The sequence below is a fragment of the Gorilla gorilla genome, chromosome 7, assembly GCF_029281585.2.
Source record: "Gorilla gorilla gorilla isolate KB3781 chromosome 7, NHGRI_mGorGor1-v2.1_pri, whole genome shotgun sequence".
In the NCBI taxonomy this organism is placed as follows: domain Eukaryota; kingdom Metazoa; phylum Chordata; class Mammalia; order Primates; family Hominidae; genus Gorilla; species Gorilla gorilla.
This window is the reverse complement of record NC_073231.2, coordinates 37,399,601-37,471,689: the sequence shown is the minus strand read 5'-3', so window position 1 is coordinate 37,471,689 and position 72,089 is coordinate 37,399,601. Positions and strand designations below refer to the sequence as shown.

General features: G+C 34.2%; 1 long non-coding RNA gene across 1 annotated transcript; it reads left to right on the top strand.

Annotated features, from left to right (window-relative positions):
* The first annotated feature begins 16,495 nt into the window (after window positions 1-16,495).
* On the top strand, window positions 16,496-66,446 carry LOC109028011 (uncharacterized). Its single transcript, XR_002007063.3, has 4 exons — window positions 16,496-16,768; window positions 17,329-17,413; window positions 65,720-65,833; window positions 66,307-66,446. It is a non-coding gene; the product is annotated as an uncharacterized lncRNA (long non-coding RNA).
* The last annotated feature ends 5,643 nt before the right edge of the window (window positions 66,447-72,089 follow it).

Sequence of the window (72,089 nt, the reverse complement as noted above, 5' to 3'; positions counted from 1 at the left end):
AATTGCCTGTTGAATGACATCAGGCTTTGGTGTCCATGTTGTCCTTGGGAAAATGTTTGCACCTTTGCTTTGCATAACTAGGAACTGAAAATGCAAGATGCACCCACCACAATCCTCTTCATTTCTTTTTTAATTCTTTTTATTTTAATTTTTTTTCTATAAGTTATGGGAGTACAGGTGGTATTTGGTTACATGAGTAAGGTCTTTAGTGGTGATCTGTGAGATTTTGGTGCACCCATCACCTGAGCAGTATACACTGCTCCATATTTGTAGTCTTATTCCTCGCTCCCTCTCACTCTTCCCCCCAAGCCCCTAAAGACCATTGTATCATTCTTATGCCTTTGCATCCTCATAGCTTACTTAGCTGCCATGTATTAGTGAGAACATACCATGTTTGCTTTTCCATTCCTGAGTAACTTCACTTAGAATAATAGTCTCCAATCTCATCTAGGTCACTGCAAATGCATTAATTCATTCCTTTTCATGGCTCAGTAGTATTCCATTGTATATGTATACTGCAGTTTCTTTACCCATTCTTTCACTGATGGGCATTTGGGTTGGTTCCACCGTTTTGCAATTGTGAATTGTGCTTCTGTAAACATGTGTATGCAAGTATCTTTTTAGAATAATGACTTCTTTTCTTCTGGGTAGATACCCAGTAGTGGGATTGCTGGATCAAATGGTAGTTCTACTTTTACTTCTATAAGGAAACTCCACACTGTTTTCCATAGTGGCTGTACTAGTTTACATTCCTACCAGCAGTGTAGAAGTATTCCCTGATCACCACATTCATGCCAATACCTGTTGTTTTATTTTTTTTTTTTATTATGGCCATTCTTGCAGAAGTAAGGTGGTATTGTATTATGGTTTTGACTTGCATTTCCCTGATCATTAGTGATGTTGAGGATTTTTTCATATGTTTGTTGGCCATTTGTATATCTTCTTTTGAGAATTGTCTATTAATGTCCTTAGCCTACTTTTTGATGGGATATTTTTTTCTTACTGATTTGAGTTTGTTGTAGATTCAGGATATCAGTCCTTTGTCAGATATATAGATTGGGAAGATTTTCTCCTACTCTGTGGGTTGTCTGTTTACTCTGCTGACTATTCCTTTCGCCATGCAAAAGCTCTTTAGTTTAATTAGGTCCCAACTATTTATCTTTGTTTTTATTCCATTTGCTTTTGGGTTATTGGTCATGAAATACTTGCCTAAGACAATTTTTGGAAGGGTTTTCCCAATATTATCTTCTAGAATTTATATAGCTTCATGTCCTAGATTTAAGTCCTTGATCCATCTTGAGTTGATTTTTGTATAAGGTGAGAGATGAGGATCCAGTTTCATTCTCCTACATGTGACTAGCCAATTACCCAGCACCATTTGTTGAATAGGGTGTCTTTTCCCCACTTTATGTTTTTGTTTGCTTTGTTAATGATCAGTTGGCTGTAAGTATTTGGGTTTATTTCTGGGTTCTCTATTCTGTCCCATTGGTCTATATGCCTATTTTTATACCAGTGCCACACTGTTTTGATGACTATGGCCTTATAGTACAGCGTGAAATCAGGTAGCGTGATGCCTTCAGATTTGTTCTTTTTGCTTAGTCTTGCTTTGGCTATGTAGGCTTTTTCCTTTTTCTCTCTCTCGTTTTTTTTTTTTTTTTTTGGTTCCATATGAATTTTAGAATTGTTTTTTTCTAATTCTGTGAGGAATGATGTGGTATTTTGATGGGGATTGCATTGAATTTGTAGATTGCTTCTGGCAGTATGGTCATTTTCACAATATTGATTCTACCCATCCATGAGCATGGGATGTGTTTCCATTTGTTTGTGTTGCCTATGATTTCTTTCAGCAGTGTTTTGTAGTTTTGCTTGTAGAGGCGTTTTGACTCCTTGGTTAGGTATATTCCTAAGTCTTTTTTTTTTTTTTTTTGCAACTATTTTAAAAGGGGTTGAGTTCTTGATTTGATTCTCTGCTTAGTCGCTCTTGGTGTATAGAAGAACTACTGATTTGTGTACAATAATCTTGTATCCAGAAACTTTGCTGAATTCTTTTATCAGTTCTAGGATCTTTCTGGAGGAATCTTTAGGGTTTTCCAGGTAAACTATCATATTGTCAGCAGTGACAGTTTGACTTCCTCTTTACCGAATTGGATGCCCTTTATTTCCTTCTCTTGTCTGATTGCTCTAGCTACAACTTCCAGTAATATGTTGAAGAGAAGTGGTGAGAGTGGGCATCCTAGTCTTGTTCCAGTTCTCAGAGGGAATGCTTTAAACTTTTCCCCATTCAGTATTATGTTTGCTGTGGGTTTGTCATAGATAGCTTTTATTACATTAAAGTATGTGCCTTGTATGCCGATTTTGCTGAGAGTTTTAATCATAAATGGATGCTGGATTTTGTTGAATGCTTTTTTTTCATCTATTGAGATGATCATGTGATTTTGGTTTTTAATTCTGTTTATGTGGTGTATCACATTTATTGACTTGCATATATTAAAGCATCCCTGCATCCTTAGTATGGAACTCACTTGATCATGGTGGATTATCTTTTTGATACGTTGTTGGATTTGGTTAGCTAGTATTTTGTTAAGAATTTTAGCATCTATGTTCATCAAGGATATCGGTCTGTAGTTTTCTTTTTTGGTTATGTTCTTTCCTGGTTTTGGTATTAGGGTGATTCTGACTTCATGAAATGAATTAGAGAGGTTTCCTTCTTTGTCTAATTTGTGGAATAGTGTCAAAAGGATTGTTAAAAGTCCTTGTCCAACAGTAAAATATCACAATCCTAGACGTGAATGCACCTAACACTGGAGGTCCCAAATGTATAGAACAATTCTTAATAGACCTAAGTAATGAGATAGACAGCAGCACAGTAATAGTAAGGGACTTCAATACTCCACTGACAGCATTAGGCAGGTCATCAAGACAGAAAGCCAACAAATAAACAATGGATTTAAATTATGCCTTGGAACAAATAGACTTCACAGATATATACAGAACATTTCATCCAACAGTTGCAGAATACACATTCTATTCAAGAGTACATGGAACTTTCTCTAAGATAGACCATATGATAGGCCATAAAACAAGCCTCAATAAATTTAAGAAAATTTAAATTATATCAAGCACTCCTTCAGACCACAGTGGAATAAAACTGGAAATAAACTCCAAAAAGAACCTTCCAAACTATGCAAATACATGGAAATTAAATAACTTGCTCCTGAATGAGCATTGGGTCAGAAACAAAATCAAGATAGAAATTTAAAAATTCTTTGAACTGAATGACAATGATGACACAACATACCAAAACCTCTGGAATACAGCAAAGGCAGTGCTAAGAGGAAAGTTCATAGCCCTAAAAACCTACATCAAAAAGACCGAAAGTGCACAAATTGACATTCTAAGGTCACACCTCAAGGAAACAGAGAAACAAGAACAAACCAAATCCAAATCCAGCAGAAGAAAGGAAGTAACCAAGATCAGAGCAGAACTAAATGAAATTGAAACAAAAGAAAACAGCACAAAAGATAAATGAGACACAAAGCTGGTTCTTTGAAAAGATAAATAAAATTGATAAACTATTAGCAAGATTAACCAAGAAAAGAAGAGAGAAAATCCAAACAACCTCATTAAGAAACAAAACAGGAGATATTACAACTGACACCACTGATTTACAAAAGATCATTCAAAGCTACTATGAACACCTTTACACATATAAACTAGAAAACCTAGAAGAGATGGATAAATTCCTGGAAAAATACAACCCTCCTAGCTTAAATCAGGAAGAATTAAATAACTTGAGCACACCAATAACAAGCAGTGAGATTGAAACAATAATTTAAAAATTATCAACAAAAATGTCCAGGACCAGACAGATTCACCACAGAATTCTATCAGACATTCAAAGAAGAATTGTTACCAATCTTCTTCATTTGTTTTCTTCAGCCATGACAGGCATTCCTACCTGACTTCTGTTTTTCACCTTTTTGCATTCTGATGTCAGGCACGAAACCCAGTGTTTCCTGTTGCACAGGCCATGGCTTAGGAAGTCTGTTCAGACTTGCTTAGATGGCTAAGGCAGTAATGGGTATTTGGGAAGTCTTCAGAGCACTATCTTCAAAGAAATTCTCACTCACTGGCAATTTCTATTTAATCTTTTTTCATACTCTTATATTTAAGATAAAATTTGGTGATGAACTGTAAGGGCTGCCAAACCTGTTCTCAGCTACTGTTTTGAATCTCTAGCAAAGATGTTACAGTAGCATTCTTTAGGACTATTCTCTTCATTCTGGGGCTTCAGCTGTTATATCTAGGTAGGAAAAGGCAAATTTGAGCATTTTTAAAATAATGGGGTGTTGGTTAATTTACAAATGGACACTTTATTTTTGTTTTCTTTAATTATAAATTGGTTCAACTTTATTAAAGACTAGTTTGGTATAATTATAAATTGTTTCAATATTATTAAAGTCTAGTTTGGAAATATGTATGAAAATATATTGTGACAAAAATAGACAACACATTGATATTCTAAAGAAAATCAAAGTATTGTACCTAAAAATTATTTGACTAATTTATACATGTATAATTGTAACACTGTAACATTAATAATTATCATCATATTAAGTATACTATTAAAAATAACCTGACGATAATGGATCACTTTCTATATCATCCTTAAAAATTAATTAATGTGAGTATTACAACTAAAAGTACCTATTCCTTAAATAGTTTATCAAATGGCTGCTTTAGACTGTCCCATTTGTTCTGCCTCTTTTTTGGCAATCTAACTAGAATCCATAGCAGCCAGGGTATCCATAATACAAAACGGGCTGGCAAGTGGGGACTGTCTATGGCCATGAAGTTTTTGCACTGCATAACTCCAGATGACATCATTCATGTAGATATTAATTGAAGGAGTCTCCCTACATGTGTGCACCACAGCAGCTCTGCTGTCCAGTAATATTTCTGAGAATTGTCAGATTATAATAACTGGAAATAACTGGAAATCTCAAAGAAAATCTAACCATTCAAAGATGTAGGAGCCCTGTTTGATTTAAGTGTGACACTGGCGTGCAACTCCAAAAGAGAATGCAGTTAAATACTCATTAAAGAATTTCCAATCCTTGTATTTGAAGCAAGTTTCAAGTTCAAGAGTTAAGATGGCCCCTGTTCAAGGGAAAAAGGCAGTGACTCCTCTGTAACTGCTATGAGGTTAATTTTTCATTCTGATCTCTGATTTGTAAATGAAGAATAAATAAATAAATAAAATAATCCCAGAAGAGCAGTAGCACTACCATACTTGGTTCATAATGGCCAAACCTGTTTATAGGATTCCAACCTTGTTCTTCAAGCTATTCTTCCTTTCTTTTTGGAATATGCAGGTGATTTTTATTCTATAAGAATTCCAAAAATGAAACAAAAGATCCCAAACCCCTTTATCATAGGAATCGATTTTAAGTTGCCAGGACATAACACAAAATTCATATGGTGTCCCTGCATATGAATGGTTAATGTGGCATGCTGAGACTGCTGCTGCTGTGTTTCCCTGCAAGGAGCTGCACGCTCTGAAGCCTCCTGGCTCTGAGGACTCAGAGCCTGCTGGCTCTGCTCTGCTGTGTTGCCCAGCAGGCCTCACCATGTTATTTTTCCAGGATGCAGATTGTAAGGACACAGGTGGTGGCGAGATTTCCTTTTAATTAAGGTATAAACAAGACAGAGTTATTGATCCTATAGTGCCAATTTAGCAGCATCTAAGTTGAAGTGTCATGCTCAGTTTCGAGTGTGTGATTCAAAAAAGCCCCATTTTCTGCACGTGAGGAGAATAATAATTAAGAGTATGGCAGACTGCCTGTGTTCAGATTTTGTCCTCACTATTATTGCTGTACATAAATGAGTGAGTCATCCAACCATTCTAAGCCTGAGATATCTCATATTTAAGATGGAAATAAGATGATTAACAACAATATCCAGCATTAATTGAGTATTTATGCTGTACAGCTCCATTGAAATAACTTTGTATTTACCTCATAAATAGCTATGCTGAGTAGGTGCTGTATTCTCCCTAATTTTGAGAGACATATACTCACATCATTATTTATTATTCTCCCAAAACCCAAATCCTGAAATATGAAACCAGAATTTATTTTCAATCATAAACAAACACAGAGTCACTCTTATTTCTTAATCTGTAACACAAACTCTGGTGGACAACACAGCGGAGTAAAGACATTGTTAAAATATCTTTACTCCATGAACTTGGAGTTCATGAAGCTCCAAGAATGTGGATGAGAAAAAAAAACACGTATTTTATTTCACACATCTTTACTTGAAGAATAGCATTTGCTATTGTAGATGACAAGAGACAGTAGTATTAATGTATCTATGAACTTGTCACTAATATAAACCAGACATCTCTCAAAATAGAATCTAACTTAGCACTACCTCAAAATTACAATATCTACTAAACCCACTACTTGATCTTGTTACTGAATGTATTAATAAAGATGTTCGTATGCTACTATATCAAGGGTTTTATTTGGTATTTGAATGACTTTACTTCAGTGTAATTGTTTTTCATTTTGTAATCCTATGCATCACTGTGTCTTCTGCTTTGTTTATAATTATTCTAGCAAGTTCAATAACATATTCAATAGGAACTATACTGACACGTAGTAACACATGCTTATATATGTTAGACAAGCCCATTACATCCTCACACCCACCCATACACTTACACATTTAATTCTTAATGTCAGTGTGTATGCGATATGCTACCTGAAGAAATTTCTAGGAGTGATAAATACAACGCTTAAAATCTTAATTATGTTCACAATATTACGGTGAGAAGTTTGTTTTCATTTTTAAAAACTATTATATTCTCTCTTATGTTCATTTATAAGCTGAATTGTGTCCCCTATATACTATATTTATGTTATTATATATATTTATATATATATTTACATATATATATATATGTAAAATTCCTAACTCCCAGTACCACAGAATGTGAGTGTATTTCTTGATAAGGCCATTAATCAGGTGTTTAAGATAAAATGAGGCCTTACAGTGGGCTCTAATCCGATCTGACTGATATTCTCATGTGATAGCTAATTTTATTTTTCAATGTGACAGGGCCATTGGGTGCCCAGATATTTGGTCAAACATTATTTTGGGTGTGTCTGTGATGGTGTTTATGGATGAGATTAACATTTAAATTGGTAGACCAAGTAAAACAAATTGCCCTCTTATGTGGATAAGCCTTATTCAACCTGTTGAAGGTCTCAATAGAACAAAAAAGCTGAGTAACAGAGAATTCACTTTCTCTGCCTAAGAGTTTTGAGTGGAGACATTGAATTCTTCCCGCCTTTGGACTCAGACTAGAATTTGCACTATCAGCTCTCCTAATTCTCCTGCCTTTGGACTTGAACTGGAATCGTACCACTGAAATTTCTGGGATTCCAGCTTACTGACTGCAGCAATTGGGTTTTGTCACTTTCATAATCATGTGAAACAATTTCTTATGATAAATCTCTCTATTTCTATCTCTATCTGTGTGTGTGTGTGTGTGTGTGTGTGTGTGTGTTTGTATGTGTGTGTATCTCCTTTTAGTTCTGTTTCTCTGAAGAAACCTAATACGTCTTATAAGAAGTGAAAATTTGGACACACGAAAAAGCACCAGGATTGCATACTTACAGAGTAAAGACCATGTGAGGACACAGAGAGGTGGTGGCTGTCTGCAAGCAGAGGAGAGAGGCTTCAGAGGAAATCAACCCTGCCGGCACCTTGACCTTGGATTTCTAGCATCCATGACTATGAGAAATGAATTTCTGTTTTTTTAAGCCACCTAGTCTGTGGCACTTTTTGATACAGTTCTAGCAAACTCGTACAAGTTTTGATTATTAATAAATTATATACTCAGAAGAATAACTACAAAGAATACAAAAACCTGAAGAAGGCCAATGGCACAGTACTCCAAAAGCAAAAGCTAAAGTTCCATATTCTCCAATTCAGGGATATATAGGAGGACCAGCAGCTGGTATCCAGGAAGCTGTCTGATGACACAGAGGACTTTTCTTTTTCTTTTTTTTTTTTATTATTATACTTTAAGTTTTAGGGTACATGTGCACACAGACACTTCTCAAAAGAAGACATTTATGCAGCCAAAAAACACATGAAAAAATGCTCATCATCACTGGCCATCAGAGAAATGCAAATCAAAACCACTATGAGATACCATCTCACACCAGTTAGAATGGCAATCATTAAAAAGTCAGGAAACAACAGGTGCTGGAGAGGATGTGGAGAAATAGGAACACTTTTACACTGTTGGTGGGACTGTAAACTAGTTCAACCATTGTGGAAGTCAGTGTGGCGATTCCTCAGGGATCTAGAACTAAAAATAACATTTGACCCAGCCATCCCGTTACTGGGTATATACCCAAATGACTCTAAATCATGCTGCTATAAAGACACATGCACACGTATGTTTATTGCGACACAGAGGACTTTTCTAATCTGCTGTTGATTTCCTCCTTTACTGGTGGCAAACAGAGAAAGAGGGGGCAACATTTTTATGTTAAAATTCTAACCCAGAATGTGATGGTATTAGGAGATGAGGCCTTTGGGAGACAAACAGGTCAAGAGGATGAAGCCCTTATTAATAAGATTAGTGCCTTTATGATAACGGGCCCCAGAGAGAGCTTGCTTCCCCTCTCTGCTCTTACCACTATGTGAAAATATAATAAGAAGACAGCCTTCCGTAAACCAGAAAGAGTACCTTCATTGGACACCAAATCTTCCAGCACCTCGATCCTGGACTTCTCAGACTCTAGAATAAAGTGTGAAATAAATGTTTGTTGTTTGACCCAATCTATTGTATATTTCTTACAGCAGCCCAAGCTGACTAAGACAACAACTGCATTAGTCTGCTAGGGCTGTCATATATAATACCATGGACTCTGTGGTTTAAACAACAGAAATATAACTTCTTACAGCTCTGGAGGATAGGAAATCCAAGATCAAGGTGCCAGCATGGTAGGTTTTATTCTGAAGCATCTTCTTTGGCTTGTAGGTCACTGCCATTTCTTCATGTGCTCCCATGGCTTTTTTGTATGTATGTGTATACTTCTCTCTCTGATTCTTCTTATTAGGCCACCAATTCTATTGGATTAGGGTCCCATGTTTATGACCTCATTTAACCTTAATTACCTTCTTAGAAGTGCTATATTCAAACAAGTTGCATTGGGTTTAAGGCTTCAGCATCTGAATTTTGGAGAAACAAAAGTCAGTGCATAGCACCAACTGAAAAACATCTGAGACATTTGTCAGTTAATGCCTGCCCACTATTTATCAATTGTTATTGGAAGATGGGCATTTACTCCACACACTTCCAAGTTTAGTTTCCCTGTGAGCAAGTTCCCGCAGCTAAAGAGAAGGCACTGAGAAAAAAAAATGGTACCCCTTATCAAGATAATATGGGGCAAAATATCAGAGTAGGTTTGAGCTTTCAGGAGGCTGTAAACCACATCACAGTTGAAATCAGAGATGAGCTGATGGGGTATGCCAGGTGGCACAAAAAATATTATGATCATTATATTATGGACCTCATATGTTTGGAAAGGTGGCAGCTGTTTTCAGTTCATGTGGGCCCAATAGAAGTAGGCTTTTCATAAATGGAACATGGATTTATCTGGAATCTTTGAGTGCAGGCCATGACAGATTTGTTGGAGACTTCAAAACTAGTGAGGATTTTCTCTTGTAAAGAGATAAAAAATTAATTCTTTCAATCAGTATAACTCTCTTGCTAATTTGAATTAGAAGTATCCTTCCACATCTCCAGGGATTTCAAATTCCTTCATGGAAAGCCAGGAAAAGGGAACATACAGTAACTTATATGTAATGTAAGATTAATTCAATATTGGTGATTTTAAACTGTGTAGAGGTTTTGTTTACATTACCCCTTTATTATTTATTTTATTCAGAAGCATATAATTAGTTATGTATGACATTGCATCATACTATTAAGTGTATAAAACTTTGGCTTTGAGATTGTTAAAAATAAACATTTTAGATGGCACCAGATCCCAAATTCTACCCATTAGCTTTATTATTATTATTATTATTTTTGGAAATGTACAATGAAGTACAAATTTTAAAGAAATTTGAACTCAGATCATCAGAACACAGCATCTCTCTCTGTGACCCATTCCTATTAGCCACCATCATTTTGATTTTAGAAACTCAGATGGCTGATGTGTGATAAAGTTTATAAAAACACAAAGCTCATTGCAGAAGCCTTATTTTGTAAGCATGAATTGTATTTTGGACCTATTAAAGTTTAACATATTTTATAAATATTTAAAGAAGTATTGCATCTGTATACTCTGAAACTAGCAATTAGATATCTAAGAAATCTCAAGAGGAAACAGAATTTCAAAAATCAAATAAGCCCAAGCAAACAAGAAGCTAAAATAATACACACACAAATGGGATTTGACTTTTTAACTCCGAATAGAAGCTGGAGGAAACAAGGAAGATATAAGAAATCTTGGTGGTCAGGCTAAAGAGAAAAAATTGAAGTATTAACATATCTCAGTACTCTAAGGGTTATATCAAGAAAGAGAAGATAATATTATTTTTACTATTACAGGAACATAAATGCTGACTAGCATGCAAGTAAGTTTAAAGTGAGAAGAAGGAGATGGTTCATGGATCTCAGGGAGCTTGGATTCAAGAAATGAATGAAATATCCTCATTAAAGTCATGGTATAAAAATATTCTTTGACGAAAATAATCTATATTGGGTGGTTACACTGAATTAGATGTAATTGGGAAGAGATTATGTGTTATATCACAAACACATACTTTAAGCAGTGTTAGATGACTTTCAAGATGATGTAATTATTGGAGGAGGAAGGGAGACCACGGCATGTTTCTTCACAGAACATGTCTGAGAAATTTCTTGGGTTATGAGCCCAATGGAAGTTATAGCTGAGACTACCTAAACGGGAAATAGGCAGGGAAACAATAATATAATCCAGCATGTGTTTGATTTTTGTCTGATGGAATGGAACCAACTGCTCATAAGTATTATATTTAGTTAGGTGAAGATGGAGAGATTTTGTTTGAATAATAGATTACTTTTTCGGACCCCCAAATTATTAACTTCTTATCTTACTCTGTGAGGAATCCTACCTAAGGGAGGAATGTATTCAGAAAGCAAAACGTCTGAGTTTGAAATAAAATGAAAAGAAATGGTAGGAATGCATGTAATGAAGGAATCAATGTTGGTTGCACAAGTATCAGAAAAATTAATGGATACACTTAGAATAAATATCCTAAAACTCAGCAACCTCTATTTGAAGGAAGTGAAGAAACAATGCAAGTACATGAAAGAAGTATTTTGATCCTCACTGGATAATTGAGGTTATAGGATTTGAAGAAGGCTTTTTAAATTGTTTTTTGTATTTCACTTTCAATTGCATTAGTGATCATTTTCTAAAAAATGGTAACTAATAATATTTAAAGCAGACTTCCTTGCTTCTTTTTAATATTAGTATGATGTAACTGCACACCGTCATTTTGGCTATTAGTATGAGCTACACATTCCTCACTCTGCTACATAAGAATACATATACTATAATATTTTGAGAGAACTTCCTTATTAAGTATGGCATTGGATTTTATTGAGTTTTTTTATGTCTGTTGGGATCATTAGTCCTATCCATATTTTATAATGTATTGATATTAATATCAATATTAAATCATCATTACGTTCTTGAGCTAAATAAATATTTGACTATGGTAAATTCTTTTAAGAGATTGCTTTATTTTACATGTTAATATTATATTAAGGAATTTAGCATCATATATGGGATTTGTTTATACCAGTATTTCTAAAATTCTATACCATAAAACTGTTGTTCTTAAAGGTATTTGCCAAAAACAGGGTCCTGTAGTTCAATAGATGTTTCAAATTCTGCTTTATCTAATCTCTCAAAATATATGGTATACTCACATATTAAATCCTTCCATAATCTTCTATTTAATCTTCCATCATTTTTAATTTTCCATTATTTTTCTCTTTTTCTATTCTTCTGAGAGTTGCCTAGATTATTGTTTTAACACATCTATCTTTTCTCTAATAGAATATGCGTAGTAGGTAGAATTTTGATTCCCATGACCTTTGCCATCTGGTGTCATGCCCATAAATATGTTACAATACATAGTGAAAGAACTTTGCAGATGTAATTGAGTTTATGAATGAGTTGGCCTTAAACTAGGGAAGTTATTCTGGATTACCTAAATAGTTATGAAATAATCACATGAGCTCTTAGAAGCAAAGCTTTCTCCTGTATATGAGCAGAGTTGAAGTCAATGGAAAAAGCAGAAGTCAGAGATATTCATCACATCACTGCTGGTTTTGAAAATGGAGGGGGCCACAAGCCAAGGGATATGGGAGGTCTCAAGAAGCTGAAAATAACCCCTGACAGACTGTTAGCTCCCTGGTGAAGGAAAGGTGCACCTCAATCCTACAACAAACAGAATGAAATTGAATTCTTCCAAAAACCTGAATAAACCTGGTAGTGATTCTCCCACAAAGCCTTCAATGAAGACTACAAATTGACTGACATTTTGAATACAGCTTTGTGAGACCCTTAGCAGAATATTCAGCTCAGCCCATCTGAACTTCTGAAATAAAGAGCAGTGAAATAACAAATGGGTGTTATTCTAAGCTGCTATGTATGTGGTAATTTGTTATGGCAGCAATAGAAAATGAATGCAGAATGTATAATAACACAGGTATACTTTGGAGATATTGTGGGTGACCAGGTACATTGCTAATAAGCAGTAATATTTTAAAAAGAATATTTTTTCTAAACAGTAAGTTTTAACCATGAGCTTCACAAATTCAGTAAATCATGCTATAAACAGATGTGTTGTCATCTAGGCTTTCTTGTTCCCTTTAGAGAGCACATGCAGTGCAGATTTAGCATAAATCTTAAGGGCCCTAGAGTTTCTGGGTTGGTAAATGAGCATTGGCTTCTACTTAAAGTCACCAGTTTCCCCTAAGGAGAGAGTTAGCCTGTCCTCTGAAGCTGTAAAGCCAAGCATTCACTTCAGCTTTCTAGCTATAAAAACCCTTAATGACATCTTCTTCCAATGTATGGCTGCTTTATCTACATTGAAAATGTGTTTGTTTGTTTGTTTGTTTAAGCGTAGCCAATCTTCATCAATGATCTTCTGGATACCTTGAAGCAGCTTCTACATCAGCACTTATTCTTCACATTGCACTTTTATGTTATGAAAATGGCTTCTTTCCATAAACCTCATGAACCAATCTTAGTTAGGTTCAAATGTTTTTCTGCAGCTTCCACACCTCTCTCAGCGTTCACAGAACTGAAGAAATTTACAGCCTTACAGCGGATTAGACTTTGACTTAAGAGAATGTTGTGGCTAGTTGGATCTTCTATCCAGGCCACTGAAACATTCTCCATTTTGGCAATACATTTTACTTTCTTAAAATTTGTGTATTCACTGGAGAAACACTTTTATTTTCCTTCAAGAACATTTCCTATGCCTTCACAAGTTGGCTAACTTTTTGCACAAACGGCCCAGCTGTCAACCTGTTTTAGCTTTCAACATGTCTTTCTCAGTAAACTTAATCGTCTCGAGCTTTTGATTTAAAAACACAGACATGCGACTCTTCCTTTCGCCGAACACTTAGAGGCCATTGGAGAGTTATTAATTGCCATAATTTCAATATCAATGTGTCTCAGGGAATAGGGAGACCCTGGGAGAGGTCTTGAGAGGGAGAGAGACAGGGAACAGCTGGTCAGTGGAGCAGCCAGAACCCACACAACATTTACTGGTTGAGTTTGCCTTCCCAGAAGAGTATGGTTTGTGGCTCACTAAAATAATTACAATAGTATCAAATACAGATCACTATAATAGATATGATAATAACAATAATAAAGATTGAAATATTTCAACAATTTCCTGTTATGTTACATAAAGACACAAAGCGAGCACATCCTATTGGAAAAATGGTGCCAATAGACTTAGGGTTGCCACAAACCTTCAATTTATGAAAAATGAAATAGTTGCAAAGTGCAGTAAAATGTGGTATGCCTGTACAATTTTATTGAAACAATAAGTAATACAGAAACAAACTTTAAAATTTAATTGTGTTAAAATAGAGAACTTAAACTTGAGAATGCCTATAAAGAACAGTTTTAGATGTAGTACGATGATGCTAGACTTTACTTAAGAGATAAGGAAAAACCTATAAATGAATTCATACATTAAATTATAGTTTAAGTTTTAGGTTAACACATTTAAGTAGTTACGTTTAACTGTATTTGCAACAATTGAGAGATTGCATATGAGAAAAATAGCTCATCTTCAAGAGATTCTCCTACTTTTTACATTACAATGACATATTCAATGTATAATGATGACGGTGATACTACTCTATAGAGTATACAAATCATGCCTGTTGAAAAGTATTTTACAATTTTGGTATTTACTGGTCATGGAAGCATATTTATTCCAATGAAAATAATGTCTGTGAAATGCCCATCAAAGCATTTCTGCCATTTCAATATTCCTTTTCTGAAATCAAATCTTTGGGTGTAATAAAATAAGTGAAAACATTTTTAAAAAACTATTATATAACATTTTTTGAAAATTATTATATTTAACTATTGTTATACATACCACATGAGCCAATTTTTGGTGAACGTTGTTCCTACAATTGCTATTGAAAGATTTAAAAGTTTTAAAAATTATTCCAAAGCAGTTGCAAGAGATGCTATTCAAGGGAAAGAGGGAGAGAAAGAGAGAAAGAGAGAGAGGCAGAGAATGAGAGACTCACTCATTTTTGCCTTCCTCCTGCCCTATAATTTGGAAGGCACAGCTGAGTTCAGCTGCAAGTCAGTTGACAGGACAAACTGGGAACTACAGCCAGCAGAAATCAGCCCTTATGCCACAGAGCAGAGGCAGGCATGAGCAAGAAATGGAATCAACAAGAACAGGGCAAGTTTGGGAACAAATGACAAATCAGTTTTTGGTGAATTGCTTTCAGGAAATAAGTTAATTCACATCATAACCAAAATATTGGGTACAAAATAATGACAAAGGGATATCTTTCCTGAGCAATAACATATACACATTTTGATTGATACATACAACTTTATATTTTTTGCAACTTGCTTTAATGTGATAATCATTTACATCTTAAAATTATGCATTGTTTAAGAATTTTAGATAGTTTTTTAGAGATCATTTAATACCCAATTAATAGGTGAGACATTTGAAAATGGGAGAACTTAAGTGATTTTTCAGACCCTCATTTTCTTACTTTCAGTTATAGGTCATATCTACCATACTGCATACTCTCTTTTATTTTTTATTTTTATTTTTTGAGACAGAGTCTCACTCTGTCACCCAGGCTGGAGTGCAGTGGCACAATCTCAGCTCACTGCAACCTCTGCATCCTGATTCTCCTGCCTCAGCCTCCCAAGTAGCTGGGATTATAGGCACCCGCCATCATGTCTGGCTAATTATTTTTATTTTTATTTTTTAGTAGAGACGGGATTTTGCCATGTTGGCCAGGCTGGTCTCGAACTCCTGACCTCAGGTGATCTGCCCGCCTCGGCCTCCCAAAATGCTGGGATTACATGTGTGAACCACCATGCTCGACCCATATTCTCTTTTAAAAATTCTGAGGAAATATGTGGTTAACTTATAATAAGTGATACACAGATCATATAGGTGAGATTATAGCAATATTTATACAAAATGTGCATATGAATTCAATTTAAGAGAATTGTGAATACAATCTAAAATCTACATGTTATATATAATACAAGTCTATAAAATACATACAAAATGATAATTACACATTTTAAAAGGCGTGTCATTGATGGTCCTGCTAACCCATTCTTCTGACAATAATCTGTCAGCAGAAAACTACAAATCATTTGTATTGATAATGTTTTCTGTAGCAATTAGAAAGCTTAAACATCATTCCATTTGTAACATGTAGGACACTTAATTGAAACCAATAGAAATCTTAGCTTATTTAAACAAAAAAAAAAAAAAGAAAAAGAGTATTGTGTAGCTCAAAAATTCTGGAAAACTATGCAGAATCTATTTTGGAAACTGAATATCACAAAAAGGAGGTTATGGAGCCAGTCACAGCCAAATCATGCTGCACAATTAGGATGGCGAGAGCAATGCTGACTCTGAAGCTGCAGCTGAGCCCTGAAGTCCACAGCTTGCACTGGGACACTTGGCTCCAAACTGACACTCTGCCAGCAATGCTGGGCCTTAAAAATGTTTGCTGCTACTGCTTCATCGAGAAAGGAATCTCTGTTGCCTCTCATTATTTGCATCACTTAATCGTAACTCAAAGTAGGCAGCTGATTGGCTAAGATTAGTTTAGTAACCACTGGGTGTGAAATGCTTAGTAACTACTCCCCAAAATACCTCTGGAAGAACCTTTTGAATTGAAGAGGCAAGAAAACTACATACTACATTTCTGATATCCTTTTTTGCAGAAAGGATACTTGATACTTCATTTAAAGCTGAGAGTTGTGTCTGTATCTTCAAGACTTAGATTCAGAGCTGAGTTAATTGGCTATATGAGGCAGCCTCTTTGCTGATACAGATCATGTAGTGATGGTGTGTGAAGTCCTAGACAGCAGCAATTTGATTCAACAACATTCTGACTGGTGAGAGGCAGAAGCTCTCTTCTCTACACAACTCTGTGGTGAGATTTTGGGAATCAGTCCTAGAAGCGTAGCCTTTAATCTTCTTAATGCTGCTTTGGGCCACCTATGCCTCAATAAACTTCTTCATGTTTAAATATGGTACAAATAATTCTATTGCCTGTAAATTGAGAATGCTCATTAACATAATAAATGGGATCTGTCGTAGTTCCCTGTTACAGACTCCAAGAAAATAAGAATTTACAGATTGTTTCTCCGGGTTTGTTTGAAGAGTGTGAGAATCCATTAACCTTAGAAAAAGGGACTGGACTCTGGAATTGCAGGACACTCAAAACAGTTACATTAAATCCTGCGGTTTCCTGCATGAAGTGTATTGAAAACAACCTTTGGGGCATCAAGTGGCTGGTGCAGTAAACAATTATGGGGACTCAGGGAATACGTATAAGAAGAGAGGAGTAGGTCAATTGCTTATAATTACAATCAAGAATTTAAGGTGAAAATATTAGGCTCAAAGTACAAATTCTCAGCTCAATTCAGAGTACAAGAAGACATGGACAATCTTACAGTGTCATAAAATATTCTCTCATCTTTGTTGCTGCAGGGCTTACATATCTGAAATTCAGTTGAATTCAGACAAAATTCAAGTGACATAGTGAAATGGAGTTTGTGATGTCGACTTGCCTAAGGTAAGTAGAACTAAGGATCCCAGAATTCCCTTGCAATGGTTTCCATGTTTTTGTCCCCTCCAAAATTTATGTTGAGACTTAATTCCCAAAGCAACAATGTTGGGAAGTGGAGCCTTCTGAAAGATATTTAGGTCATGAAGGCTCTCATTTTCATGAATGGATGAATGTCACAATGAAAAGAGCTTGTCAAAGTAAGTTCACTCTCCTCTGCTATTCTACCATGTGAGGAAAAGTGTTCCTTCCCTCAGGAAGCAATAGTATTCAGCTTGCTATCTTGGACACACAGAGCAGGCTCTTACCAGATACCAAGCCTGTTATAGTGCCTTGATCATAGATTTTTCAGCATTCAGAACTAGGAGAAATAAAGTATTGTTCTTAAAAATTACCCAGTCTGTGGTATTCTACTACAGCAGCACAAAACACATTAAGACATCCTTTATGGCATGGTTCCACGTTACAGTTGGTCAAAAGAAAAATTTGCAAACAATTTGGAAAGCAGAAAAGAGTAACAGTAACCATTACTCTCAGGAGGCCATTATGGATAGAGGTGATAAGAGACACATGTAGAAATACTAGCAGATTTCAGCTTGTCTTTCTTATCTACTTGGAGACAGACAAATGCAGGAATACCAATAGATTGCCATTTGTCCTCACTACCCAGCACTCCGTGTCCAAATTTCCTTTTATTACGGTCCCAGCTGACCCATAATAACTCCACAGTCATTCTCATCAGGTGCCTTTAGCAGCCCTCTCTGATACACCTGGCAATAGGAGGCTGGCAAGTGAACTGCCTTTCATCCTTTATCTTCCCTTTTAGATCCTTGCTTCCCCAGCTTCCTCCACAGTAGTGCAAGAGAGTATTCCTATTTAAAAATCCTTATTCTATATTACTTATAGTGTTTTGCCTTTCTGACTGCAACTTCATTGACACATCTTGCAAAAGGATATCGTCTTTAGCCTCATCTCAACAAACCCTCATTACCAATCTAGAGCCCAGTGTCACTCCATGGACCATATAAAGTCAATATCAGAAGCAAATTTTTCAATATCAAAAGAGCTGCAAATTTCCCACTTATATTGGCACAAATTTGAGGAATGTGTGTAGGGATTGATTTTATTGGGGGCTGCACAAAACAAAAAGGAATAGAACTTAAAATTGGGTTGAATTTATCAATATGGGTACTCCTAAATGAATTGCAATGTATCATCCCATTTTGATTAATAGGGGATGATTCAAATCATTTGCTTGGCTGGTTAATTAAATCATAATCTCAGCATTTGCCTATATTGAACTTAGAAAGAGATAAACACAATTAATTAATCCACTCGTTAATTATGTCCACTAAGGGGGCCAAAATAATCCCCCTTAATAATGACATTGACATATATTTTGAGTAGGGTCAATATCCTTGAAAAGTACTTTAGTAACTCTCATGGCCATCAACTTTCCATTACTTAAATAAGTTAATATATCCAGAAGTCATTGAGTTAATATATCCAGAAGTTTGATATCTCTATGGAAACACGCTACAATATCACCAAAATCTTATTTCCGGTTTTGTATTCAGTCAAGTTACAGTCTCATGTCAACAAAAATTGTCAACATGTCTACTGATTACTGAATGCTGACTTTAGAGAATGTTAATCCCCGAGTCACAGAATAAAGATATCTAGGGTTCAGGTGGTAAATGGAGTTTGGCCTGAGTCCATCTATAGTGGTGTGGTGATACCAGGAACCCATTATGTATTGGTAGCAGACATGTGGACTGCCCTTGCCACGGTTGATCCCATTATATCACCACTACCTGCCCAATCTGCCAATGGCAGAAACCAATACAAATCTTAAAAAGACATCACAATTAGAGTAAGGGGAAAATGTAGGATCGGCCAGCCACTTGACTATATATATATATTTGTGTGTTTTTGTTTTTGTTTTTTTTTTTTGAGATGCAGTCTCACTCTGTCACCCAGGCTGGAGTGCAATGGCATTATCTCGACTCACTGCAACCTCTAACTTCTGGGTTCAAGCAATTCTCCTGCCTCAGCCTCCCAAGTAGCTGGGATTACAGGCATGTGCCACCACACCTGGCTAATTTTTGTATTTTTAGTAGAGATGGGGTTTCACCATGTTGGTCAGGCTGGTCTCAAACTCCTGACCTCGTGATCCGCCCACCTCCGCCTCCCAAGTGCTAGGATTACAGGCGTGAGCCACCACGCCTGGCACACTTGACTATATTTTTATTTATTTTTTTACTGTCTTCTACCATGGAGGAAAGAATAATCTGTTCTCCTTAAAATAGATATTTGCTCTAGATATGGGTTTGCCTTCCCTGCATACTGTGCTTCAGTTGTAATGCTAATCACAGAATTACTATAAATGTCATTCTAAGTTATGCTACTTTATACAGCTTTGCTTCTAAGCCAATAATAACTCATTTTATAGCAAAAAGCATGCTCTAGCATTGAGAAACAGCTGGTCATGTAGAAAGATGTAATGACTTACTGAAGATTCAGTTAGTGTCAGGTAGGAAACAACTTGTGAGCTTGAGTTGCTTTCTGCTAACATGAGATATATATTATGCATTAGTGAATAGAAGATTGTTTCTTCAGGAGTCTGAGGAATCAATAGGTGAAATAGAGGGGATGCCTCTGACTGTTCTGCGTAATTATCAGTGTCTCAACTTTTTGATTCCTGAGAACATGAAAAGAGTTACATTGTACTGGGACTTGAGACTGACATTTGACAATATTGGGTCAATTGAACTCAAGACCAATACACTGAAGAGTTGTGTTGATCAAGGTGATTAAAGTGGTTTATCAAGAGAAAATGAGGTTTCTGCTACAAGATGGGGATAGGGAAGAAAATACATGTAACCCAGAGAACTCTCTTAAGCTATCTCCCAGTATTTGTATGTCTAATAATAAATGATAATAAAGGATCTGGAAAATCTAATCCAGGTAGGAACATCAAGATATGAAACATTTCAGAGAAGATTTAGGTTACTCACTAAAGGAGGTGCAAACTTAGAGAACATTGTCAGCATGAAGAAACTTTTCAGTGTGATACAATTTTTACTATTGTGTTGACTGTTTCATAGCTGTATACATATGCGTAAATTACCAAATTGTTCAATTATAACATTTACATTCTATTAAATGTCAATTATTAGTAAAGCTATGATTTTAAAATAGACAATTTTATAATCTTATATCTATTAAGGAAATTAGATTATTTAAAGATATTCCTACAAATAAAACTCCATGTCCAGTTGTCTTTACTGATAAACTCTATGACAATTTTAAAAGAAGAAATAATGCCATTCAATTCAATTCTACACAAACTTTTCCAGAAAAATTAAATGGAAGAGAATACTTTTCCTTTAAATCACAAGGTAAGCATTACCCTTATTAAAAAACAGTTTCAGAAATTATAAGAAAATAAAACTACATAAACATAGAAGTAAAAGCATTACCACAAAATTTCAAAATCAAAGCCAACTATATATACAGGAAATACACCATGATTAAGAGAGATTTATCCCAAGAATGCAGTTGTTTTGACATTTAAAAATTAATTAGTGCAATTTATCACATTAGCAAACTGAGAAGAAAAATCATATAATTATCTACATGAATATGGAAAAAGCATTTTACACTAATAATTATTCCTATGAAAATGTCCAACAAATAGAAATAATATTCTTCAATCTTAAAAGGAACATTTACCAAACCTTGCAGCTATCTGCAGATCCAATGGTAAGATTTCATACCTCTTTATAAACTCAGGAACAAGGCAAGGATGTTAGCTCTCTCACCACTTCTTTTCAATGTTGTACTGGAGACCTAGCCAGCACAAAACAAAACAAAACAAAAAAAAAAAAAAGAAGAAGAAGAAGAAGAAAAGAAAGAGATGAAAAAAGTTATCTAGATTCATAAGAAAAAATTAAACTCTTTGTTTGCACTTTCTTATCAATGATCTGGTAATCATTGAAGAAAATCCTATGGAATCTACAAAAGTAGTACTTGAAATAATATGTGAGTTTAGCAAGTTTGCAGACTACAAAACCAGAGGATAAAAATCAATTGTGTGTATATCTGTGTGTGAATAAAATAATCTGATATTGATATTTTTAAAAGCTACCATTTTTTATATTTAAAAATATTATTCCCTTGTTCCAACCTTCAGTATTCACATACCAAAAAAAATAAATAAACTAATAAATTTTAATGACAAAAGGGAGGTTTTTCACTGTCAGGGAAGAAATAGGAAGTAAGATAGGACAGAAAACTTCAATTAACTCTGTGGTAATGAATTAGAGTCAGTCATATATGTACAAATTCATATTGATTTCAGTTTACATTATAATGGATGGCTACAAAAATAAATATTGATTTGTATGCATACATGGATTACTAAACATACATATATTTTTTAGCTGTATATGTTGGGGGGATCTAGAAAAAGCAGCATTCGAGTGGCAGTGAGCATGCCAGCACCTGGATGTGGTTTCCACATCCAATTCTTCAAAAGGAGAATTGGGGCTTCCTGGAGAAATGGACGACTTAAGGGTTGGGGCAGGAAAATTCAAGATGAGACTTGAGCATCCTGTAATACCATAAAGTAAGGGAGTGTTAAATGAAACAAAAAAAATGAGGGCATGCCAGACGGTTACAGGTGCAAGCTTCTGTGAATGCCCAATGGTGTAACTGGTAACAAAATAAAGGACAATAGTGTTGGATTACAATCCATGGAATAATAGGTGCTTCTATCAGTCATACTTATATAAATAAGTAATTAAATAATGGAATGAATAATAAATGAGAGGGCAGGATAAGAAGGTGACTAATGTAGATATTGTCTAGTTGAATTCTCACATTGCTTTAGAGGTAATATATTCTCATTTTATATTGGAGAAACTGTAGGGTCAGTGTAGTTGGTTACACAACTAGTTTGAGGAAGTACAAACATAGTAATTCATGTGTTTCTACTTTAAAAATCACCCTTTTATTTCAATATTTTCACTCTTTTTAGCTGATCCCTGTTAAAAGCTTTTTTTTCTGAGTAAAAATTGAATTTATAAGGTATACATTGTGTTCAAGAGAAGAAAAAAATCCCTTCATTTAGCACAGGAGTAGCTTCTTGTGGTTCTCCATGTGAGAGTTGGAATTTTATGTTCAAGAAATTAAGAATCTCCGTTTTCTACATATTTGGTCATGGGAGAACCATATCTCCAATTGCACTTACGGTACTAACATTAGGTGGTGTGAATATTTGCCACCTGCTGGCTTTTAGATTAGAGGTATCCACAATACTGTGTCTTAAGAAAGCATTTGTGTTGACCGTGTTCCCACAGACCAGAAAATAAAATATTTTTTTAGTGCTATTTATTTCGCCATTTATTTTAGGACATGTTCTATTAAATTCCAACACTAAAAGTAGCCATATGCGTTTGTGAAACGTTGCTCTGTTTATAACAATATTTCTATTTTCAGTGACCTGGAAATATTTGAATCTGGAATATAAAACAACTTTTTATTTACTGTGAGGGATTCACATATATTTGTGTTTGTTTTACATGAAAAAGGGGGATAATATTTACTCAGGAAAATATCTATAAGATTTCTCTTAAATATATTACACAAAACTGCCTTTAGTCAGCATTTCTTGGTGTCAAATGTCTAGTATCTGGTGTTTTATAATAGATGATAAAGTCTCTACTATCAAGTTACCAAAAAGTTATAAAAATAACTACAAAAATAATACTAGGTGTATATGTGGGAAGTAATTAAAATAAAACTAAATATTTATTCCTAATAAAGAAAATTTGAGGATTAAGTTGAGAGTAAGCAGACTGCTTAGATGTTTGGTAATGGAAATAGACATGCTTTTCTAAATCTCAAGTGTCCACATTAGTAAAATGTAGCAACTTACAGTACAGTACCTACTTCATGGAGTAATGGTGAGAGTGACATGAAATAATAAAAGGATCTTCAAAAATCCAGATAAAGGCATAAGCAAAAAGAAACATAAATTTGTAATCTAGTTTTTTGCAGAAAGACCTCTGAGAGGGAGTTAAATTATTTACATAGTTTACAGTTAAAGTTCTGTAGAGAAAACATCAAATCCTATCATTGCTTTCATTCTGTGTATAACACTATCTTTAATCAAAATCTATGACTTTGGTCATAATATGTAAATTGTTTGAATAAGGAGATATTTATTCTTGTCATTTATTTATTAATTTTATAAACACCTGTTTTGTCAAATTTGTTTATGCTAGGCCTGGAAGCTGTAACAACAAACTATTCTATTTGCCTTGAAAGAGGTGGCAGTTTCAAGAAGTAACAACTTTAAAACAAATTATAATTTATCTACTACATAATAATGTGTGGAATAGAAATTTCCCTCAGAGAACAAAACAAGGAGCCTCACCTAATTTAGTACTCACATACCAGGGAATATTTTCTTTCTTTAAGAAAATATTCTATGTTGAGGACTAGAGGTGATTAAAAAGTTAGCAAGATAAAGGGCAGGGACAGGGATGGACAGTGTTGGGAAGAGAGACAAGAATGAGTGTTCCATTGACAGAAGCTTAGACATGGCCTAACAGAGTGACAATGGGAATCGTTGGAAGAACCACAACTAGAATAGCACTGTAGAAATGTTTACAAGTGGCCATACTAAGAAAGAAATTGGGAACAAATATTAAAAGGACTTATAATCATTTGTATGGAAATAGAGCTTAGTATTGAGATTAGGGATATTTTTGAAGTTGTAGACTTAACAAGGTGAGGTGATATAATTGGCTATGCAGAATGGCACAAAGCACTGGTGATTGGTTTGGACAAGTGTTGGGGTCATGTTCTAAAAGAAGGCGAATTTTTCAAGGGGGCTGCAGGGCAATGATGAGATTACTTTTTAGCCTACTAAATTTGATTGGCTTACTTTACATCCCAGTGAAGATGTCCACCAAGAACTTGGTCTGGAGCTCAACAGAGAGTTCTTGGAAGGAGACACAGATTTAGCTCATCATATTATATGAGTAATTTGATTCACAGGCAGTACATTACATTTCTCATCAAGTTTGGGTCTAGCAAGAATGGAAGAGTGCCTAGAAGTCTCAAAAATGTATTACATAGTCAGAAAAATAGTTCCAAAGGGATAATTTGAAGTGTCACATCAGCAAAAGGAAAATAAAAGGAGTATAATGTCAATGATGTTAGGGACAAAAATTATTCCAAGGTGTGAGTATTCAACCATCTCAAGGGCTACAGAGAGGTCTGTAAGAAGAAAAGTGTGCAGTGGATTTAGCCACTGTGTGCTGTTCATTAAATCGGTAAATTCAGTACTGTAAATCTGAAAGCAAGGGTAAAAGAGCACAAGGGTAGTAGCATTTGCAGTATTCAACTCACAGTAATCAACTCTAAGTCAGCCACTATTGAATATTTGTTGAAAGACTGCAAAAACATGAACTTGTTTATCAATTCTTAGAGCATAGAACTTAGGTTTAAACTATCGAGCTTCAAAGAAAGTGTTCTAAAACAAATTTAAGCAAGTATTCAGTAGGATTGTGCAGTAAATAGTTTTCTCTGTCTGGACTAATATCATATAGATTATATTAACTATATCAAGGAAAGATGAAAGTTCTCATGCAGTAAGAAATCATATAGGAAAGGTTTATAAAATGGTCTGGTAGGCCTACTCAGGTAGAATGTAGTGATTGAGATGATAGTTTCAGACTTTGATTGTTACATTATTAAAATTTACTTGCAATATCAAAAATTATTACCTATATGATATTAACAGTTTACCTAATTTTTCTAAGTCTCTAAATCTCAGTGTTCACTTTATTAAAATGTAACAACTGATACTACAGTGCCTACCTCATGGCGTTATGGTGAGGAAGACATAAAATAATCCATAATAAAGCACTCATAAATTAATGTCTGACATATGCTAGAGTCTCAATAAATATTTGCTCTATCGTTGTTATTATTGTTTATGATGAATCACCATAAAATCTTATAAAAGATTATATCTTCAATTAAATGGCTAAGGGAATGTATTATGCCTGAGTAAACAAAAATCACTTCTTAGTTGTAGTTTGTTATAATTATTATCATTTGTGAATTCAAAAACTTTTTTTTTGAGACTGGGTCTTGCTCTGTTACCCGGCTTCAGTGCAGTAGCACAATTATAGCTCACTGTAGCCTCAACCTCCCAGGCTCAAGTAATTCTCCTACCTCAGCCTCCTGAGTATCTGGGATTATAGGCATGTGCCACCACACCAGGCTACTTTTTTGTTTGTTTTTCTGTAGATACAGGGTCTCACTGTGTTATTCAGGCTAGTCTGGAACACGTGGGGTCAACAGATCCTCTTGCCTATGCCTCCCAAAGTAATGGGATTACAGGCATGAGCCACCATGCCTGGCCCCAGATTCTTATAGAGTAAAATAATTACATATATAATCCCTGCTTCCTCTCCATCTCTCCAACATGAGGGAACAAACATAAAACAAGAAGTAACAAAATTTATCTATTGTAGCCTTTGCCCTCTGCCCAAGTATAAAATAACTGGAAACTGAAAGTTTCATTTCTCACAGAGCATTTGCTTCAAGCAGGAAACTTTATTTTCAGGACTAGCATCCTCAAGGATGTTTATTAGAGTGAGAGGCTTCATTTATTCCTCAGATTATTTTTACAGTCATTCATACTGATTTCACTTTGCTAACAGTATGGAACTTCAGGATACTTCGAGTTCCCCAGAGAGTTAAAGACTACAGGGCAGAAGAAATTGCCCCCAGTCAATTTATCTGTCTTTCCACTATTTTCAATATGTTTAGTCCTAAACTGAAACACATTTCAATAATATTAAATTATAGAAAAATGATAAGAAAATCTGTATTTATGTTGTTATGGTAAGCAGATATAAACAGCATATAAAAAGTGTCCATTTTTACTGTTTTACATAACTTTAAGTAGCTCATAAGTTTTCTGTTCAAACTTTTTTTTTTGTTTGTTTTACCACAGGCCAAATGAAACCATTTTATTTTTAGTTTATGTTTTATAACTTTGTTTTGGAAATCATCACCTATAAATTATTCATAACAAATTCCTATTGCTCAGTCTTTCATGAAGCTATCCATAATATATTATGAATGCTTCTGTTCAAAAACATTTTAAGAACAGAGACTTTATAAAGATGTGAGGAATGGAATCCATTAGATCATTTTTGAAGAAGTAATATAGTGGCAACACTAGCAAAAAGAGAATGATCACCAACTATAATGATAACATATATACATATATATTAGGTGTTTTTTTTTTTACTATTAGGTTCTGACTATAGAAATTGTAATAATAAATCACATTGATTACAGTTCTTAAAATAATTTTGCTTTTAACAAACTTTATGTGGAAACAGAAAATGCATTTGGACACTTTGAAGAAACTTTGCAGTAATATGTTCTTTCACTTTTCTTTAGTTTACAACTTCAGCAATGCCCCATTCTACTGCTATCAATATACTATATTAGTCCATTTCCACACTGCTGGTAAAGACATACCCAAGGCTGGGAAGAAAAACAGGTTTAATTGGACTTACAGTTCCACATGTCTGGGGAGGCTTCAGAAGCATAGCAGGAAGCCAAAGGCACTTCTTACATGGCAGCAGCAAGAGAAAATGAGGAAGAAGCAAAAGCAGAAACCCCTGATAAACCTATCAGGTCTTGTGAGACTTATTAACTATCATGAGAATAGCAGGGGAAAGACCAGCCTCCATGATTCAATTACCTCCCCCTTGGTCCCTCCCGCAACACATGGGAATTCTGGGAGATACAAGTCAAGTTGAGATTTGGGTGGGGACACAGTCAAACCATATCACACATTGTTACATTTCTTCCCTGTTTTATAAACCTCTAGTTTTAGTCAGTCAGAGAGATGGATTTGAGACAGAGCTCCCATCTCTTCAGTTCCAGCACCAGATTAAAGAATTCTTCCTTGGCAATACTTGCGGTCTCAATGATTGGCTTTCTCTGCGATGAGTAGCAGGACCTAGCCTGAATCCCTGATGTTTTGGTAACAAAAGTGCTAACAACTCCCAAATGTGCACCTCTAGCCAGATTTTACACTGAAATCCAGACACATCTATACAACTGTCTACAAATTACTTGTCCAACTTTTAAACTCCATTTGTCTCAAACCAATCTTCTGCTTCTCTCCACCAAAACCTACTCCTCTCCTCATCTCTCTAATCTCAATAAAATCTCTTTACTTAGTTCAAAAGTCTTAGAATCATTATTTAGTTTCTTTCTTTCATGTCCACAAATAAAATAAATTAGTAAATCCTTCCAGATTTTTCCTCAAAATATTTGGAGAGTCTTACCACTTTTCGTGACTTACATTTCTACCACTCTATACAAAAATATAATCACCTATGAACAGGACACCTATTAACAGTCTCTGGACTGTTCTTCCTGCATTTATTCTTGTCCCTGTAGTCTTTTCGTTGTTGTTGTTTTTTATGTGGCAGCCATGACGAGTCTCTTAATAAATTCAATAATATAATGCTATGTTACAGCTATTCAAATGGATTCCCGTCCTAATAGAATAAATATCAGAATCACTTAAAGCAGCTTACAGAATTCAATTTCATCTGCTTTTCTCAATTCATTATCTGTCATAACACTATCTCTCTTCTTCAGCTACATTTGTCTTCTTAGGTTTATTTAACATGTTAAGCATGTTCTATATCTTAGCCTTTGAACTCATTCTTTTTCTCTTTTTGGAATATACTTCCTATGGATATGCACATGTCTGGTTCCTTCAACTCTTACCCTTTAAGTCTTTTTCTTTGTATATCTATCTTTGTATACATGTATATAGATATTGTATACAAATGCTTTATTGTCTATATATTCTCACCAAATGTATCAGGTAAGACAGTGCTAATAATTCCTGATATAAACAATTTTAATACATTTTGAATGAACAGATGAATGAGGAATTTAGCTCTGAGGCTCATCTTTTCATTTTGGGAATTTGTATATGGTCTTCCTGATATTTTAAGTCATGTTTTTTCCTAATGGGATTGGACTTGGCTGCTCTCACAGAAGACCTGTGACTTCCTGGCCAGAAATCTGTGCTCCAGCCTGTCTATGAAGAACTTCACCCTGAATCAAGTCTCACCATCATTAATCTGGCTAGGTCATCCTACACCTTGGAAGTTGGAATTAATTTAAAATTCAATGATGTCTTCTCTGCATTCAGATGCAGGTGGTGATATATCACCGTCTAAACAGAGAAGTGACTTGTTTTTGTTTTAAATAGAGTTTCTTTGTTTTAAACTCCATCAAGAACCTATTACATATTCATTTATTTGCGCGGGTTTGATATAAAAGGTTGTAGATGTCACAATTTTCCATGTCTCCTGGTGTAAATTAAGTCTGACTTCTGATCTATTTGGGTGAATGTCATAAAAACTCATTATTACTAAATGAACATATTGAGATATATAAGTAAATAGCAAATTCAGGGTTAGCTCTTTTTTTTTTTTTTTTTTTTTTTTTTGAGATGGAGTGTGATCTCTGCTCACTGCAACCTCCGACTCTGAGTTTCAAGCAATTCTCCTGCCTTTGCCTCCCAAGTAGCTGTGATTACAGGCACGCGTCACCAAGTCCAGCTAATTTTTGTATTTTTAGTAGAGACGGGGATTCACCATGTTGGCCAGGATGGTCTCGATTTCCTGACCTCGTGATCCACCGGCCTCGGCCTCCCAAAGTGCTGGGATTACAGGCATGAGCCACCGTGCCCAGCCAGGGCTAGCATTTTCTTACCATTTTGCCTTTTTATTCTAATAACTTTTGAGCAAAACTAAACTTTTAACAAAATGCCATTTTAAAAATTCTGGGATTAATGATACCGAATTTAAAAATCATACGTACTTGAATTTTTTTGAAATGAAATAATGATATATGATCTCAATACACCTTAAGAAAACTACAATGAAAGTGGAATGATGCTGATCAAATGATACATGACATGTACTATGTCAATTCAATTGGAAAAGATTCACTAAATAGTAATATTGAATTGGATTTCTATTTGGAAAAGAATGGTGTATATAAAATAAATTTCAGATAGATTAAAGACAAAATTTTAACATTTAGATTAAATAATCAGAAAATGATTTTATAACCTATGAAGCAGTAGTCATTCTAGATGAAAATTTAAATCTGTAACCCATGAAGATGAAAAATTCTATTAGTCATCTATATCTGCATAATAAACACCTCAAATCATGGTGTCTTTTTTTTTTTTTTTTTTTAGACTGAGTCTCTCTCTGTCGCCCAGGCTGGAGTGCAGTGGCGTGATCTCGGCTCACTGCAAGCTCCGCCTCCTGGGTTCATGCCATTCTCCTGCCTCAGCCTCCCTAGTAGCTGGGACTACAGGCGCCCGCCACAACGCCCAGCTAATTTTTTTGTACTTTTAGTAGAGACGGGGTTTCACGGTGTTAGCCAGGATGGTCCTGCTCTCCTGACCTTGTGATCCGCCCACCTCGGCCTCCCAAAGTGCTGGGATTGCAGGCGTGAGCCACCGCGCCCAGCGAAATTATGGTGTCCTTTAAGAAAATAAATATGTGTTATTATTCATGCTTCTGTTGCTATCTGTTAGCTCTGCTTGTCAGAGTCAGACTTAATTGATCTTGACTGAACTTGCTTCTGTGCGTGTTATCAAATATTAGATGGCCTGGGGACTAGTTAGTCCTTAGCAGCTTCAATTTCAAGGCAGAAGGTAGACTATTGGCTGAAGGAGCAGAAGTAAAAGGGCCACTTGTCTCTCCTCATCCAGTAAAATAGTCTGGGCCCGCTCACATGGTAGTAGCAGGTTTCTAGAAGAATAAGCTACAGTGTGTAAAGCTTTTTAAGGCTTAGTATCAAAACTAGAACACCATCTTTTTCAGGGAATTCTTTTGGCCAAAATAAGTTACAAAGTGAACCCATATACAAATTGTGTGGAAATATACTCTACTCAATAACAGAGGAACTGAAAACTAGGTTGCAAGGAGTGTGGATAGAGAAAATGATGAAGAATTGGGGCTATTTTTCAAGGAATTTACTATAATACATGCAATTTACATACCATTTCAAAGTTTAATATCACTAATACACTTAGAATTTCTAAACTAAAGAAAAGAAATTTGTTTTAATTAGAAGAATACTGGAATTCAATTCATAGAAAAGGCAATATAGGTAGGCAATGATCCGAACATTTTTTTCAACCATATTAGAAGTTGTTGAAATGCAAATTTAGGAAATGAAATACCAAATTTTCAAATAGACAAAAACAAGCAACTCACCTAATAAACATAAGGAGTGAAAAATATAGGTACCCTAATACACATCATTACTATATTGACAGAAATGTAAATAAGTAAAAAACCCTTCAGAAAGAATTTAATACAGTTATTAAAATTCAAAATGGTTGTATATTTTGATCTCAGAATCCTCCTCCATAAATTTACTCCATAGAAATAAATCAGTTTATAGTTTACTATATTTTACAATGTTTTATAATGGTGTTTATTGTTCAAATAAATATAATTTAATCTAAATATTTATCAAAAGGAAGGTGATAGAATAAATAATGATACTACCATAAAATAAAAAATTTTGTAACAACTTAAAAATGATAATAAGTTTTACAAACATGGATATATGATAATAACAACCCAGTAGGATCTACAGAATGGTGAAATAATGATAATCTTTGTAATAATTTTGAATAAGCTAGTTCCCAATTGAAGGAGGTGAAAAACTTATTCCCTACCTCACAGCCAATACAAATATCGATCAAGATAATTTTTACATCTAAATATAAAAAAACAAAATAATACAATTCTATAAATAAAATAGGAAAATATCTCTTGACCTCTGGATAGGAAACATTGCTTAAACAAAAAACATTTCCCATACAGGAATAGATATCAAAATTGAACACAATTTTGAAAAATTGAAACAAAAGAATCACAGCTTATGAATGATAGCATTAAAATAATATGCAATAGAAAGGAAAAAGTCACATAATAGGAGAATATTTACACCAAAAAATAACAGAAAATTTCACATCTAATAATATTTTTTAAAGTGCTACAATTTAATAATAAGACAAACACCAAAATAGAAAAACAATTAAAAGCCTTAAACAGGCATGTCAAAAAGATTAAATATATTAATCATTATTATTTATTAGAAAAATATAAATTAAAAGCTTCAATACCTACCCCCACCACCACTCTGTAATGTTGAAAGAAAAAAGGGGAGGAAGTAAGAAAGGCAGAAAGGAAAGGAAGAATGTGGAAACAAAGAAAAGAAGGCAGGCATGGAAAGGAAGGAAGGAAAGAAAAAGAAAAACAGAAGGAAGGAGGAGAATGAGGGAGAGAGGGAACTAGAGAGAGGGAGGAAGAAAGAGAACAAAATGCTACTGAGTATTGGCACAAATAGGAATCATGGCAAATTGCTGAATATATGGTGATTACTCACTTTGTAAAACTAGAACTTTCTATGAACCTTAGAAATATGTGGTACCCCTATGACTTAGCAGTGTTTATCCTAGACATATACCCCAGCAATATATACAAATTCAAAGAAAGAAAATATTTTAATAATGTCCATAGAAGCATTATGCTAATAGTCACAAACTGGAAACAATTCAAATTTTCCTAACCAGCAAAATGCTTGAAAAGTGAACATGACTTCCTAAGATGGAATAATATACAACAATAAAAATGGAGAAAAACGGTAAAAAAAAAGCCACATAAAAATGACGCATACCATGTTATTGTATTTTTAAAATAAAAAAGAGAAATTAGAGATACAAACTCAGATGGTAAAATCATAAGGAAAAAGAAAAAAATTGCTGTAAAAATTAATAAAGAGAGTATTTTTGTTACGAATATTGGTGAGTAGCGGAAAATGTGAGAAACTTTTAGAGTTGTTAGTAATGGTCTTTTATATAATTTTGTGCTTATTCAAGTGTCTGCTTTGTGATAAAACAGATCTGTTTTCCTTTTTGTTCAACTCTTAGAAATATAAACCATTTTTCACATTATAGAGGTTACAAAATTTAGCTTGACCTCTTATTCTCTGAAGCGGTTTTATAAAAAAAAGGCAGGTATTAATATTCTAGCATTAAAGGATTCACAGTATGAAACAAATGATGTTATTATCTTTATTCAATAATTGATAATAGCTTAGTATTTTACATTTAAAAATATTTGTTATTATGAATTCCATCTACTCAAACTCTATGACAAGGAAAAAAATGCCTTAGTATGTTGATGGCAGAAATGTTGGAGCACATTTTTTTCTATAAAAGAGAAATTGAGCTTTAGTTTCGTTGAATGATTTGGCTTAAGATACACAGATACTTGGGGGCAGAGACAGAAAAAAAAGCAAGGTACTACAAAGTCAGTGTGTTACTAATATATAGTACAAGCTTTCCATAATATAGATATGCCCAAATGTCAACTCTTCTGTATGTTTATACTTCCTGTGTCTATAAAATTATTGTTTGCAGTTAACCTCTTCATGCTTTCTACAGATTTTCATATCTAACCAGGTTGGATTATGGGGAAAGGAAACAATAGACTTTAAATGTTTGGAACTGGCTAGAAGAGTGACATATAATTAAGTTAAGAAAATATTTGATGAATAAAAAACAGGAATACTAGTTGCTCTGTTAGTCAATTTAAAAGTGTCAAATCTCTGGAAGGAATTACCTTCAGCAGAACACAAACTTGTATGGATACTATGGACTTCATTGGCACAACCATGTAAACTGTCTATATGTACATTTTTCGTCTCTGTTGGAAGGACATTTTGTAATTCCAAGAGAAAATTTGATATTTAAATATGATTTGAATTGAAATGGGGCACTGGAAATAAAAAAATAGATACTATTCACAAATTACTAAATGTGATAGAATTAGCGATGTTTCAAATTCATCTTATGTTTAACATAAGTGGAGTATTGACAGTTTTAAACATAATTTCTTATTATTCTTAAAAATCATTTGATGTTGATTTTATCTTAAATATTACCCTCCTATATATTTCACTTCTCATCCAAAATTTTTTAAAGAATAACCCACTATTGTCATCTCCATTTCCCTGGCTTCCAATCATTCCCCAGTTTCTTTCAATCAGCTAACTGCCCCACCGTAATTGTGCTGATTGCTTAAGGTCTTTTTTTTTTCTTATAGTTTTCTAATCTAATGAAATAGCTCATCATGTTTCACTCTTCTGAAAGTAATTTTTCCAAAGTTATGTGAAATTATAACAAAGCATTACTTATGAGCTTTTATGTATGTTAAATTTTTTCTAAAGTTGTGTTTTTACATGTTTATTTCAGTAAGAACATTTAACATAAGAGCTACTCTTAAAATTTTTAAAATATAGAATACAATATTGTTTAGTATAGGCACAATGTTGTACAGCAGATCTCTAGAATTTAACCATCTTGCATAACCGAAATTTCATACCCATAGAAGGGCAACTTCCCCCTTCTTACCACCCAGCTCCTAGTAGCTGTAATTCTATTTTCTCCTTTTAGGAGTTGGACTATTTTTGCCTCATATAAGTGGAACGTGTCCTTTTATAACCAGCTTATCACTTAGCATAATGTCCTGAATCCATGAATTCCATGATGCCCCACATTACAGCATTTCCTTCTTTTTAAATGGTGAACAATATTGCAATGTGTGCACATACCACATTTTCTTCATCCATTCATCTATTTGTGGACATTGTTTCCACATATTGGCTATTGCAAATAATATGGTAATAAAATATAGGAATATGAATATCTTTTTGAGATTCCAATTTCAATTCTTTTCTGTAAATATCCAGAGATGGGATTGCTAGATCACATAATAGTTCTTTTTATTTTTTTAAGGTTACTTCCTACTGTTTTTCATAGAGGCTATAACATTGCACATTCCCATTAATAGTGTACAAGAGTTAGCAACTTCTCCACATCCTGGGAATACTTATTATCTTTTTATGTTTATAGTGACCATTGTAACAGGTAAAAACAGATAAAGTGATATCTAATTTTGGTTTAATTTAATTTGCATTTTCCACATGATTAGTCATGAGTATCTTTTCATGTTGGTGATTTGCATGTCTTCTTTGGAGAAATGTTTATTCAAGTCCTGTGCCCAGTTATTAATCAGGATTTGTTGTTTTGTTGTTTGTCTGTTTTGTTTCACTATAGATTTCTCGGAGTCCAATCTATATTTTGAATATTAAGCCTTTATTAGATATATGGCTTGCAAATATTTTCTCCCATTCTGTAGATTGCCTTTCCACCCTATTGTTTCCTGTGTAGAAGCTTTTCAGTTAATGTAGTCTCAGTTGCCTATTTTAGCTTTTGTTGCTCGTGCTTTTTGTGTTATATCCAAGAGAGCATTACCCAGACCAATGGCATGAAGCTTTTCTGCTATGTTTTCTTCCAGAAGTTTTACAGTTTCAAGTCTTAAGTCTTTAGAGCATTTTTTTCAATTGAGACAGAGACTTGCTCTGTCACCCAGGCTGGAGTGCAGTGGTGTGATCTCGGCTCACTGCAACCTCTGCCTCCTGGGTTCAAGCGATTCTCCTGTCTCAGCCATCTGAGTAGCTGGGATTACAGGCACCTGCCACCATGCTGTAGTAATTTTTTTGTATTTTTAGTACAGATGGGATTTCACCATGTTGGCCAGGCTGGTTTCAAACTCCTGACCTCAAGCGTCCGCCCACCTCAGGCTCCTAAAGTGCTGGGATTACAGACGTGAGCCACCGTGCCCAGTCTTTAATATATTTTGAATTGATTTTTGTATATGGTGTAAGACAAAAATAACCGATGGGTACTAGGCTTGCTATCTGTGTGATGAAATGGTCTATGCAGCACACCCCCATGACAATAGTTTACCTGTGTAAAAAACCTGCACTTTTATTCCTAAACTTAAAAATTAAAGAAAAAAAAAAGAAAAGAAAAGAAACCATGGGCCAATATCCTTGGTGAATATAGATGCAAAAATCTTCCACAAGATACTGGGAAGCCAAGTTTAACAGCACATTAAAGTGATCATACTCCATGACCAAGTGGGATATAACTCTGGGATGCAAGAATGGTACAACACATGAAATTAAATTGATTAGAGCACATTAGTAGAATGAAGGATAAAATTATTTGATCATCTCAATACAGGCAGAAAAAGAATTGGAAAATATTAACACCCTTTAAAAATAAAAACCCACTCTGAACAAACTAGGAATAATAGAAAATTATATCAACATATTAGAGGCCATATATGAATATCCCACAGCCAGTATCATACTCAATGGTGAAAAACTGAAAGCTTTTACTCTAAGATTGGGATGGAGGCAAGGATGCCCACTCTCATCATTATATTCAACATAGTACTGAAAGTTCTAGCTGGAGCAATTAGGCAAGAACAAAAAGACAACTAAATTGGAAAAAATGAGGTAAAATTATTGGTTTCCAGATGACATGATATTACATTTAGAAAACCCTAGAGAGTTCACATACACACACACACACACACACACACACACACACACACGCCATTAGAACTAATAGGTCTAGTTACAGAATATAAAATCAACACACAGAATTCAGCTGTGCTTCTATATATCAAGTCACTATCCAAAAAGAAAATTAAGAGAATAATCCCACTTATTGTAGCATCAGAATGAATAAAATATTTAGAATAAACTTAACTGCGGAGATGAATGATTTGTGCAGTGAAAACTACAAAACATTGCTGAAAGTAAGTAAAGAAAATACAAATAAATGGAAAGTCATCATATGTAAATGGAGTGGGGATTTGATTTTGTTAAAATGCTGATACTTCCCAAAAGAATCAACAGATTCAGTGCAATTCAACAAAATTCCAATGGCATTTTTACGGAAGTAGGAAAATGAAATTCTAAATTTCATGTGGATTCACTAAAGACCCTGAAAAACTAAACATTCTTTAGAAAGAAAAACAAAGCTGGATGCATCACCTTTCCTGATTTCAATCTATATTGCAAAGATACAGTAATTAAAACAGTATAAATCTGGCATTAAAACAGACATATAAACCAATGGAAGAAAAGCAAGTCCAGAATTAAAATCTTTGACAAGGGTGCCAAGAATGCACAATAGAGAAAGGATGCCTTGAATTCACCTCATCAATCCACCATCTTTTATCATGATAAATCCTATTGTATTTGAAGCCTCAGCCCCTAGGCTTTATACTTTGGAATCCTTCTCTTTATCTCTCATGGAAACAGGCTTCTACTACTTTGCAACTTATTTAGAAATTAATACTTATTTAGAAATTAATAGTTTTGCCATAATTTTGTAACTTCTATTTATATATAAGAATAATTGATTCATTTTTAAATTATTCATGTAACAAATATTTTTGAAGATATATGTTGGCTAGATGTTGAGAATATTTCAGTTTTGAATCCTAAACACAGACAAATTATATCTTTAAAAAAATTTGTTATTTGGATAAGAAAAATGAATTAACTATTCTAAAATTCTGCCACCCCTTAAAATTAGAACCTAAGTAAAATTTTAAATTACTTTATAATAGCTTAATTTGACAGACATCTACATATCATCTGATGTGTTCAGTATTTATGCTGTTTAATAGATTCTTTTTACTGCTTGTCTGGAAAGAATAACATATTTTACTTTTCTTAACTTCTAAATATAAGTTTAAGAAATATCAAAGTAAATTCTAGCAATATTTGTCATGATTCACTGAGTATGTAAATGTAAAAAATTCTAAGAAAAAAATGTTTCATTAGGAAAATGCAATCAGTCTTCATGTACCCAAAATCATTAGCACAGCACGATACTATTCAGTGGTTGATTAAAAGTATATATTAATATATTTGTATTAATTATATGTGCTACTATGTTACATTGTGCAATGAAACCAGAAGGAGATATTTCTCACTTTATACAAGACTCTTTTATGCGGTAAAGGCAAAAATTTAGCATTCAAAGATGTCTAGTTAGTAGAAATCGATGAACAGCAAGACACAACAAATGTATTGTTTTATTGAATAACTTGTTAATGAAGGAAATCTCATATATAAACATTCATGGTTAAATATGACATTTTAACAGTAGCTGCTCTCAAACTAGCACAAAAATATATACACAAAAATTAGAGAAACCATACAGTTACTAAAAACCATAATGGATAAGGCTTCCAGAATTTAAGAGACGGTAATAACATATAATGTCCAATTACATATAAGATTATTTTTATTACATGAAAATGAAAAATCACATCTAGATATTCACCATAAAAGGGAATAGATGATCACAAGATTCTTTATACAACCATTACTCTCTCATCCCTATATCAAAACCATTATTCCTAACAACTAAAGATATTGGTATATACATATTTTCCATGTGGGCTCTCCTTCAGATATTGCTTAGATATTTTTCTGCAACATCTTTCTGTGTCCACTCTGAAGCAGACAGAAGGGAGTGTTGTTGCAGAGGTTAGAGGCAAGAGTACAGAGAGTTTCCACGATACAAATGACAAAATATAATAGGAACAAAGATGATTTTGGATTCAACATTTGAAACTGAAAAAAATAAACCATAGTAACAATATTAGCTGCATGCCAGAAGAATGGAAAAAAAACTGAAAAGTGTAAAGGCAGCTGAAATAAGCTGATTTCTGTTCACACCAACTTGCAGTTAGAGATTTCAGAAACTTGTTTAACCCCACAACAGAGAAATGACCCAGGCATTATGCAGAGTTACATATATGTTTATACACAAACATGAAAATTGACAAACAAAAAGTTAAACAGGATTTCCTTTGTTAGAAGGTAATTACTGTAAATTTTAAAAATAGGTATAAAGAAAAAGTATTTTATTCTATGAAATAGCCAGCAGAACAAGAAGAGGAAAATAGAAATTTAAGGACTCCTAAAAATTATATTGGTGAAGTTTTTGCCCATTTTTAATCAGTTTTGGGATTTTTTCCATTTGCTTTTATTTTTTCATTGGGTTACTTGTTTTTTGTTGTTGCTGTTGCTATTGTTGAAGGAATCCTTATGTATTTTGGAAAACAACATCTTGTCAGATACACATTTTGCAAATATTTTCTCCCATTTCACAGGTTGCCTTTCCACTCTGTTAATGGATTTCTTTACTGGGAAGTAGCTTTTAGATTTGATGTAATTCCACTTGTCTATTTTATTTTTGTTGTCTGTGCTTTTTGTGTCATAGCCAAGAAATCTATATCTACAATTAATATCAAGAAGCTTTTCCCTTATGTTTTCTAAAATAGTCAAAATTATAGAAGCAGAGAATAATATATTAGATGCCAGAACCTGGGAGTGGGGTGGCAGAAATGGGGGAGTTGTTCAACACACACACACACACACACACACACACACACACACACACACACACACACACAAGGGACACAAGGAAACTTTGGGTATTCAAAATATGTCTATTACCTTCATTACAGTGATATCATAGGTGTTTGCATATGTCTAAACTTATTAAATTGTATACATTAAATATGTGCCGTTCTTGGTATATCAATTGTACCCCAAGAAAGCTGTTTAAAAATTACATTGAAAAAATCTAGCCCTAAAGATCCAAAAAAAAAAGTTATGAACTCATGTGGTATCTCAGTGGATCCCAAGAAGACCTACTGTTTATAAAAAGGAACAGAATGCTATAAGAAGACAATAATCTGGAATGAAAATGCTCAGAAAAAGATAAATAGGAAGAGGGGTAAAATAAATAAGATTTTCAAAATAAAAATATCCAAATTATAATACACTGGATTCAGGAAATAATAAAACAGGAAATGCTGGAAATTAGACAAATTATTAAGAAAACAAACTTGGATAAATAACCTAAAAAGCAGAAAAGGGATACAGAAAAAAAGTACTGGAAAAGAGATATACAGAGGAGGAGAACAGAGATGAAAATTGTGGCTGCTATATTTTCCTTCAAAAACAGACTAAATGACACTGCACTAAGAAACTGTTAGAAAGGATAAATAAAAAGGAAAGAAAAAGAGATGAGTGAAGGGAAAACAAATCAGAAAATGTTTAAAGTTCAAGAACAGGGGAGAATCCTGAGAGCCACATATAGTCCCAAGACCCCTAGAGCCCTCAGACATCTGGGGTGACACTTATAAACAAACAGTTAAATAAAATCATTGCATTGAAAAATGAACTAATAAAAAATTGTTGGAAATTTCAGATAATACCTCATAACAAGGTAAGGCTAGTTTATAGACCTGAATGAAAGGAATGCTCTGAATAGCTTTTTATATCAATGTCAGATAGCTCTAGAGAAGTAATAAGACCAGATTATTTTTCAAAAGTCTCAAAAAGAAAATACATGTAAGAAATTGATGGAACCAGAATGTATGGGGTAGATTCAAGTGATGATTGACAGTGAGCATCAGATAGCAGAGAAGAGAACAAAGGAAATAAGGAGATAGAACTTCCAGCCTGGAGGTTCCTGTGAAGCAATCGGCTGTCCATAGCTCAGTTGTCCGTAACTATAAAAGCAGCGTATAGTCATAAGTGCAAGTCGTGAATGCACAGGCTCACCCACCAGCATAAGTCAGGTCCTGTTAATTTATTCATCATGTAACATAGCAACCACCTAGCGCAAGACATAATATTCATATCAGTTTTAATGGGCCAAATAGAAAGTTAGAGCACCGAGTTATCAGGAAAATCTTACCAACCAGAAGAATTCATTTTCAGATGATTTCAATGTTAAGTGCTATCCATGTTTGTGATTTTAATATTCTCACTTTTCTTCAGTGAGTCTTCACTATCTTAAGAGGGAATATTAACAGCTACATTGTATGTCTGTGCACATGTGAGGACTAAATATATGCAAGCATAATTTTGAATACATCTTAAATATGAAGCCTCTAAACTAAACATTAATGTGCCCAAATTCTGAATTAATTAATATACATATAGCCATTAAGCTGAGGTTAACTGCCTGCATAGCCAGGGTGCAGATATAATATGGGCCACATTAGAGCAAAACAGATTCACAGCTCCATACTCATCATCATTGAAAAAGAACACTGTGCCTCTGAGCACCCTCAAAGAGCAGATGAAGAAGCCAGATTGTTGCATTCAAGCACGTTTCAAGGTAATAGAAAAGATGGAAAATGAGGATTTAAGGATTGACAATTAAGTGAACGAAATGCTGAGAGGTAGCTAGAAAGTGACAAAGGCAGAATTTAAATCCAATACTTACAATTATGAAGATAATCTTTTAGTTAATTAAATACAATATATTTAAATTCATTATACCTTGTGTGAAGACGGCCAACTAGACAAAGCCAGGAGGAATGTCTCCCACTGAAGGACCATGACATTGGGAAGAATGATACATTCTGAGCAGATCGTCAGAGAGAAGGCAATAAAAGTGGATGGATGGAGGATGCAGACACTGAACTGAAGGGAGAGGAGGCTGGGAACCTTCTGCAGGGCTGTCAAACGCCAGGACCTGCTCCTGACCCCCAGCGACTCATAAAGAGGGGGTGAGTTGAGCAGGTGAGGGGGTTTCCCACTGTCACCATGAAATTCCTCAACACAGGAGAAGCGATGACCACCACAGACACTTGAGTTGTCAGGGAAAGCAGTTTAGAGAAATGACAGAGGCAGGACTCCAGTCTATATAGAGTCCAGAGGGTTTGGCACGGGAATGTCTGTGGTGGAGCACAGCAAGACCCTCAAAGCTCATCATGATCCTCTAAGAGACTTTAATCTTGGGGTGAATGTCAGTCCCGGAGAGAAGGGTAGTCTTGCCTATAAGACAAGGCCAGTTCAATCAGAGCACCTCCCTCTCCGCCAGCGTCTCTTAGGGTCCCAGCCTGGCTGCACCCACTCACAGTGCCACCTTGGAGATGCAACTAGGGTGCTTCCTGAAGGGCCACATCAGAGCTTCTTTGCTAGCAGACCTCACCTAACTGTTGGAGAGCTCCAGCTGACTGGCCCCTGCCATTGCACATCCATCCACCAGGATCCTCAACCCACTGCAGTCTCTTCCCGCCACTTTGCCAGCATGCACTCACTCATAGACCATTCCCCACTGTTTTGCCAGCGTCCCCACGAGAGCAGACTTCACTCCCCTTCCCTTGATGGCTCATGTGCATGCACACCCAGCTGCCCAACCCACCCCTGCCAGTGCTGCTGCCAGCACAAGTATGTGCCCAGATGCCAGAACCCCACACCCAGTATGCCATCACCACTGGGGTGAGTGCATGCACAGACACTAGTAACCCCTACTCTGGCCCCACTGCATGCATCCCACCACACTGCTGTGTCTAACAGGATGTGCGAGTGAGCATGGATTCTGCTGCCACCGCCTGTAAGAAGTGCTTTGGCCAGCACCCCAACATTGGAGTGTTGGAGCTAGCAGACTGGGAACACATCAGCTTCTCTTGTGCAGCAGATTCCTAACCTTGAGGAGCCACAGAACAAAGCTGTGGGTCCAGTACCAGCCCTGCATAGTTAGAGCATGCAGCCCAGGAGCGCTGAGCTGAGCAGTTGGTCCCATAAAATCTTCCAGAATTAAAGCCAGTAGACCTAACCTACCTTATACCATAATCAAACTGTCAAACTCCCAAGGGCATCAAAGAAGGAAAAGCAAGAAAAAAAATTCAAAGCACAGGTACTTCAAAGATTAAAGGAACATCAGCCCACACAGTTGAGAAAGAACTAGAGCAAGAACTTTGGCAACTCAAAAAGCCGGAGTGTCTTCTCACCTCCAGGCTATTTAACTAGTTCCGCAGCAATGATTCTTAACTAGGCTGAAATGGCTAAAATTACAGACACCATATTTAGAATATAGATAGGAACAAAGTTTATCAAGATTAAAGAGAAAGCCAAGACCCAATCAAATGAATCTAAGAAATACAATAAAATGACACAAAAGCTGAAAGATGAAATGGTCCGTTTAAGAAAGATCGAACCTGATCTCATAGACTGAAAAACAGCCTACAAGTATTTTATAATACAATTGCAAGTATTAACAACAAAATAGACCAAGCTGAAGAAAGAATCTCAGAGCTCAAAGACTGGTTCTCTGAATTAATTCAGTTAGACAAAAATAAAGAAAAAAAGCATTTAAAAAATAGAAAAATAAAGAAAAAAGCATAGAAAAGAAAAAAGCATAAAAAAGCATGAACAAATCCTCTCAAATATGGGAATATGTAAAAAAAAAAAAACAAATCTATGACTCAGTGGTGTTCGTGATAGAAAGGGAGAGAAAGCAAGCAACTTGGAAAACATATTGGAGGATACTACCCATGAAAATTTCTTCAACCCTGCTAAAGAGGCTAACATTCCAAATTAAGGATATGCAGAGAACTCCACTGAGATACTATACAAGAAGACTATCCTCAAGACACATAGTCATCAGATACTCCAAGGTCTGCAAAAAAGAAAAAAAAAGTATTAAAAGCAGCTAGAAAGATAGGAAAATTCACCTACAAAGGGAACCTCATCAGGCTAACAGTGGACCTTTCAGTAGAAACCCTACAATCCAGAGGAGATTGAAATCCTATATTCAGCATTCTTAAAGAAAGGAAATTCCAACTAAGAATTTCATATCCAGCCAAACTAAACTTCATAAATAAAGGAGAAATAGAATCCTTTTCAGACAAGCAAATACTCAGGGAATTTATTACCCCCAAACCTGCTCTACAAGAGGTCTTTAATAGAGTGCTAAATATGGAAAAAAAAGACTGTTGCTATCCCCCTCAAAACCACATTTAACTACATAGATCATTGATACTATAAAGCAACTACACAATGAAGTCTGCATAACAACCAGTTCACATCAGGATGACAGGATCAAATACACACATATCAATATTAACCTTGCCCATAAGCAGGCTAAATGTCCCCACTTAAAAGGTACACTGTCAAGTTGGATAAAGGAAGAAGACCCAACTGTAAGCTGTCTTCAGGAGACCCATCTCACATGCAGTGATGCCCATAGGCTCAATGTAGATGGATGGGTAAAAATCTACCAAGCAAAAGGAAAACACAGAAGCAGGGGAGGCTATTCTAAATTCAAACAAAACAGTTTAATATAACAATGATTTAAAAAGAAGAAAAACATTACATGATTATATAGGGTTAAATTCAACAAGACTTAACCATCCTGAATATATATGTACCCAACACAGGAGCACCAAGATTCATAAAACAAGTTCTTAGAGACCTACAAAGAGACTTAGATAAGCACACAATAATAGTGGGAGACTTCAGTACCCCATCAACAGTATTAGACTGATCGCTGAGACAGAAAACTAATATTCAACACTTGACCAAATAAAAGTGACAGACATCTTCATAATTCTCCACCCCAAAACAAGATAATATATATTCTTCTCATCTGTACATGGTACACATTCTAAAATCAACCACACAATTGTCCATAAAACAATTATCAGCAAATTTTATAAAACTAAAATTATGCCAATGACACTCTCAGATTATAGCACATTAAAAACAGAAATCAACATTAAAAGGTTACTCAAAACAGTATAATTACATAGAAATTATGTAATCTGCTCCTGAATGATTTCTGGGTATGCAATGAAATCAAAGCAAAAGTCAAGAAATTATTGGAAACTAATGAGAACACAGATACAACATACCATAATTTCTGTGACACAGCTAAATCAGTGTTAGAAGGACTATTTATAGCAGTACATGCCCATATTAAAAAGTTAGAACTCAAATTAACAACCTAATATCATACCTTGAAGAACTAGAACAACAAGAGCAAACCAACTCCAAAGCTAGCAGAAGACAAGAAATAACCAAAATCAGATCTGAAACAAATGAAACTGAAATGAAAAAAATATACCGAAGATAAACTAATCTAGATATTGGTTCCTTGAAATAATAAATAAGATTAATAGACTGCTATCTAGACTAATAAAGAAAAAAAAGAGAGAGAAGATTCATATAAACACAATCAGAAATGAGAAAAGTGACATTACTATCTACCCCACAGAAATATAAAAAACCCTCAGAGACTATTACAAAAACCTTTGTGCACAAAATCTAGAAAACCTGTAAGAATTAAGAAGATTCCTGGAAACATATAACCTCTTAAGATTGAACCAGGAAGAAATGGAAAACCTGAACAGACCAAAAATGAGTTACAAAATTTAATTGGTAACCAAAAGCCTTCCAGCCAGAGAAAATCCACAACCAGAGGGATTCACAGCCAAATCTACCAGACATATGAAGAAGAAATGGTACTATTCTTACTGAAATTACTCAAGAAAATTGAGGAGGAGGCACCAGTCCCTAACTCATTCTATAAGGCCAGGATCATTCTGATAGGAAAACCTGACAGAATTGCAACAACGGTAACAACAACAAAAAAAGCATCAGGTCAATATCCTTGATGAACATAGATGCAAAAACCTCTACAAAATACTAGCAAACCAAATCCAGCGGCACATCAAAAAGCTAACCCATTATTATTAAGTAGGTTTTATGCCTGGAGTGCAAGATTGGTTCAAAATATGCAAATCAATAAATAATTCACCACATGAACTAAAAACCAAAACCACATGATCATCTGAATGGATTCAGAAAAGGGTTTCAATAGCATTTGCCATCCCTTTATGTTAAAACCCCTCAATAAACTAGTCATTGAAGGAACATCCATCAAAATAATAAGAGCCATCTATGACAGATTCACAGAAACATCATACTGAATGGGCAAAAGCGGGTAGCACCACCATTGAGAAACCAGAAAAAGACAAGATTGCCCACTCTTACCACTCCTATTTAACATAGTCTTGGCCAGAGCAATCAAGCAAGAGAAAGATATACAAGGCATCCAAATAGAAAGAAAGGAAGTCAAACTATGTCTGTTTGCAGGTGATATGACTTGGTACATAGAAAACCTTACAGTCTTTGCTCAAAAGCTCCTAGATCTCACAAAAGACTTCAGCAAAGTTCCAGGACACAAAATCAATGTACAAAAGTCAGTAGCATTTCTATACATCAATGAGGTCCATTCTGTGTGCCAAATCAAGGATGCAATCCCATTTACAATAGACACACACACAGACACACACACACACACAAATAAAATACATGAGAATACAGCTAACCAAGGAGGTGAAAGATCACTACAATGAGAATTACAAAACATTGCTTAAAGAAATCAGAGATGACACAAACAAATGTAAAAACATTCTATGCTTATGGATAAGAAAAATCAATATTGTTAAAATGGCCCAAAGCAATTTACACATTCAATGCTATTCCTGTCAAACTACCAATGACATTCTGCACAGTTAGAAAAAATATACTCTAAAATTAATGTGGAATCAAAAAAGAGCCTGAATAGACAAAGTAATCCTAAGCAAAAAGTACAATGCTGGAGGCACCACATTACCTGACCCCAAACTATATTACAAGGCTACAGTAACCAAAAAAGCCTGATGCTGGTACAAAAACAGACACATAGACAAATGGAACAGAATAGAGAGTCCAGAAATAAAACCACACATCTACAACTATCTGATCTTCCACAAAGTTGACCAGAACAAGCAATTGAGAAAGTACTCCTTATTCAATAAATGGTGCTGGGATAACTGGCTAGCCATATGCATAAGATTGAAAGTGGACCCCTGTCGTACACCATATATAAAAATCATCTCAAGATTGATTAAAGATTTACATTTAAAACCTAAACTTATAAAAACTCTTGAAAAAAAAAAACTAGTAAATACCATTCTGGACATAGGCCCTGGCAAAGATTTCACAATGAAGAGACCAAAAGCAATTGCAACAAAAACAAAATTGATATATGGGACCTAATTAAACCAAAGAGCTTTTGCGCTGTAAAATAAACTATCAACAGGGTAAATGATCAACTTATAGAGAGGCAGCAGAAAATATTTGCAAACTATACATCCAAGAAAGGTCTAATATCCAGAATCTATAAGAAACTTAAATTCACCTGCAAAAGTAAAAAAAGACTGCATTAAAAAGTGGGCAAAGGACATGAACAGACAATTTTCAAAAGAAGATATACACACAGCCAACAAGCAAATGAAGAAATACTCAATATCACTAATTATTAGAGAAATTCAAATCAAAACCACAATGCGATACCATCTCAAGCCAATCAGAATGGCTATTATGTAAAAGCCAAAAAATAACAGGTACTGGTGAGGTTGCAGAGAAAAGGGAATGCTTATATACTACTGGTGGGAATGTAATTGAGTTCAGCCATTGTGAAAAGCAGTTTGGCAATTTCTCGAAGAACTAAAAACAGCACTACCATTCCACCAGCAATCCCATTACTGGGCATATATCCAAAGAAATAGAAATTATTTTATCAGACACATGCACACATATGTTCAGCACAGCACTATTCACAACAGCAAAGACATAAAATCACATGGAATGCCCAACAGTGGTAGACTGTATAAATAAAATATGGTACATATACATAGAATACTATGTAGACATAAAAAAGAACCGAGATTATGTCCTTTGCAGCAACATGGATGGAGCTGGAGGCCATTATCCTAAGCGAACTAATGCAGGAACAGAAAACCAAATACCAATTCTCACTTAAAAGTAGGAGCTATAGTTTACTGAGAATGATGGATGAAATTGGAAAGCATGGCACATGTATACATATGTAACTAACCTGCACAATGTGCACATGTACCCTAAAACTTAAAGTATAATAAAAAAAAAAAAAAACAAAAAAACAAAAAAAAAGAAAAAAAAAAGTAGGAGCTAAACATTGAGTACACATGAACAAAAAGAAGGGAACAACAGATACTGGACCCTACTTGAAGGTGGAGGGTGTGAAGAGAGAGAGGATAGAAAAACTACCTATTTGGTACTATGCTTATTACCTGTGTGATGAAATAATTTGCACACCAAACTCCGTGACACAAAATTTGTCTATATAACAAACCTACACATTTATCACTGAAACTAAAAGTTAAAAAAGTAAGTAAATGTATTTTATATAGTAACTACTTCATTTATCTGCATGTCAGTATTTCAGACAACTCAGATGAGAAAAAAATAATTGTATGTTAAAAGCATCTCTGAGCAACTAAAATTTCCTAATGCATAATCTTATGGAGCATACTCAAATTATATTAGTAATATTGTTTGACAAATGAATTTTTTTTTTTTTTTTTTTGAGACGGAGTCTCTCTCTGTCACCCAGGCTGGAGTGCAGTGGCGCGATCTTGGCTCACTGCAGCCTCCGCCTCCCGGGTTCACGCCATTCTCCTGCCTCAGCCTCCCAAGTAGCTGGGACTACAGGCACCTGCCACCATGCCCGCCTAATTTTTTTGCATTTTTAGTAGAGACAGGGTTTCACCGTGTTAGCCAGGATGGTCTCGATCTCCTGACCTCGTGATCAGCTCGGCCTCCCAAAGTGCTGGGATTACAGGCGTGAGCCACCGTGCCCGGCCTAACAAATGAATTTCGTAGAAAAATTATTACTTTCTGATATCAGACAGCTGGGGGAGTAATAAAGTTGAGCCTGTTCTAGGTAGCCAGACTATCCATACTCTAGAACTTAGATATGTTCCTTACAAAAGTATTTTACACATTTTAATTTTTTTTACTAAATATTTTATTTTAACAAGTTTTTGTTATAACACGTGAAACAATGAGAAGATGTGTAAATAGGCAAATAATCCTCCACCCACACATCAAACACACCTGCTTCATAGAAGTAATATAAACAGACTAGTGAATACAATCCTATATTTTCCATGCTGTGTGTGTGGTTTGTGTACATACACACTGGGTTTTGGAAGAGCTTAAAGACAACAATATAATGCTATTCATATTTCACTGATACCTACTTTTCCCAATTATTTTATTTTAGGTATCGTTTCAGGTAATCAACCCAGATTTATTGTTTCAAAGCTGTAAAATATTATATAACAGAAATGAATTTCTTCAAACATTTCTCTATTTTGGGATATTCAGAACATTTCTAATTTTCACAGTGCAAACAAATGCACCTACTTCTACCCTTATTTCTATTTAATAAATTTCCTAAAATTATCATGATGAGGCAAAGGACAGTCAAACTTTAAATTTCAATATTATTGATATATTGTTTTTCAAACAAATTTCCAATGTCTTTAAATCATGACATCATTGTATACTGAAAACGTGTTTTTCCTTCTAGTATGCTATACCTATGAGATCTCATACATATGTGCTACTATTTCTTGCCTGATTTAAATTGTATTACCTATTTTTTTCCCAATATCAAGTTTTTGATTAAGCAAATTCATAATAATTTGTAATGTCTGGTAAAAAAAAAATATAACCCACCTAATATTTCTTTTCCACATGTATTGGGCTCTACTACATGTTCAGCTGAACAAAATAACAAAATATGGGAAACTATCAGGTATGTATTAATTTTTAAATTAGTGAAATTTAAATTTATTATACTGGAAAAAAGACTAAAATTCTGGTTGTAATTAGTATTTATTAATTTTGACATATTCCTATTTAATGTTATTAAGTCTTTCAATTCAAAAATATCCTGTCTCTCTACATTTATATATACATTGTTTTGTTCTTTAAAAAATAAATTTACATAGCTATCCACATATGTTCTGTATATGTCTTTTAACATTCGTTCCTTGGTATTATTTGTTTGACCATTTGTTTTTAGCATTATGTTGAATTTTGTTTTTTTCTGCCTCATACCCTAGCCATTATTTCTGATAAGATTTTAGCATTTTAAACACTTAATCTTTTCATAATACATATTATTCTATTGTTTGCAAGCTAAAGTGTGGCTTTATTTGTACATGTGAAAGATAATAAATACTACTTTTAAAATATGCAAAATGTTTGGTCTTGCATGTGAAATAAATTAAGGATCATATGCTCCGTGTTAATGCCAAGCATGTTCTCCATATGAATGCCAGTTTCAAGAAAATAGTATTTCTTAGAAAAGCAACTGTTTTATCAGCATATTACCCAAAATAATGATGAATTATCCAGAGAGTTAAAAAGAAATTTTTGTATGAGTTCAATTCATTTTTGTCTTCACATCAGTTTGTTACAATTACGTGTCTTTTTTTCTTTTTGTTTCATATAAGAATATGAAGACTATACCTTTTATTTTCGATACAAACCATTTACTTTCAGATATGAAGATATTTTGTTACTAGGCTATTGTAACTGAGCTCAGTTATTTTTATTTTTTAATGTACAAAACATAAAACACCTTTTAAAAGTTACAATAGCTATATTCATTCATACCCAGAATATTTTAAAGATCTGTTTTATTAAATTGGTAAACAGATAATAAAATGTTAAAGAACAGAAAAGGGAGCAACAGGGGCTTAAGAACTGATAATATAAGTATAGGAACAAGTACCAGCATCAAGAAAGTGTGGTGTTGGTGAAGGAATAAATAGATCAATGGAAGAGAAATGGAGTACCCTAAAATAGACTCCTATAAATATAGGCAACTGACCTTTGATAAAGGAGCAAAGGCAATAATACAATAGAGAAAAAAATAGTCTTTTCAATTAAATGTGCTTGAACAACTGAACATCCACATGCAAGAAATGAATCTAGATGCAGACCTTACAACCTTCACAAAAATTACCTTAAAATATATCATGGACATAAATGAAAGAAAAAAAACTATACAACTTCTAGAAAATAACATAGGAAAAAATCCAGATGATCTTGGGTTTGACAGTAAATTTAAAAATACAACACCACAGCCATGATCCATGAAAGAAAGACCAATAAGCTGGACTTTATTAAAATGAAAAACCTGTGTTCTGCAAAAGACACTGTCAGTGAAATGAAAAGAAGAAAAGCCACAGGCTGGGAGAAAATATTTACAAAGTCTTACCAGATAAAGAATTATTATCCAAAATATATAAAAAACCTTAATTCTCAACAATAAAACGCAAACAACCCAATAAAAATGCTGGCCAAAGACCTCAACAAAGATGACACACAGATGACAAATAGATATATGAAAAACTGTTCCACATCATATGTTATTGAGAAAATGCAAATTAAAACAACTGGATACACTACCTACCTATTAGAATAACCAAAATCCAGAGCTGAATGCGGGCAAGTATGTGAAGCAATAGTAACTCTCATTCATTGGTGGTGGGAATGCAAAATGGTACAGTTACTTTGAAGACAGTTTGGCAGTTTTGTAGAGAACTAAATATATCCTTATGATAGGATCCAGCAATTATGCTCCTTATTATTTCCCCAAATGAGTTACAGTCTAGAGTCCCCACAAAAACCTGCACATGAAGGCTTATAGAATCTTTATTCACAATTGCCAACACTTGGAAGTAGCCAAGATATACTTCAGTAAGTGAATAAATAAACTGTGGTACATCCAGACAGTGAAATATTATTCAGCACTAAAAAGAAATGAGTCTTTAAGCCATAAAAAAAAAAAATGAAGGAAAAGTAAATGGGTATTACTAAGCAAAAAAAAAGCCCAACTACATACTGTATGATTCCAACCATATGACATCTGAAAAACTATGGAAAAAGTAAAAATATCAGTGCTTGCTAGGGATTAGAGAGGAGGGAGGGATGAGTAGGTGGAGCACAGAGAATTTTTAGGGCAGTGTAACTACTCTGTATGTTACTATAATATTAGATATATGTCATTATAACTATTTCCAAACAAATAGAAAGTAAAAATTCTAGGTGACAATGATGTGTCAGCAGAGGTTCATCAATTGGGACAAATGTGTCACTCTGGTGAAGGATGTTGACAATGTATGTGTGGGGAAAGAGGGTATATAAGATATCTCTGTATCTTATGCTCAATTTTGCTGTAAACCTGAAAGTGCTCTAAAAATAGTCTTAAAATGTGAAGGAACAATGAAGGGGACAAAAGGAATTTAAGAATTTACAAGTACCATCATATCTTGTCAAACAAAAATACAACCTTTATCAGTACTACCTTGAATTTTTAAAGCACAAATTAAAGAATATATTTCATGGAGAAATACATAGAGCAAATAAACAATATGTGCATAGCTACACATATGATAAATATGTCATCAAACGCATTTCTCATAACAATGACTGTGAATGCACTTGTTTCACTTATTAGAAGAAAACGATGTTTAAGAGTGTTGCAAGTCAGACCCCAAGTTTTAGCTTTTTACAAGGAGCAATTCTAAAATGAAGGTTTTGAAAAGACCAAAAAGAAATTAGCAGAAGTATACCAAGCAAGTGGGATCAAAATGAGAACAGAAGTATCAATCTTGTTATCAAAATAGGATACAAGCGTCAATGCAGTAACCATGATAAGAAAGGACAAACTTAATTGCTAAGAGCTATAATCCATAATGAATATGTAAATTTATTACTACTTATGGATCAAAAAACACAGCAACCAACTCTATAAAGCTGGTAATAGGAGATCCAAGGAGATATTGATATAAACATACTAGTAAAATCACTCTTTAATACATCACTCTCAGTACAAGACAAATGAAGTGGACAAAAAAAATAATTGAGGAGATAAAAGATCTAATCAATATAATAAATGTGGTAGATACTATGAAAATAAATCAAACTTCAAACATTTTTAGTAAAACAAACACCTTCTTCTCAAAGTTCAAAAAATACACAGAAAAATGAATCATATGTAAGTCACAAAGAAAAAATCAGTAATTTCCATAAAGCAGGAAGATTACAAGCAACACTCACTGATTACAGAGCAATAAAACTAGAATTTACAAACAAAAGAATAAAACAAAAAGATTCTTCCCCTGGGAAATTAAACAAACAAAACAAACATAAAACCTTTCATTAAATAACTGCTTGGTAAAAGGAGGAAAATAAACTAAAATTAAAGAACATTTAAGAAATAAGGACAGAAGGCTGGGTGTGGTGGCTCATGCCTGTAATCCCAGCACTTTGGGGGGCCTAGGCAGGTGGATCAAGAGGTCAGGAGATCGCGACCATCCTGGCTAACATGGTGAAATGCTGTCTCTACTAAAAAAATACAAAAAAAAAAAAAAAATAGCAGGGAGTGGTGGTGGGCACCTGTAGTCCAAGCTACTCAGGAGGCTGAGGCAGGAGAATGGCATGAACCCTGGAGGCAGAGCTTGCAGTGAGCCGAGATCATGCCATTGCACTCCAGCCTGGACAACAGAGCAAGACCCCGTCTCAAAAAAAAAAAAAAAGAAAAGAGAAGAAATAATGACAAAAGCATTGTATATCAGAATCAATGAAATTCAATTAAAACAGTTCTCAGAGGATGATTAATTATATAGCATTAAATAGTTTTATCAATACAGAAAAAAATATCAATTAAATTTCTAGTTAATAAACTAGAAAGTAAATAATAAACAAAACGTATAATAAAGGAAATAAAAGTATATCGAAGAAAAGTTTTTTTGACATTTTTGATAAAAAAATTACAGAGACAATCGATCTAATGAATAAATCAAAATCATGGTATTTAAGAAAGTTAAAATACATAAAACTGTAAGATAAGTTAATCATAAGAAAAGGGGAGGAAACATGGTGATACAAAATAAGAAATGACAAATGAATAATCATTGAAACAGAAGAAATGGTTAGTAAATCACAAGAGAAGACTTTGTAGATTTCTATTAAATGAATTTGAAAACCTCAGTAAAATGGGAAGTTTCCTAAGAAAAGCAAAACTGACCCTATCAGAATTGAAAGGAAAGATAAGCAAGAACCTCATGAGATTACTTACCTACAAGGAGTGGGTGGGAAAGAAGTGGAAAGAAGAATGGAATGGAAGGTCAGTGTGTCAGGGATAGTAAAAGGTCTGAGGATCTCTCAGTATATATATTTTATACATAGTAAGACAGGAGAATAGAGTCTAGAGGCAGGAAAATTATGACCAATTTATGCTGAGTCAAGGAAAATCACTAAGGTCTGGGGCCAGGGAATCTAAGGCCAATTTGTGTTGACTTCCTTAAAGAGAAACCACCAAGGTCTGTGGGCAGGAAACATAAGGCTAATTAACACAAACTTCCTAAAGCTAAACCCAAAGGGAAAAACCCCACGCCCCATGCTGAGTAACAAAAGATCAAAGGCTACTCTCCCTACAATCTCCTCCTTCCACCAGATGGAAGGGGAAAGTGCCCTGGATTGGCCTGGGGGCCAAGCACGGGCCATCCGTTCATCTGCATAGAATGCCAATTCATCCACTTCAGCCTTTAATTAGCCACAGACCAAATCCTTCATCCGGATAAGGGATAACCAATAGGGACCTCAAGAAGAAGTTCCTAAAACCCAGAAAACTTTGTAACATGTAACCTGGCAGTTGAGTTGCTTGCTTGCACCCACTTCCACCCTATGGAGTCCTTTCTTGCTTTGATAAATTTCTGCTTTCACTGCTTCATCCCTGTTTTGTTACATTGTTACTTTGTGCATTTTGTCCAATTCTTTGTTCAAAATGCCAACGATCTGGAAAACTTACACTCAGGGTCCTCCTTGCAGTAACAATATGACCCTTAGAACCGTAGTACTATTTTATTTACTCTTAATATACCCCCAAAATTAACAAACCAAATTAAACCATAAAAGTGAGCATACCTGGCAATCACTTTTAGTTTCTAAAAACTAATCTTCAATAAAAGGAACATGGGATCCTTGGAGAATTAGGTGATTCCAGGGAAAATACAAGTTAACCTGGAATATCTTTTGGCATCAGAAAGTAATAAACTGTTCAAAAAATGAATAAATAAAATGAGGGCTTTAAAAAAGAACCAAAGTGGTCAACTTGGAGGAGCCCCTAGTAGTCAAAGCTGTATTAATTTGAGCAACAATATTAAGGATAACATTAAGTTATAACCTCATGTATAAAATCAACGTGAATGAGACCATGCTGATATAAATTTATAAATGAAGGCAAATGAACAGTTTTTTCTAACAAGAGGTTTTTATATGTGTAAAAGGAAAGAGGGAAATAAAGAATCACCGTTATGCAAATCCCCCTAATAATTACTGAAGACAAGATTTGCCAGTGAATGTTAAAATCAGTGTACAAGGGTTATAGGAGAAACAATATGTCCATATTCTCAAATATATTTCCCAAAATATTTATTAAACACAGGGGTCAAATTAATAACCTTACACTTGATAAATCCAGCAGATACCAAGTTAGCAGAATGATCAAGAAAATATCCCCAGTACTAAAACATTGGCATCATGAGCCCCATGCTATGATATACTAGTAAGGGCACCATATCAATTCTGTGGTGTTCTTTCTGAAAATGATAACCTCATTTCAATCACGGAAATATATCAGACAAATCAAAGTTGAAGGTCATTCTAAAAATAACTAATTAGTGCTCTTCCAAAGTGTCAGATCATAAAAGACAAGGAAATACTGAAAAGACTGAAGGTCTGAAAGAGATTAAGGATAAATCATAATGAAATGCAATGTAAAATCCTCAGTAGGATTCTTGAAAAAAAAATAACATTAGTAGAAAAAAAGATGAAATTTAAATGACGTTTCCATTTTAGTTACTAATATTGTACCAATATTAATTTCTTCTTCCTGATAATTACATATAATCATATAAGTTGCTAACATTAGGTGAAGCTGGTGAGGAATATATGAATACTCCATGTAATATTTACACAACTTTTCTGCAAGCCTAAAATTAGTTCAAAATTAAATGTTTCAGAAAATGAGCTTATTGTTTCCATCTGCACATTAACATTACTAAATTAGGGTGTTATATCAGGGATCTACATGATTTTATTCTTTCCCCACATTTGTTTCTATATTTAATGTTGATTATAGATCTAACTCTAGTGATTTATTCATGACAATTCATTACTTTCGACACCTCTTTTCTGCATAGAATAATTATCTCATTTATAAAATAATCTATTTTAGGTTTATACATACCAAAATTATACATTAAAATGTCACTTCTTTAATATAACAAACTAATAAAACATCAGTGATATATTCAAACTAGGTGAAAGGAAAACTTCAGAACACATTTTTGTAAAATATTTAATTATCAAATAACCAATTAAGCTAACAATTTCAATTGTGGCTTTCTAACCTAAGTTTAATTAGTTTTGACTTGGAGCTGTGGAAATCTGAGAACTACACATGAACTAATTTTGCAGAAGATGTCAATGAAAATACTCAGTTAAAAAGTTTAAATTATGACCATTTAATTATGACCATTTAAATCAGCTTTTCTGTCTCAATTAAAAATGTATGCTCATTGCATCTTGTAAGAATTATATGTATTTGCGCCATTATTTTTCAGATTGTAGGGTTTAAATAAATTCACTTTCTACAGTTGTATTTAAAATACATGCTATCCGCTAAACACTAACACTGATGAATATATTTGGTAATGTAGTAAACAAGGACAAACCATTATTATATTGTATTAATATTTAAGCAATTTCATGGACAATGACATGTTATAATGAGAAAAGCATATAGTTAAGTCTTATATCTTAATAAATATAAACTATCAGCTATATTTAAAATGCCTTTTTATGTATACAAAATAAAATAACACCATAATAGGTATTCTAAAACAATGATATTTTAATTTATGTTACATAAACCCTTGGATTTATTATAGAATTTGTGGGTATATATCTATTTTCCTTACAATAGTTTTTTGAAACTTAATACTATAGCCTGTGCATTGAACTTCACCAAGAAATTAAAAGCAGTAAATATTAAAACCTATTTTAGAATTTCTAAAATGAGTTCATTTCTACCACATCAAAGTTTAAGTTTTTTGAATTCAAATTTACATTAGAAATTCAAAAGCTCCTTATATGCATTAAAGATTATTTAATGCATTTTAATCACCACAGGATTCATCAGAATCAATAGGTTAGCTATTGATTCTAATAATGAGGCTCACTATTTATTGCGAGGTTTAAATACTGTGATAGAAAAAACAATTTCCTTAAAATTTTAGATAATTAATCAGATGAATCAGACTACTAGCTAGGGAGAATTCTGTGTTCTTGAATTTTCTTTGGTAAAACAATGTCTTTAACATTTTAAATCTATGCTCCACAAAAAAAAAAGTTCAACAGTATGTTTTAATATACTTATTGTATCACTTAATATCGAATTTATGAGAGTTGTCATTGAAATTTGATATTCTTCAATAAGGTATAAAGTATTTAGATTTTAACAATTTATGGTGATTTCTATAGCCTGCTATGTTGTGATTTCTGCCACATTTTCTTTTGCTGCTTATGTGAAACTCATAATTAACAAAATAATCTCAGGATTTGTTTGTATGCTTTTGTCAAATTGCTTTTCGTTTAACTCTTTTTTAGGACAATTTCCTAAATTGAACACTCTTTCATGGAAAAAAGTAAATTGGAACCTGCACTTGTGAGGCTTGGAAACTACCACCTAAGATGTTTAAAAGGAAAACTGTTGTTTGCCTCAAAATGTTTATCCTTGGGAAGGAATCAATATTGTGCTGACTTTCTCCCCATACCTAAGTTGGCTTTGCTCCAATAATATTATTTCCCTCTTTACAAAGTAAAAGTCCAAACAAAAAAACTGTTACTTAAATAAGTTCCTCTCTAATTTATTTGTTCCCCAATGTCACCAGCTCAAAGACATTTACAACAAACTCCATATTGCAAATTGCAAATCTTTCCACATTGCTAGCACTCATGGTCACTTTATAAATTATGTATTTCTTCTTTCATTGTTTCGTGTGCTTATATATATGTGCATGTGTATATATATATACACACACACACACACACAACATACCTGTTCAAACATTTATTGTTTACTATTAGTATTGTTTGGCTCTATGTCCCCACTCAAATCTCATCTCGAATTGTAATCCCCACACATCAAGGGAGGGACCTGGTGGGAGGTGACTGTATCATGGGGGGTGGATTCCCCCATGCTGTTCTTATGATGGTGAGATAGTTCTCACAAGATCCGGTGGTTTAAAAGTGTTTGGCAGTTCCCTCCTCACTCTCTCTCTCGTCGCCTTATGAAGAAGGTCCTTGCCTCCCCTTTACCTTCCACCATGATTGTAAGTTTCCTGAGGCTTCCCCAGCCATGTGGAACTGTCAGCCAATTAAAACTTTTTTCTTCATAAACCACCCAGTCTCAGGAAGTTCTTTATAGCACTGTGAAAACACACTAATACAACCATTCACCAATGTAGTTTTGCTGGCATAATTTGTACTCTCTCTGCCCCCACTCCCAGAAAAATCGTAATACTCCTTCAGTGTTCTAATAATCTTAGACAATGGGCTATATCTGTTCTCCAGCTTGGGTTTCAGCTCACTATTTACTGCTTTGGTCTCATGTCATATTGTCAAATGGACATTAGTGGTGGGGCTCTTTAATACAATTCGAAATGCAGCCACAACATTCAGATAACTTTGGGATTGCTGAAAGAGAAGACCACACACCTACATCTACGATTATTTTTTTTTTCATATATTTAGTCAGAGACACAGTATTTAATGGGACTATCATTAATAGAGTTACCATCATTGGTGTACATACAACAAATCTTAGTAATATTTTTTTTTCTCATCTCTTGTATCCCTAATGCAGTGAACATCAGTTGGTAATACTTTTTAAGCTGATAGAGTCTTGTCAGTTTTTTAAAAAATAAATCACTTTTAGCTACGCCAATGCCCTTTTATCCAGCGAGTCATGAAGCCACTGTGGGGATTTTTCCAGTGACTAAACATGCCTATCCAAATTACAGATTCAGGTACTGGAGTGAAAAACACAGTATAGACCTCTGGACCCACTGGGCCCACTGTGAGTTTGACCTCAGTCTCCATCTATCACCAGAGCACTTTATGTTCCCTCTCTGGTGGACCACAGTGCAATTTTGGGTCCCCACAAATTAGTGTTCATTCAAAGTCAGGGCCTCGTAATCTCCAAAAGTTCTGCTCATTTTATTTTCCCCTATGCAGTCACTCCTGTAAATGGCCACAGCCCTTTCAGGAAGGCTAGATGGAAGATTTATTGTGTGTACATATGGCAGTGGTCCATTATTGCAGAACAGGTAGTAAAGAGTAAATTTGTAGCTGAGAGGCAATAAATTGATAACTGGCACAAAGTGTGAAGAGAATATAGAGCATTTCAAATGAAGGACTTAGACCATTATAATAAAATGTGGCAAAATTTATATCAAAGACAATTTAGTCTCTAAGGAGAATAAATGTCAAATAAGAGGAATGCTTTCTTGAGGAGCAGATATTTGATGCCATATTGTAAAACATTAGAATATATTCACCCCTATTCAATAGTCTTATAAGGTTAATAATATCAAGGGATGTGTCCTAGGAATATTATCCATCCTACCAGGGTTGAAAGTATACTTGACACATAATAAGTTTGTACTGAATCCACTTCTCTTTTCGATGAGCTTAGAATGTATAAATATTTCTAATGACGAAACAGTTTGAAGGCACCTGTTCTGTAGGGGAATAAAAGTTTCAGCTGTGTACATTTCTTATAAAAATAGTATTATTGTACTATAAGCACTTTAATATCTGCTTTTCACCTCTCATTTAATCATGTCTGTTAACAACCTTCTATTACCATCAGATGCCAAATATTTATCAGTTGTCCCCAAACAGATAAACCTTAGGAAATATATTGTTGTAGCCGACATTAATACTTTGTTAATGATAATTCAAATATTAATGAATCTAAAGTAAGTTGGAGTCTTCTTTATTGATGGAGTGTAGTTGAGAATAAAGGAAGAATGAGAAAAAAACAGTTTCATTATTTCTATATTCAAATATTCTGCAAATGATATATATCTATGAGGTGAATGATAAAACGTGATTTTATACCACTATGAAGGTGAAACTATCAAAAATATTTTCATTTCTTTATTTGATTGTAACTAAGCTATTTATTAGTTATTATAAGGAAAACAGGAATATCTGCATTAATCGATTTGATGTATTTGTCCTTTATTTAGAAAAAACAAATAAATTGAGCAATTGTAAATCTCTCTGACCCAGTGTTTAATTAATCAAATCTATTACATTTAGTAAGAAGAGATAATCCAAATGCTAAGCTTTGTATTTAATCAGAGTTTGTTGATAAATTGAACATTTTATAGACAGAACACATATAAGAACTGCTCTAGATTATGTAGGCAATTTTCATAATAAAAAAAGCAAATCAGTAAGCATATGTTACTAACAGAGAGAAAACACAGAATTAAGCACATGTACAATACATGTGTGTGCTTAATAACTGAACTAGTGAAAAAAGTGACAAATTTTCTCTATGCTAACCATTAAGTACTGAAGAATTTTTAATTAATTTATTACAGACTATACAAAAAGCCCCTGTATATTGTGGGTTATCTACATGCTCCATAGTCAAATTGAGTAAGATGCAACAAGTAGGTGACTCTAATTTTCAACAGGGTTTTCAGAAGAAAAAAAAAAAGTATTTTAAGGCTATGCTACAAAGCATGCTCTTATGCATATATCATGGCCAATTGGATGTGGCCGGGTATTTCAGTTCTATTAAAATTATGCACATGCACAACTGTTGTCATATAGATAAAAGCAGCTCTGAAATAATGGTGTTTGACAATGAACCTTATTTAGAGAAGCCATACAACCAGATAATTAACACAACATGATAAGAGAATTGTGGTACTTTTTCCAAACCAGCTAAACTTATTTATGATGATAGAATCCAAATAAAATAGGTTTGGAAAGTAAGCATTTAGGGAGTAAATTGTTTCCTAGCTTATTTTGTTAAAATAGTCAAACTGGCATGGAATTCCTGGAGATTTAGAATATACTCTACCAAAAATGCCCCACCACCTTTGCGTACATCATCTAATGCTGACTCTTCCTATTTTTGCTGTTTTGCTTTTCTCTGTCACTGTATACAACGGAGACCACACTTAGCAGAATCTATTAATTAACCAGGTTAGCTTTGAAATAAAATGAGAAGCTGTCTGTCATGTGAATCTAGCATGTCACTGCACAGAAACGACTCTCTTCCATCTATAGAAAAGAAATATTCCATTTTCCTATACAGCTTTCTCTAGCAAAATATTTTGCTGACCAAACTTTGTTTCACTGTTTAAATGGTATTTCTATAAAATCTGTTTAGCAATGCATTATTCAAGAAGTTAAGGTCTTTACTGGCAATATAGCAGGGAGACTAATGATGTTAGGATGGTAATTAATCTTCTTGGAAAAACGTAAGGTTTTATGCATTTTTGTTACATCTAAAAAAGATTTTATATTCCCCCAAGCATAATTGTGCCACCGATGTTTCTGAAACAAAATCAAGATAGGTAGAGGTAAAGAGTTAGCAAGTTTTTGGGTGGTTTTGGAAAAGGCAACATTCAAGTAGAGAAACAAGGATGTAAGTTCTCACTTTGGGCTGCAGTTTCAGGCTTGAGGGTGGCGGTTTGTTAGGGATCTGCCCTTTTCTGCCTAGAATTTCTCTGCTTCCTCTCCCTATCAATAGCCTAGGAAATACCATTCTGGACATAGGCCCTGGCAAAGATTTCATGAAGAAAACACAAAAAGCAATTGCAACAAAAACAAAAATTGACAAATAGGGCCTAATTAAACTAAAAAGCTTCTGCACAGTAAAAGAAACTATCAACACAGTAAACAGATAACCTACCAAATGGGAGAATATATTTGCAACTATGTATCCAACAAAGGTCTAATATCCAGAATCTATAAGGAACATAAATAAATTTACCTGAAAAAGCAAACAATCTCATTAAAAAGTGAGCAAAGACATAAACAGACACTTCTCAAAAGAAGACATAAACATGCCCAGCAAGCTTAATGAAAAATGCTTAACATCACTAATTATTAGAGAAATAAAAATCAAAACCACAATGAGATACCATCTCACACCAGTCAGAGTGGCTATTACTAAGAAGTCAAAAAGTAATATGGTGATGAGTCTATGGAGAAAACTGAATGCTTATACACTGTTGGTGGGAATGTAAAACAGTTCAGTCTCTGTGGAAAACAGGTTGGAGATTTCTCAAGGAACTTAAAACAGAACTACCATTTGACCCAGCAATTCCATTACTGGGCATATACTCAATGGAAATAAAACATTTTACCAAAAAGATACATGCCTTCCTATGTTCATTGCAGTACTATTCACAATAGCAAAGACATGGAATCAACTTAGGAGCCCATCACTGGTGGACTGGAGAAGGAAAATCTGGTACACATACACCATGTAATACTATGTAGACATACAAAAAAAAATGAGATTATGTCCTTTGCACCAACATGGAGCTGTAGGCCATTATCTGAAGCGAATTAATGCAGGAAAAGAAGACCAAATACTGCATGTTCTCACTTATAAGTGGGAGATAAACATTGAGTACACATGGACACAAAGAAGGGAACAAAAGACACTGAGGTTTAATTCAGGGTGTAGGCTGGGAGGAGAGTAAAGATAAAAAACCACCTATCAGATACTATGCTTAGTACCTGTGTCATAAGCATAGTGTCTGTAACCTACTGGGTACACCAAAGCCCCGTGACATGCAATTTACCTATATAACAAACCAGCACTTGTACCCTTGAATCTAAAATAAAAGTTAAAAAAGTAAAATTTAAAAAGAGAAGGCTATAAAAACTAGGAAAACAATTTAGGAAATGCAAAATCTGACTTACAGCCATTCCAGAAAGAATGAAAAAAATGATCAAGAAAGTAACAGAAATGTTTTCTAGATCTAATATTTATGAATCTCCAAATTGAAAATACAATCTAATTACTTTGCACAACAAATTTTAAAAACCTAATGCCAAAGCACATAATTATCTGATTTTTAAATGTTTCAGATAATAAGATTCTAACAGCTCACAGAAACAAAACAAGTCCTATTACAAGAACTGAAAAATCAAATTGAGTTCTCAACAAAAAACAAATAGAGTCACTGGGATCTGGAAGACAATTGTGATAGTAGCTTCATTTGTTACTTAACTGGATCATGCTATGCCTAGATACCTGGTTAAATATGATTTCTGCATGTGTCTATGAGGATGTTTCTGGAAGAGATTATCATTTGAATCACTAGACAGAGTAAAGAGAATTGCTCTCCCAAATGTGGGTAGGTCTCATCCAATCAGTTCAGGGTGTGAATACAACAGAAAGGTGGAGGAAGATTGTATTCACTGATCTCACACGTTCCGTGCTCCTGGTTCTCAGGCATTCAGAGTCAGAATAGAATCTATGTTATTAGCTTTCCAGCTTCCCAGGCCTTCTAACTACACCAATGGCTTTCCTGGTTCTCCAGTTTGAAGATGGCAGATTGTGGAACTTCTTGTTTTCCATAACCTCATGAACGAATCCTTCATATGAGCCAATATCTCATGAGTCAACACCAGACACACAGACGCAGACACACACACACACACACACACACACACACACACATTCTATTTGATTGTTTCTTTGGAGAATCCTCACTAATACAAAGATGAATTGTTTTTATCATTCTGAGTAGAAATGCTTTTTTTCAAATATGACTTATATTGCTGGCCACATAATCAAATGTGATAATATAATAAATGTTGTCATGTATAATGTCACACTTACCATCCGTACAGCTTCACAAAATTCTGAAATAATGTGTTCTTCCAAATATGTGTAACTAAACAAGAGAGAGAAAGAGAAGAAGGGAGATCACACACACACAAAAATCCCTAGAATACTGACAAATCCCTAGAATACTGACAAATATAGAATATTGACAAATACTGTCCTGCTGTTCTTGAAGAGCAGGACAGCAAGTTCTAGAGAGCAAAGCATTTGAAACGGAGCAAGACATTAGAGGGCTTAAGAAAGGGGTATGAAATAAAATTATGTTTCTGCTTTAAAGCTTGTAGGATATTAAATCACAATATCTTATAGAGTTGGAAATGAATTAGCAAAGATAACACAAAAATAAAATAAACAAAAGGAAAATATAAAGACTAACTCCAGTAAAAATAAAAGTTATTCAAGGAGGAGAATGTAACTATAGAACTGCTGGAATTTAATATCATTATAATAATCAAAATACTGAATATGAATTTAACCAGAACCGAAGATGTAATTTTATGTGGAGGATGGATGAAGAAAAATGTGTGTTTGAAAGTGAGATAAAAATTTTTATCTCCTATTAAAAAAATCACTTAAATGTTTACAAGTAAAGAATAAGGATATGTAAGAATTCTTTTTGTTTTATCAACATACAGAGATAAATTTCAACACACACACACATACACACAAACACACACACACACACACACAAATAAATGCACACTTCTAAGTTATTTTCTTCTCTGAAAAGGAAAGTGTTGAGGAAGAGATGAGAGAGAAACTTTAGTCATTGTTGTTACTGACGTCGTATTGCCTTCTGCATTTTAAAAGAGGTCACATTTCATAATGTGACAAAAATTTAAATTAAAATTAATGAAAATTAAAGAATGATTTAATGTTTTCAAAAATACTAAAATCAGTAACTTAAATACATTTAATATTTAATCTGTCTGCTATCTGGAAATTACAGCAGTAAGTTTAACTTTTTTCATTAATTTGTGAGATACCCTCAACTCTCGATTTTTCATCAATTATCTTCAGCAAATTATTATCCCAGTTTGACATACCTTAGGTACTATCCTGCTTAAGGCCTCTTCTCTCCAATACTAGTTGGTAAATTCCCATGGAATGTAAATTGATTTTAATATTAGTATTACAAAAAATGTAATTAGGAAGTTGACCCTAGAGCACTATCATGAAACTTTTGCATAAAAACCCATAAATTTATGGGCGTCTTCTACACCATAATGAAGATTTTTAAAAAGATGTATTTTTACTTATTTCATCTCTAATGGCATTATATTTAATGATTTATTGGGTTTTTAATGACATTATTAATATTACATGATACTCGTCTCTGGTAAAGACCCCAAATAATTTGTATTAAAATGCTTAAAAATATTGCAGTGGAAGCAAAATTAAACACAATGAACAAATACAAGTCATAAAATATAATTTAAAATGCAATGAATTATTTACCTTTGAACACATCTGTAGGAAAATAATATACAGTCCCAAAATCTTTTTTTAAAAAGTCATGAAATAACTGGTAAATATAAATAATGAGAAAAAAGTTTCTACCGTCAAATTCACAGAACACAGAAATTATTACAGTCATGCTATAATGTTGATGTGAGTACCTTAGAAGCACTCACAACTATAACAAACCATATTTTATTCAACAAAAACATAAGTTACCAATAAAATTACCCGATGGATATTAAGTTGATCAATACATACTTGAAAAAAATTATTTTCTTCCTTCTTCCTTTCCTTTCTTTGACAAACAAAAGGATTAGTATTTAATAAGCATTCAGCTTGATGTTTAGGAATACACAGATGAATGGGCATGCTTCCTACACCCACCTGACTCACACCATATTTTAGGAACCACTCAAGAAAATAATTGTTTTATATAAAAATTGTATAGGTGCCACAAAAGAGGACCATAATCTCTGTGAGATTAGAAAACTTTGTATTGTTTCTGGCTGTATCTAGTATCTAAAACAGGCATTGCAAATATTTTCATAAAGTGTCAGACAGTAAATATCTTAGGCTTGCTGGCCTAAGCCTGGCCAGCAACAGTCTCTGTGGCACATAGTCTCTGGCCTTACAGTGTTGCTGGCAACTGTGAATGCATCAATACACAGAAACAAACTCACCCACTGTGTTGTGGCCAGTAGTTGATGGATCTTTGATCTTGAAAAATGCCCAGCTCATTTTGGTGCTGGTGATAAGCATGTGAGTGATACACATATTTATTCAGTGCCATACCATACTGGTACAACTTCTTACTATCTTTTATATGCACATATATGTGTGACATTGAATTACACATAAAGACAACTGTCAAATAAAGACAAATTCAGACTTAGATAAGAAGAGACTTTCTTCAAAAAGAATATTGCAATAGGCAGAATATTCTTATCTCATAAATCTGCAATCATGTGAAAATAAAAAAAGAAAAAGGTTCTTTTTGTAAGGAGAGATAATGCTTAGCAGAAACTTTTAAGGAGAAGTTGAGTAACCAAAAGGGAGCATAATCCTGGTTTCACAGAAAATTTGTCTTCTATCATTAGCAAGCACACAAGATAAGCTGACAAGAGGAGCAAGCTAAAGTTCAAGGGCCTGTGTGAAAGAGAGATGCCTGACTAATGTTTTGTCAAGATAAAGCAGAGGGTTGGTGACAGACAGTATTATGTTAGCACTTCTGGATTCTGGAACTCCACACTCATCTGAATTTCATATCACACTGTTAGCTACTCCCTCTGCATCTTTTTTTTTTTTTTTTTCCTGAGAGAGGATCTCACTCTGTTACCAAGGCTGGCATGCAGTGGCATGATCACAGCTCACTGCAGCCTTGAACTCCTAGGCTCATGAGATCCTCCTGCTTCAGCCTCCCAAGTAGCTGGGTCTATAGGTGCATGCCACCACATCCAGCTAATTAAAAAAAATTTTTGTAGAGACAGGGGCTTCATTATGTCACCCAAGTTGGTCTTGAACTCCCAAACTCAAGCAATCCTCCTGCCTTGGCCTCCCAAAGTGCTGGAATTACAGGCATGAGCCATGGTGCCCAGCTCGATCTCTTTGCTGATTCACATTATCTTAGTGACTCAACATCAGAGGAAATCTCTGAATCACAAAATGTATTCTTCTCTAATTTTAGATAGAGGCCAGGACACTTACGTAAGAAGGTCTACCTTTCCTGTTTTAAAGTCATGGTTGCATCTACTTTCATAAGAACTTATTGTGTAATGTTTCTGTCAGTAACCTGGGAATAAAGAGTGGAGTTTCTCCTGCACTACAGATCATGTGTGAGCTGCTCTTTAATAAACATTTATCTGTGAATTTGACTTTGGTCAGGAACTTGTTTTTACAGTAATATACCACTTGGTTGCTGAAATTGTACAGGGAGGAATATGTAACACATACCTGCCTGTAACCACAGGAGCTGAACACAGTTTACCAGAAACAACTTATTTCATCATAGCTTTAGAATTTCCTAACTTTAAACATTTTATTCTTATATAAATGTACAATTTAGTTCTAGAAAACTAAAAAAAATAGTTTTAAAAGAAATCAAATTAATTCAAAGAAATGGATACACTTTTGCTTTCATCCATGATAAAACAATAAGGGACTCAATTTACTCTTTGACATTAAACAAAACAGCTAGAATATTTTTAAAAGACAGTGTTCAGATATTGAAAAGTGGCCAGTGTCACAATATTAGTGAAAGGAGAAGGGAAATAAGGCAAGCCCTACAATTATGCTAGCTTTCTTCCTAGAGATAATTTCCAGATAGCAATGTGAATGGAAGAGGAATTTGAGATGATCCAGATGTTTCCTTGAGTTTAGGAAACAGAGTTTAAGAGTTCTGGAAGGCCAAGGCAGAATGCATGGAGTAATTTAATGAGGAAGAGACAGAGAGAGAGAGAGAGAGACAGAGACAGAGACAGAGAGAGAACCAGAGAGAGAGAAAATGCAAGTGCATATACACTCTGGACACAGATGATTCTACTGCAGTTTTCAATGCAGTACTAACACGTGTATGAAAAACATTCTAACAGCAGTAAAAGCTTCTCCAGAAACATGCGTAAAATCCCTAGGGACAGGAAAAGTTTGTAATTCCAAATAGCCAGAGTGGGAAAAACTTCATAATATATGAGAAACTGAGTAGTATACTCACAATGGTATTGCCTTCTTATCATTTTAGCCCTAAAGTCAGCTCTGGACCTCTCTAGCAATGATAAAAGACAGCCTCAAAAGAATCAAACTGTATTTATTAATTCAATTACATTCCACAACAAACTCTATAATAAAAAATAATCCTTTAAAATATAAAGAAAACATGTATAATACTTGCCACCTGGTTTGAATAGGTGCCCCCAAAAGCCTGTGTTGGAAACTTAGTTTACAATGCAACAGTGCTGGAAGCTGGAACCTAGTGAAAAGTGATTAGGCCCTGTGGGTGAAGTGAATGGATTTATGCCATTAGTGTAGGAGTAGGTTAATTATCTCAGAAGTGAGTTTTTTTAATAAAATGGAGCACTCAGTCCCCTTTTCCTTTGTGTTCATGTGTTCACTTGCCCACATGATGCTTCCCACCATGTTGTGAACATGGCAAGAAGGCCCTTACCAGATACAGCTCCTTGACCTCAGACTTCCCAGCTTCCAGAGCTGTAAGTCAAATAAATTTCTGTTTACCATAAATTACCAGGCTCTGGTATTATGTTATAGCAGCATAAAACACAATGCTATTTTATAAAGAAGAAAGAAAAAAAGAATTGGGGATGCAGGGCAGCAGGAAAACCAGAAATTAGGCAAATGTTAGAAATAGTAGGCAAGTGTATTCTTATAATAAGTTTGATTTGTTCAAAGATAGAAAAACATGTACCTCATGAGAAATAGAGGATATATATGAGTCATACTGAATTAATATTGATAAAAAATATTGTCTGAGATGGAATATACCCACCAAATGAGACACTGCAGGATTAAAGTTAGGGAACATAAAGGCCTACAAACAGAAACAATTTGAAATGAAACACAAAGAAAAAAATACTAATCAAAATAGACAATCGGTGAGTGGTCTGAAATATCAAGTGGTCATTATAAAATGGTCTAAAATAAGTATAATTGGAATCCCCTCCAAAATAACTAATGGCTAAGACTATTTCAAAATTTAATGAAAACCATAAAGCCACAGATGAAAGAATTTTAATGAGCATCAAGAAGAAGACACTTGAAGAAGACTACAGAGATACAAATAATTAATTTTCTGAAAATCAGTGATGAAGAAAAAAATCTTTAAAGCAACCAGAGGAAAAATACACATTATGTACAGAGATACAAAATTAAAATAACAGACAACTTATCATTAGAAACAATTCAAGGCAGAATGGTAGAACTATATTTCGAAAGTTCACAAAATGAAGTGTATTTGCATTATGTACCCACCAAAATTCATCCAAATATATTTAGCCAATTCATTTATTGGAATATGTATTTAAAATGTTTCCACTCTTCATAATTGAATCTTACTTATAAATGGAAGATGAGCATTAAACAAAATAAATTTTTGAGTAAATAAAAATGTATTGCATGTAAAAGTGTTAAAGACAGAACGAGAAATATAAGTTTACATTTTATTCAATTTGAAAGAGCTGGATTTTTATTTTGTTTGTTGTTGTTGTTCAATATAATTATTTTTCCTCTTAATTTTCAGTCCTCTTTTTTTTTTTTTTTTTTTTGAGACAGAGTCTTGCTCTGTCACTCAGGCATTCTCAGCTCACTGCAACCTCCGCCTCTCAGGTTCCAGCGATTCTCATGCCTCAGCCTCCGGAGTAGCTGGAACTATAAGTGTGAACCACTGGCTGGCTAATTTTGGTATTTTTAGTAGAGATGAGTTTTCACTATGTTGGCCAGGCTGGTCTCAATTCCTGGTCTCAAGTGATTTACCCACCTTGGCCTCCCAAAGTGCTGGGATTATAGGCATGAGCCACCGTGCCAGGCTCAGTCCTATATTTTTGATTGATTGTGGAAAATTTTAATGCTGTCACTGAAATGGATTAGTTTTCTTCTAAGCAAATCACTTAGCCACTTGATATTCTACTGTATTGAGAGATATATATGACAACATATTTCTTTGGGTAAACAAGTGACTGACATAAAGAAAGTTAAGTGGAATATGGGTGTTGAGGAAGACATTTAATTTCCTCTCTATGTGTAAACATTTTAATGTTGGCTTGGTCTGCACAGTAAACATGAAGGATAAAATAAATATATTCTTCTTTTGATTTTCAGCCAAAAACGTCAAAAGAGTGACATTTCCCTTACATTTATTTGTCTACTTAGTTCTAAGGGCTATAGTTTAAATAAAAATTGTAATATAGGTGAAAAGTCAATTCAAATATTTTGTACATTCAGAACAAACAGTAGTACAAGCACAGGTAAAATAATACAAGAGAAGGGATTAAATATGGAACATATTGATTGTTATTATCTAAACATTCCCTAACTTGGTCTTTTAAAATTTACACATAAAGAATGTGTCGTATAAGCAGTTTTAGACTCTCATAAGAAAAGATGATAATTTGGATGAACACTTGAATCTGATGAAATTAAAAACCTAAAACTCTCCATGTTATATTCATTCAATATTTCTATATAGTTTCTATAGACTTGGTTTTTATTAGGATCTTGAATATGAAATGACTGAATAAATATTTTTACTTCCTATTTTTTTCAAAGATTAAGAACTCTACTCTGATTTCTTATTCAAGTCAGTCAGATAGGTGAAATTGTGCTTTTTAAAAAATCTTAAAGTAGTTTATAATTGAAAGAAACCCTGATAATCACTAGTGTGATTTTTAGAAACTCTCATAGTTGGCCTAAAGGGCCAAAACACTTGACCTGATTCAAAAAGTGCCATATAAATATACCATTCATTTTCTAGCAGTCTCAATTTCTTGAACATATTATTAATAGAATATTGAAATCCCCAAGTCTCTCAATGTTTCTCAATAGGGTAAAGCACCAATGTTTACAATAAAGAAACAACATACATAAAAAGAAAGGTAATACAGCATGAAGGTGTACACTTCAGGATATGCTTGAGTTCTCGCAGAAAACAAGAAAATGCTTTGAAAAGTCAATTCATGTTAAATGAATAAGGCCTGTCTTTTGTGTTCTCCCATTTGATGAGTGATTTTAAGTTGCCTGAGTTGGAAACTTATGTGATCTGTGTTTGCTTTCAATTTTTTATCCAATTAGTTATACACTCCTTCAATATTGCTTTTAAAATATCATTCAAATTTGCTTACTTCTCTCCATTCATAACCCCTGTCGAAAGTCCCATCACCTCCCACTAGAATTCTTCAAGAGTTTCTTTAGTTCATCTCCTCGTGTACAGTATTGCCCACAACATCCAATTTAATGCACTGTAACCTTAACCAGGGTTTATCACAGTTTTTGACCTCATTAAGACTCCTATAGATGATTAAAATTTATTAAAAACCTTCCAACATATTTGGTCAGCTATATGTATTAATATTTATGATATGAGACGTTGAAACTTAAAAAAGCATTTATTAACCGATTAAAAATAACAATAAACCCATTAGCGTTGTTGGGGATTGGAAAACAATACCCCAAAATGAAGGCCTCAGAAGTAGCCTCAGAGGCAAAAGTTTTTCTCTGACTTTTTCTTGCCTTTCTCTCAGTCCCACTCCTCACTGCTCTGTCCTCCCCGCCCCTGCCAGGCTAGCCATAGAAACTAGAATCCCTCCTCCCCATGGTGGGTCATAGAAACTAGAACCTCATTTCCTCAAAGCTAGTCATAAAATCTAAAAATATTACTCTATTTTTTTCTCTACCTTTTTGTGTAAAAACTGGCCTAAAGGAATTATCTTACCTATCCTGTTTGACTATGGGTCACAAGGCTCCCATTCCAGAGAGGGTCCTATCCCACACCCAAAGGAAGGAATGCAAGCTCACATGGCCACAAAGAATCTAGACAGACAGGGCTTGCTGGGTTTCCCTACTCAGTCTATTAGCATTAGATCATATTATTTTTGCCCAATCAGATTTCTATACAGCTGTCCACACTTTGTGGAACCTAATCATAAAAAGAAACTTTCTCCTGTTATCTTTGAGTCTTCATTCTGAAGACTCCCATATATACACATTATAGAAATTTGTTTGACTTTTCTCCTATTAATATGTCTCATATCAGTAATTCTTGAACCTCCAGAGGGGTAAGGGTCTTGGCCCCTAGAATGTAAACATTATATATTTTTTAAAAACTTACTTTCCAATTCAAAAACAGCAAGGAGAATGGCAATAATATTACATTTTTGACAATCTCCTTAATGGTTAGCTTAATAGAAAATAGCTACATTCTCATATATAATTTTGCATTTATGCTGTTGCAATATAGTGCTTGGGTTAAAGTAAATGAAGTCCATTCATCCTTCCATAAATATGTACTTGGTGTTTCAGTCAGTATTCTTCAGAGAAAGAGAATAAAAAAATATATTTTATATAAATATATTATATATACATATATATACACATGCACACACATATGTATGTGTATATATAGGTATATTATATATAGATATCAAAATATATGTAATATATCTATATTATATATAATTATATATTATACATAATTTATATATAAAATAAGTTTATATTTATAAAATATGTCTATAAATACCTACATATGTAGATATACAGGTATATACTTATGTGAACCTATTTTTATTTCATATATTATATAAATTATATTATATTAATATAAATTTTATATATATATATATAGAGAGAGAGAGAGAGAGAGTGAACCCCAAATATCTGAAACAGGTCTCAGTCAATTTAGGAAGTTTATAGTGCCAAAGTTAAAGGCACATGCCCATGACACAAACTCAGGAAGTCCTTACAACA